Consider the following 72,089-nt stretch of genomic DNA (forward strand, 5'->3'; position numbering starts at 1 on the left):
TTAGTCTTACTATTGTATTACTTTGTAAGGTCTTGTGAGAATATTTAATAAAGTGGCCGTATGCATCGCCCAGATGCAGAGGCCGGGGGTCATCCTCCTTTTCTAAAAAAAAATGTGTGCTCATGGCCTGATTTTGTTATACGGAGGAGAAGTCTGACTGTGAGCTCATCTATTTACTCTGCTGTATAAGCAGTGTTCGTTCAGTTCAACCACTATCATCTATTGGAATTTTAGCTGCTTAGTATGTTGTAGAAGTAGCATGTATTAGGTTGTGTGTTGGCAGCATAAGAGAGTTGTATTATTCTACCAATTTTAAATTTCCAGTATAAGATATCCTCTGAGTTCATCAAGCTTCACGATGTGGTGACCTGCTAGGATGGGTGACATTTATCTCTCTTCCTTGCATCTCATGCTTTGATTTGGGTGTTGTTTGGTTTGTTCAGATTTATCACTATGTTCTGGAGCGACTAATCAGTGTTGTGGAATATTAGAAAGATTTTCCTATTGATTTTTGGCTTGTTCTTCTTCATTGTCTCATTGATATTTGTGTGACAGGAATCTGTTAGATGAATAATTTGTGTAGAACATTCTTCCGGCTCCCATGCATTTGATTTCTGTAACATTGCGAAGATCTATCTCTGCTCCTGTTCACATTTTTTTATGAATGTCATACCACAGAGTCCCTTTTAGTATCAATTCATGATTATTGTTCTCTTTCTAATTTCGTTTTTCTTCTGTTATTTTGTTGGTTGTTAGATTTCGTGTTGATGAGAGAGGACCAGAATGTCGGTTGTTCAGTACTTCATGCAAAGATACAACTACAATTTGCAGTACTACTTGGCGCCTGCAGTCTAGAAGTGATTCACGGCCTGCAAATTTGCCTACGGAGGCACTGTATCCATGCTCGCTGTTTACTAAAAATTAGACATCGGATGCTCATATTTTAGTTAGACATCAGATGTTCAGTGTATTGTACAAATTGACTGCAGGCGTGCAACATTGTTGAAGGGCAAAGGTACTCTAAGCTGAATGATAAACAGGTCACCAACATACTTAGAGCTTCCTTGGGTTTGTGCAGGACATGTCCGGTTTCACTAAGTCAGTTTCACTTTCACGAAGACAGTGGAAATGCAGAAAAAAGAAAGCACGTGGATTTAGAAATTTCAGCACTGTAGAGCTTAGTTGAAATGGAAAACGAGATTTATAGCATCCAGCGAGAGTGGTGATTCGATTTTTAATGATTGATACTTTGGTTGTGAGAAGACATGAGATGGATTTGGGCGGGGCAGTGGGTTTGCTCGCGAGGAGGTGGGAAGGATGAAGATAGTGGAAGAACCTTGAGATGATGGTGATATTACTGACTCAATCCTTTATTAGCTCTATTTGTGTGGATCTTTCAGGTGCATGAATGGTAACTTGTGCAAAACTACGCTTCCCTTGTCATTTGATAATTTTTATCTTTATGATGCTCATAACATATTTTTCATCTATACTTATAGGAGTTTGTTACCTTCTTTTGGTCGAAGAATAAGATGTGGGTAATATATGCATTGCCGACTTAGCTTAACGTTTTTAGAGCAGAATTTCTATAAATTTTATACAGGTATTGTGCTGAAGTCCGTGGAATAGGTTAATGGCCAAGAGTGTTTATAAGTTATCAAGTCGAGCACATAAGTCTGGAATTAGCTAATTTTCCCACTGAAAAGTAGATAGAGATTTCTGAAGACATGAGACATTAATACATAGCATGTATACATAGCCGTCTTCTGAATTCTATGATTCTTCATACCTTGAGGCTGTTAAACATCTATGCACCTTTCATTTGATGAGGTACATTCAAATTGGGTCTGTTTATAACTTTGATGAAAAATTATCTTCCCTTAGATGGTCAAGGTTCTAGAGCTCATTGCTATGCAAGAAAGCATATATTTGATTCACGGAATTGCCAGTAGAATTGGAGTGAGCGTGAGTATCAATTGCTCGGAGAGGAAATCATGAACTGCGATCAGAATATTCTCTCACTGAAATATATTTGATCTGTGTGTGTATCCTGGCCACTTGATAACCGAGTACTATCGTTTGTCTTCCCATTTGATTTCTCATATGAAGCTACTAATTTTGACAATTCCTTTTATTTTACAACACTATTGCTTATGTTTTCCTATGGAAAGTAAACTAGAGTGAATTAATGATTTGTTTTTCTTTAGATGTTGTCGGTCGGGTGTCCTCTACTACTGAAGTTTTACCACCATCTGGTGGTGCTTGAGAGCAGAGATGGCATACTTTCATCGCAGCGACCAAAGCCCCAGCGCCGCTGGTGCTGTACACCCCTGTACCCCTCGAAATCCAGTGCCTCGCGTCTGCCCAACATGAACACCTCCTCAATATGTACATCTCTGAATTTTGCCATTGCTAGAGAAAGTAGAGAATTGTTTTGCTGTAGCTATAATTTGACTTTAGAAGATATACTTCTCTCTTTTTGACGTCAATTTTTCAGTTGACGTTTCCGTCCAGTCTCATGTCTTTCTCTTTAGCAGGGATCAGTGAGTACTAAACGAGCAAAAATGTCCTTCTCTTTTTCATATTTCTTCCTTTTCCTTACTACTTTTGTGGCTCCAAATCTCATGATGGCTCTATGTCTGTTCTTTTTGTTGACATGGATTTTACCCTGAAAATTTTCTTCCGATCTACAATGTTCTGCCATCTAAATTTGTCTGTATAAGTGTATATTGTGAATGAGTAGACACTTGTGCAGAAGCCCAATGGGATGAAATTACGGACTACAGAGAGGTGTAATTATTAATTAATTTCTTGCTTTAAAAGATATGCAACTAGCAGAGTTTCTTATTATTATCAATTGGATTATGACCGAAGTGAAGAACTTATGTGGACAGTCTGGCAGATTTCGGTGGCAAGATTTTTGTACAATTACAGTGGCAGATTTCAGAAATTTGTAGAGCACATGATTTACAAGAACAAGATATTCTGTCAAGGTGTGTACTTTTTACCCATTGCACTAATCTTTTGCTTTGAGCGATAGCTAAAAGAAAGTACTTCCTTTGGAATAATCTTTCGTGCACTCACAAGAATAATATCTCCATTTCCTTATTTTTTGTTCTTCCGTCAGTAGTATTTCTTTTAGCTACTATTTGCCCTTGGATAAATCACTCATGCTATTTTAATGAGGTTCATTCTAGCCGTTTGCTCACGAGAACAGAAACATTTTATCTGTTGGTAAATGAAAGTACATTCTTTGAATTTGCCACTTTTTCCTGCACTTGCAGATATAATCTCTCCATTTCCTGGATTTTTGATTCTTCCATTAGTAGTATTTCTTTTAGCTACTTTCTGCCGTAGCATAAATCACTCATGCTATTTTAGTAAGATCCACTCCTGCTCTATGCTCACTAGAAAGGAAAACAAATATTATCTGCTTATTTTAGGGTCGCATTTCGCTCACAGTATTCATGGTCACAGAGAAAACAGTAATAAACTGCCCTTCTCTGTCAAACTTACGGAGTACAAAGTTGTCATGCTTGATCAGCAAAAGATTTATGCTTCTTTGGCCCATATATATCACAGTAGAGTATATGATTTTCACATTCTTAATTTAAAATTTTCCTTTTTTGGCACAGCCATGGATATCAACAATCAGTCAAGCAAAGAAATATTCACGGGAGATATACAGGGATCCACAAGAATATGCACCGTATGGCACTACCCTTTTGTCATGGAGCCACTATCACATTTTGGTCAGCAATCAGTTCAAGCAATTCTCAGCGCAATTAGTCAGAAGTTGGAATTTACATCTAAACGAACAATACATCAAGCAACAGAAGAAAGAGTGGTCATCTCTTTTTCTTGGCACCAAGATGCCATACAAGCATTCAGACTTCGGAATCGCACAAGCAGTTTGTATATAAATGATGTGCCATATCGTTTTAACATGGACACTTCAAAAGAATATCTGCCAAGAGTGGTCGCTGATCACTATGATTATAGTAGTCCTAAAGAGTTCGCCTCTGCGTTTCTGTTCACATGTAGTTGATGTTTGAGCCTTTTAGAAGTATATGGCGTTGATTAAATTATGTTTCTTTTGGCAACAACATACGAAATGGAGAAATTTTTTAGGTTTAGGATAAAATTGTTCTAGATTTTGAGAAGATTGTTACGTATCCATGAGAAAAATGTCCCAAGTTTAGGAAATTAACTATCCATATTTTCGATTCTTGGTTAATAAGCTGGTCACAATAGTTTTTTTATTTTCTAAGCAAGCTGGTCACAATAGTTGATGTGGGTCATAAATCAAACAATTACTCATGTAGCTATGCTTATTAAGGGGTCTGATTTTTTTTCTTCCGGTGCAACGCACGGGCATTTTTGCTAGTCCCATGTAATATACTATCTCTTTTCATCAAAATAAACTAATGTGCCAAGTTAAAAAAAAACATGTTCTGCCCAAAGAACCTCCACAACACGTAGTTTCAAAAAAGAAAACATAGCCTCCACAAGAGGCACGTCTCCTCCACCTTCGTTTCTAGGTGCCCTAATCTGAAGATACAATCGTGCCTGCCATCCTCTCCCACATCCCTCAGTTGCCGCCTCAGCTATTTTTTGCATTAGTCCTTTTCTTCTCCGATCTCCTCCAAGCAGGGTCTTCCCAAGTGCTTCTCCCGTCCTCCATACATTGCTCATGGCGTAGATGTGCAAGATCAATAAAGTTAGGAGCTACCGCCGCCGACATCATGGCCAGTCTTCTCCAACACAACGCAGGCCAGGTGCTTCCACCAGCCTCAGGGTTTGCCTGGTGCCCGCCCGGCCGTCGTATCTATAAACCAGGTAAGGAACATAGTCGCTTCTTCGCCCAGTGCCCCAATTGGATCTACAAGTACATAATGTATGCATGTCTAGGGAATCGTGTTAACATGTAACGCTGCCGCCACTCACAACATTGTCTTTGTGTACCGTGGACATGTTGCCGTACTAAAGTTTTTCCCCGTAAAACTCCATGGAACAATTATAGGCAAGCTAAAGATCCACATCTCCCGCTCCTTTTCTTTCTTCAAGCTCAACAAGATGGAGCAATGACATCATCTCAACAAATCCTTGGTCTAATTATTTTTCCAACTCAGTAGCAGGTTAGCACGATCAATAGTTCTGCACGAAACAGTTCCTCCGGCCATGACAAAACATAGTTTCGACATCACCCAGTTGTGGATCATTGATTGCAGCCATGTACTCACATTGGACCGTAGGAGGATGCAGGCTCTGATTCCCAGTGGACAAAGTTAGCAATGGACAATGGTGATTTTCTTTTATTCTCATGTAAATTCGCATGACTAAGTTCAACTTTCTCATTTTAAGGTCTTAAATTCTTATACTAGAAGCAGACGTGTGTATGTTTTCACATTTTCAGACAAGAAAGAAGGCTAGACGAATGCATGTTTGTCAGATTTTTATGAAGGGAAGAAGCCGCCAAAGTACACACTTATTTGTTGAATTTGGATCTTACCATTGGTCATGCACAAATGCTTTTATTGAGCAACTATCTTATCATTCCATCATCGAAGCATCTCAGCCTTCCGGTTGCCTATTCAATTTATCACGTCATGCATCGTCACATGACCAGTGTGGCTGGGCTAATGGAGGTAAATCAAAATCCTATAATGAATGTTTGGTACCTCTGTGGTAAAAGAAAGCTTGCAAAGAACCATCAGAACAGGTCTGCTCGACTAGCTTTAAATTTGGTCTGCGTCATTAAGATGATTTTTTTACAGATTTGTAATACTAGGCTAACTAATTTCAATCCCATTACCATCATCTGGATAGCTGCTAGCACTATGTGTCAACGCTTCATGTTTTCAAACATGCGAGTGGCACGTATTCCTATATTTCATTTCTGATCGCAAGGAGTAAAAGCAGTAGAAACTTCCACATTATCTCAGATACCTTGCTGTATGTCTATGGTCACTTGATAAAGCTCTGAGGCGGATCTGATTTCCATATAGGCTTAATAAATAATCTTTTGTCGCATGTCCGAAATCAACTCTAATATCTTTGTATGAGCACCTGAGAGGGTTGCATGCCTTGCTTGCATGTCCACAAAATCATGTTAATATAATGGATTAGCGTGAGTAAAATTCTTGAATTGTTTCTTTCTGTGTAGAAGCTTATATCATCTTAAAATAAGCAACTTTACAATTATCATTTTCTTTTATGTGGGTGGTGCTCCATTTATAAATCTGGAAGTTTGTAATAGGCAATATATCGTTGTGTTATTTGAAGACTGACTTGCTTTTTTGACTAGGACAAAGTGTTGATACTGACTCGCAACAAAGTTGACATGCTATAGTTCTCGGATATATGTCAAACAACATTTTTCTTAGTATAACTACTAGGCTGACAAGTAGTTGGCATTCTCTCTTACCAATAAGTACCTGACTTTTCTAAAATATATTGATATCCATACCATGAACCCGTTAAAGTTGTCTCTAAAGCTTTGTTCTTCTTAGTGGCAACTCACCAAAGTACCTAATGAGTAGATGATATAATACCCAACTACCAACAATATGAGCCAATTTATCCTTCTAATTCATGATTACCTTTAGATACGATAAAAGTTAAATAAGTTCACCAAACACAATGAAGCATGTTATGTTTTGTTTTGCTACTACCAGTTAATCTAACTCTGCCCTAAAAGAGAAACATTACTTTCACACATGTAATCCTGCTAAACAATAATTTCAATATAATATAATCACTGCTAATTAAACATGTCAAATGATTAAGCTTATCCACTTAATTTAGCTGACACAGTTATTATATTCTTAGAAATGCTTGAATGTCATATATCAAGCTTCTATGGTCCAATGGGAAACAGTGTCATGGATCGACCAAATTGATATGTAGGATATCATCCCCATATATATTTCTACAAGTAGTTTATACAAGCCTCAAATCACTGATTTTCAATAAATCTTCTCTCCTTTCGGTCTGTATATTCACTTGCTTCAAACTTCTACCGTATGTGATACTGAAAAAACATAAACATAGCAAAACTAAATTATAATCATTTTGTTGGTCACATATTGGATATACAGAGAAGCAAGGTTAAGGAAAACAAAATAAAATTAAAGCCAAATAGTTAGAAGACATCCTTCGAATCATATTTTGTTATTTAGAATTGAACTAATAAGAAAAGGAAGACACTCTACATGTGCTTCAAGTAAGTGGATGGATTGGTGTTTTACTTTTTTTTCCTTTAATGATACATATTATGTATGCCAATATAAATGCATAAAACTTATTGACTAGCCCATGCGAATGCACGGGTTGACGACTAGTAGATATAGATATTGATAAACGTAGCAGAAGGGGATATGGAGCGACAATCATAGAGATCAAACTTAGAGCTTTAAATTTTAATTGTACATTTATTTTTGAAGGTAGAGATGCAGATACGTTAGTCATGTTTTCACACTCTTTTGATCAGGGCGTCATGTCTCGCTTGGCGTTGCCCATGATCCTTTTTGTATTCCATAACATGTGATTTTTAAGTAATAAAGCTTTGTTTAACAAAAAAGTTAGGAATTTTACATATGGGCTAATAATGATTCAATTAGCTCCGGCCAATTAGCATATATACATTATAGTACCCAGCTGTGTTCAACGGCTACATGGTCACAGGAGTAGTATAATGTACCGTAAAAAGACTTATATCGAAAAAGGCTTTCGCCCCGCTTTATATATAAAGCAACGATCGACATACATGATGCAAACCACCCGACACCACACACACACCCAAGGCAGATACAAGGGAGCTGACGAACAACAACGCTACTCTAAACACCCCAAAGCAAACAACAAGTAGGCAGAAGAGCATAGCTAAGGGTCTAAAGAGATCTCCACCGTGAACGAGTCACCGCGAGGAGACGAAGCCGCAACTCGACGAACCAGGGACTCCAAAGCGGTGCTTCCAAGAAAGAAACGACACCGAAGAGCCGCCACCGCCCGATCCAGGGAATCTAGGTTTTCACCCGGAGTAACACGAAGGACGCAGGGTCACCGCGATGGAGCCTTCAAGAAGGGAACGACGCATGGACGCCGCCGCAATCGGTCTGACTCCGAGCCAGACGAGGTTTTCACCCCGGCCACCACCCTCAGCCTCCGTCCAAGGTACGGCCCTACATGAGAGCGCCGACCGCACCACCACCGAGATCGTCGAAGGCCCACCCCCATGCCGCCCACACGGCCATGACAGCAAGCCCGTCAGCGCCCGAGCCACGAGCTCCGCCCACGAGCCAGCAGCTCCCGCCACCAAGGCCGCCACCTTGCATCCAGACACTCCGGAGACCATCAAAGGCACGAGCTTTGAGCCGACCGGCAAACCCCTAGCACCATCGGAACCGCCGGTGACCGACCAGTCCCGAACAACTTTCAGCGGCAAGGAGGCACTAGGCCAGGAAAATGGGAGGGGGGAGCGGAGCTCGTCCGGACCGGCGCACCCCTTGCGCCGGTGACAGGTAGTCGGTCTACCCGTCCCTCCAGCAGCCTCCCCTGCGTCACCCCTGACGCCCTACCACGGCCTCCGGCCAGAACCTGCGAGGAAGAGGCAGGCACCCGTCCCCCGGCGAGGGCCGCCGGATCGACCGAACCCAGCCGCCGAAGAAGGCCGCCAAGAGCATCAACCACCACCACACCACCTGCGCCTCCACGCCCTGGCCAGGAACAGCCGATGCCCCGCCACCCCACCGGAGCAGAACGAGGACCAGTTGCAGCGCCGCCACCTTGGAAGGGCCACCGGCCACCCCTGACGCCGCCAACCACCACCAGCAGTCGGATCTGGGCAAGGGTTGCCAGATCCGCCGCCAGCACGCCCCCGGGCCTCCAGCCCCCATGAGCCAAGGAGGAAGGGGAGGAGGGGAGGAGGGAGCGCCGGCAGTCCACCAGGACGCCAGGAGGAGGGAGGAAAATGGAGCAGCGGCCGAACGGCGCCCGGCGCCACCGAGCAGGGGAGGGCGCCCCGCGCCGCCTGTCACCTGCGCGTGGGAGGAAGACGCCCCGCCGCCGCCTATGCCACGCGGCCTTTGGCCGGCGACGCCACCGGCGGCGGCGAGGGATGGGGTGCGGGGCGAGGAGACGGGGGCGGCGGCGCTAGGGTTGCCTCCCGGGGACGCCCGCGGGAGCGCCTCGGGAGGGGAGGGGAGGGGCCTGGTTGTCTTTCCTTTCCTCGTGAGGACGTTTTTCCTAAAAAGACTTACACTCGTATATGTTTGTCCTCTTCTTCTCCTTCCGTGTCTTGGTTTGTCCATACATCGCCATGGATTATTAGGTCACAAGCTAGCACATGCCAGCTTCTTGTGTTGGAATATTTGCCATGGATGGTTCTAACAAACTCCATGCCAAGTAGGCCAAGGACTATAAATACCTGCGGATAGTTAGCTAACTTTCCCTTTTTATGCCGGGCAGTTAGTTAGTTAGCTAGCTCCAGAAGCTACTATGACCACAATCTTCGATTCTTTGGTGTGCCATTTCCTAATGGAAACAACAGCTTATGCATGAACACACATTGATGAGCTGTGCTGCATGATCATGTCTATGCCGTGAGCTTCTTAAACCAGGACTGGGTTACGTTGCGTTTGGGGCCGGATCAGCGTGCAACTTGTAGTGGTATCACATACCTAGATTTTTTTTCCATTCCTACTGTTCCATAATCTTTTGTAACGTGTACACATACGTATGGGCGTGAGGCTCACCATGACCAGGAGGAAGCAAAGCTCCACTCAGATAATGAACATGGAAAATAAAATTAGTTACGCATGGATCTATCATATCTCGGTGCACCGCGCACTTGCAAAAAGGGATCGACTAATCCTCCGCGAATGAAACTACTCCAACAAAGCCAGAAACACAACCTCGTCCGGAGATGAAATATGTGGACGCACAGTTTCTCCGTTGAAACTCCTAAAGTGTTTGGTGCCATCGTTTTTGGCCAGGCCTGCTGCTGCTGATGCCACCGTTCTTTGTCGATGGCTGTTATTCAGAACAGGTTTGCTTGGGGTCGTTTTTTCTTTTAAAATCTGATGATTTTTTAATACCCAGGAGGACTTCCTCGCCTCTCAAGGAGCTGATCAGCTTCAGAACAAAGGGAACAAGATTGGAACAATAGTCGAAGCTCAACCCATTTGGACACAACATCAGGACCAACACACTCCTAAAGGTGAGCTTAAGAAACTGCCCATCCCATACTTGCGCAACAGTATAATCTTGTTGTTGGAAAATTTCAAAACCTTCTCAGAATTGGGTTTCGAGAGAGCTCTCCTCAATCCAAACATCATGCCAAAACTAATATTACACCCATCACCTAAAGGCCGTCTATAAAACAGCCTGACAGCAGCAAAAGCCCATGTCAGCCCCTTCCAGAATGGAGAACCAACACCTGGTCTAGACCGGAGGACATTAGGGTGATCCATAAGGATATTTCAACTTTTGTCCTCACATGAAAAATATCTCCTAGCCCAAGAAGGCAACAAAGCCAAATTGAATTCTCTCAAATTGGGAACCCCTAAACCACCAAAAGCTTTCTTCTGGTACACAACCCCCAATTGGCAAGATGGTATTTATGATCGTCACGAATTTTATTTTATTTTGACCTTGATCGTCACGAATATTACCCCAACGAAAATGAGCCATTTGTGAAGTAATATATTTAATAGCCCACTTAGGAAATTTAATGATAGACATCAGGTATATAGGTATACTAGCAAGTGCATGTTATGAGTAAAACAAGTTTAGCCTCATAGCTAAGAAATCTATCCCTCTACCCAGAGATCCTCTTAGGGCATGTTCGTTTAATCCCTTCCCAAGGGGATTGGAGAGGTTTGAAGGGGATTGGGAAGGAATTTGACTTACAGGGGATGTAATCCCTCACAATCCCCTTTAGCCCTCCTCAAACCCTGTGCAACCGAACAAGGCCTTAATGATATTGTCAATAATAGGGAGGATATCTTTAATTCTCAGCTTTGCGCAGTGCTTCAGGGGAAACTCACTTTTTTGCAACAAAATATCCCAAGTAGACGCTAAGCCTAGCGATTCACCGTTTTGAACGGGTTTGATGAAGGTCAAGTCACCATTTCTTGAGAGCTTCCTTTAAGGTTGGTGATGGCCAATCAACGAGTTTTTGGGAAGATACCTAGTTGGGTGACACTCCATTAGCTCTACAATACCTGACGCTATATAACATTGTAGTCAGAAAAGAGGATGTAGTGGCTTCTGTTCTTAGGACTAGCGCTTTGAACATCCAGTTTCATAGGACTTTACTCCGTGAAAAATGGACTAAGTGGATCCATTTGGTTTCTAAGTTGATATCGATCAATCTAACTCAGATGCCAGACACGTTTCAAAGGATGTTAACCTCTAACGGTGTCTTTACCATGAAGTCTATGCATGCGGTTCTTATAAATTCTGGACCTATTTTTCATAGAAACCATATTCGGAGAACTAGGGTTCCTTCCAAGATCAAAGTTTTCATGTGCTTTTTGTAGAGGGGGGTAGTTCTTACCAAAGATAACCTTGCGAAGCGTAATTGGCATGGTAGCAAAAAAATGTTGTTTTTGTGATCACAAGGAGACAAGTCATCATTTATTATTGTATATCCGTTTAGTACCTTGATTTGGGGCACGATTCATGTTACATACAATTTAGCACCGCCAACGAGTATCCCAAATTTGTTTGGAAACTGGTTAGGTGGTATTCATCATAAGCTCAGGGCCAAATCCGTGTTGGAGTTTGTGCATTCTCTGGGAAATATATAATTGCGGAAATGAATGTGTTTTTAATAGATCATCTCACTAGTAGAAAAAGGGCCTAATGTGAAGCTCATTAGTCCCGGTTTGTAACTGAACCGGCACTAATGTGACCATTAGTGCCGGTTCCAACGGCTAGGCGGCCGGCGCTCATTAGTACCGGTTCGTGCCACCAACCGGTCCTAAAGGAGTGCGCTGCCACCCGCAGTGCACAATGTTTAGTCCCACCTCGCTAGTTGAGAGGAGCTCGCACCGGTTTATAAGCCCTGCCGCGGCTACCGTGTCGATCTCCTCTCTAAGCAGGCCTTTGTGGGCCTATTGCAAGTCTTCTGCCCTATGGGGCCTACTGGGCCGTACGGGCCTGCATCCTGGCCCAACTAGAGGTTGGGTTTCTAGTCATATGTAGCCCGTGCCGGCCCAGTAGGTGGGCTGTTTTTGCTTTATTTCAAAAAAAATCAAAAATAAATTACCAACCGGGACTAAAGGTCCCCCAGACCACGGCGCGCCTCGTGCCACGTGATGGCCCTTTAGTGGCGGTTCGCGTTGAACCGGTACTAAAGAGGGGGGTCTTTAGTCCCCGCACTTTAGTGCCGGTTGCAGAACCGGCACTAAAGGGCCTTACGAACCGGTGCTAAAGCCCGGTTCTGCACTAGTGTCTACTTCTAATTTCTTGCAGGATATCTACATGGCTACCGCTTTAATCTGTATGTGGTCATCACTGCAGTGTGTGGACGTATGTGCAGGCGCTTACGGCCTTTGGGTGCACCCGGCTAAAAACGGTTGAGCAGAGTTTATTCAACCAGTTTGGTGGTGAGCCAATCATTAATTATGTGGATGAGCTATGTAATCTGATGTCCTGCCGGATGTGGTCGTGTTTTCTTTTTCTTTTTACTGTTGTCTGGTACTCGATGTCTTCAACTTGTTTTTCAGGCTTAATAAAATTGTTGTGTGCCTTTGGTGATACAGAGGCCAGTAACTCCGCGTTTCGAAAAAATGTAAATCTTTATTGCACGCCAGATGAAAAGACTGAATAATTAACTCAAATTCAGGGACACGTCTTCCTGATGAATATGAATACTCTTGCACAACTTTACAATTAGAACAGAAAAAATAACTAAATGAGAAACAAAATGTGTGAAACATGTTAAGATTATTTTTCAACAAAAAGTAAACCGCATAACGAACTATACATTAGTTGCAACTTTAACTACTATGACTGAAATGGGGTTCTAAACTAATTGCTTCCCGGTAACGGCCCCATCGGATATGGCATGTCTAGAAACGAAACTTCAATCTTGCTGTTCCCCATGGGAATGTGACCCAATATCTGAAGCTTCGAATTGTTGAGATGGTAGGCCATTAGGCTACAGTCCGACCCGAATAGTGCAATCTACTTGTCGGGATGAAATCCGTGAAAACCAATAGCTATGTTAGAACCGAACTGTACTTTCCAACCCAATCTTCAATGCTAATCACGCCTTTGCTGCTTGGGTCCCATTCGAAATTATCTTGTACTACTATTTGTTCTTGTCATTTCCTTGCAAGATCCATAGTTCTCGGTTCTTGTCATTTCCTTGTAAAAATATATATTTTTGCGAACACGCAAGAGGTTTGCGTGCCGATTATTAGAAGAAAGGAGTACAGAGGATCCGACCGCAAGCCATGGTTACAGGGTACAGTATAACACTACTATGACCGGCGGGCAACCAAAAAGTAGCAAAACAGAAGACAACGCCCTACTAAGAGAACTATCTCCAGATATCGGCCAACCCTTTAGCTCCAGAGAGCTCCCACAGCTCAGCCTCCGCCTCGCTGCGCCGACAAAGTTCAGGAGCCACGACGTAGCTTGTCCTCGCACTTGTTCAGTTCTTTCCTACAGTACTGTGTGAGCTCTGTCACACTCAGGATTGTAATTATGCTTGTAATACTGATGTAACTGTAATAATATAGATATGTTTGTCCTCTTCTTCGCTCTCTTCTCTTCTTCTCCTTCCACGGCTGGGCCATGCAACGCCATGGATTACTAGGTCACAGGCAACATGCCAGCCTGTTGTACTGGGATATTTTCCATGGATGGTTCTAACAAACTCCGTGCCAATCACGCCAAGGACTACAAATAGCTGCAGTTAGTTTCCATGGATGGTTCTAACAAACTCCGTGCCAATCACGCCAAGGACTACAAATAGCTGCGGTTAGTTAGCTAGCTTTCTTTTTCTATGCCGGACAGTTAGTTAATTAGCTAGCTAGCTCCAAAAGCTAGTGTGATGACAATCTTTGTTATCCCTTTCTTAAGGGAAACAAACAACTTATGCATGAAGTCATGAACACATGTTGATGAACATAAGTTGAGTCTGGGGCCGGAGCCGCATGAATAGTGCATTCTCATAATTTATTTATATTTTCACGAGTTCTGTAAAAGTAGATATGGTCTTTATTTGCTTGCATTTTAGTACTTCCATTCGCATGTAGCATATTATAGTGGTATTACTTTTTTCCTTACAAAGGGTGCATTTTATTACTCACTATGAAGCATTCAGAAGATACAAACACAATGAGAACACATCTGGCCTCTGCATAGTTAGGATGCACACAGTCAACACTAACATACACACCCGGCCTCTAGATAGTTAGGATGCACACAACCAACACAAACACAAACACACGCAAAAAAAAACACATCGGCAAATAGCAAAGTCATATATGAAGAAAGCCATTCATAAGCTAGGAAAAGGGGAAAAAACTAAGTGATCAAATCCGCGATAGACAAACTACAGAAATGATCTTATCTGCACCAACTATCTCATGACACTACAAGGACGAGGAGGTTCTTAAAAACCATTAAACATTTTCAAAATCCTCAAAAAACCTAACAGAAAAAAAGATACAGGGCTTTTAAGATCTGGAGAGGCAAAAAAATTCAAACTTACTCATGGCGCACCTGCCCATGGTGCGCCATTACTATCTTCCCGCCTTCAAAATTCAAAATAAGTCAAAAAAATAAAAATAAAAAAGTTACTAATGGCGCACCTGCCCATGGTGCGCCATTACTATCTTCCCGCCTTCAAAATTCAAAATAAGTCAAAAAAATAAAAATAAAAAAGTTACTAATGGCGCACCGCCATGAGTATCTTCCCGCCTTCAAAATTCAAAATAAATCAAAAAAAAAAGTTAGTAATGGCGCACCTGCCCACGGTGCGCCATTACTATGCCGTATATATGGCTAGGCGTGGTCCTCTCCTCCTTACCTCTTCATTCTTCTCCTCCACTCCACCTCTCCTCCACTCCATCTCCTCCATCTCCTCCTCTCCTCCACTCCATCTTCCCTTCTCTCCTCCACCATACTACCCTCCTCCTCTCCGGCGACCTCCTCCTCCTCCTCTCCGGCGACCTCCTCCTCCTCTCCGGCGACCTCCTCCTCCCTCCTCTCCTCCCCTCCCCTCCCCTCACGGTTTCTCCTCCCTCCTCTTCGGTGAGCTCCTCCTCCCTCCTCTCCGGTGAGCTCCTCCTCCCTCCTCTCCTCCCATCCCCTCATGGTTTCTCCTTCCTCCTCTCCGATGCTCCGGTGAACTCCTCTCCGGCGACCTCCTCCTCCTCTCCGGCGATGTAGGCGAGCGCCTCTCCGGTGATCTGCTCCTCCTCCTCTCCGGCGAACTCCTCTCCGGCAAAAGAACATGGCAAAAGAACGTACAAGATCCAAAAACAGGAACAAAATTATCGTGCAAAAAAACGAGCAAAAAAAAGAGCAAAAAATGGGCAAAAAAATCGCGATCCAGATCCAATTCAAAATTCAAAAATAGCAATGGCGCACGGTGGGGGTTAGACGGTGCGCCACTACTATTTTCCCGCCTTCAAAATTCAAAAATACTAATGGCGCACCGTGGCCTATACTAATGGCGCACCAGTGGCCTATACTAATGGCGCACCACTGGTGCGCCATTAGTAAAAAATACTAGTGGCGTGGTACTAGTGGCGCACCAGTAGTGCGCCATTAGTAGGCAAAACTGGTGCGCCACTAGTAGGCCTTTTCCTAGTAGTGGTGTGGTCCAGGTGATACCTGAAAAGATCCATCGCCTCCGCAACGTTGGATGGAGCCTCAAAAAGTTGTTTGATATGTACAACCAGAGCCTTGTTGTGCTCGGCCCTCTACAACAGGAGCCTTGTTGCAATCTTCCCAGAATCGTTTTATCCCTCTAAAACAAGACCCATGTTGCGACGACAACAATGGCCATGTTGTAATCCCGGACTGGGCACCGCAAACCGACTCCTTTGCAACATCACCCATGTTGTGACTGCAACAGTGACCATGTAGCAATCCGTGGCTAAGCTTCGCATCGTCAGCGTCTCCGCGCCAGGTCGAGCTCTCAATTCATGTTGATGTCCGTGAAACAATACCATGAGCCCAACTTGCAACATTGGGTTCCACCTGAAGCGACAGTGACTCCAGCCTTGCACGGGGTGGTGGCTTGCCGGCTCTCTCCTAGGTCGTAGTGTGGCGACTGCGGCGATGGGACGGGCCACAGCACAGCGGGCAGTGGCGAGCTTGCTGTATCAGAGTGTCGACGGGTTGCGTCGGTGTGGAGTTCCTTTGTTGCGGCGGCGGCAGCAACAACTACCATGTAATGCGTCGGCGGCAAGGTGTGAGGGAGAGAGATGAGGAACAAAGAGAGTGGGGACTAAGAGAGCATAAGGTAGGGGAGACGGTTGTGGTGGAGATTTTTCTGAAACAATGGATATCGTTGTTGCAATGAACATGGTGTGGTGGGTCCATAGGGGGGCATACGGCGCACAACCGAGGTGGCAGACGCTGAGTTGTTTTCAGCCGTTAGAGCAACTCCAATGGGGCGACCCATTTCGTCCGCGGCCGTCCGTTTGGGTCGGCGCGGACAGAAAAGGCAGCCCAACGCACCGACCCAAACGGACGCGCGTCCGTTTTTCGTCCGCGGGCGACCCATTCCCGGCCCATTTTTTAGCCTGATTTGCGTCGGCGCGGACACGCGACGGACGCGCGTGCGCTCACCTACTCCTGTCCCCGGGCCCGCTGGTCTGTGGCACATTGGCCTCCCCTCTCACCCCATCCCCCCCCCTCGGCCAACAAGCAACCCTCGCCCCGCCTCCTCCGTCACCGACGCCGCCGGCCATTTTTGCCGGCGACTCTTCCAGCTGTCGCCGCCTCCACATCCGCCCAGCAACGCCGCCCCTGCCCCCAGTCGCCCGCCGCCGCCGTTTTGCCGCCGGGGAGCAAACTGGTTCCCGCCGCCGCTTCCCCCACCGCACAGCCGCCCGCGACCAAGAAGATGCCTCGCCGCCCCCATCACATCCGACCGGCACGCTCGTCGGACGCTGTCACACTCGTCGGACGCTGTCACACTCATCGGACGCCGGCAGGGCAGCTAGCTGGTCTGTGGGCGCCGCGTCTCCCCTCGCCGGCCGTCTCCTTCTTCGACGCCCGCAAGCTGTTCGACAGTTTGCCAAGGTACAAAAATAGACTCCGCCGACGAGTTCTTTTTCCATAATTTCCTTTGCGACTCCGACGATTCGTCGTCCGACGACGACGAGGAGATATTGGCTGCCGTGTTAGTCCATCACCACCTCACCAACCAGCGGCCGTTGTTCCGTGGCTCCATTCCGGGCCATCTTCCGGCGTTGAATCGTAACCGAGAGAGCGGCCATTTCCTTCTCTGGAAGGACTACTTTGATACAACAAACCCGTTGTTCAAACATCATAAATTCCGCCGCCGGTTCCGTATGAGTAGGCATGTTTTCAACCGTATTAGAGAGTGTTCGGGTATGATGACTACTTCGAGTGCAAAGAGGATGCCGTCGGCAAGATTGGTTTCTCCTCTTATCAGAAATGCACTGCCGCCATCCGAATGCTTGCATACGGAGTGCCCGGTGATCTCATTGACGAGTACGTCCGTATGAGCGAGTCTACATTCCTAGAGTCCCTGTATAAGTTCTGCAAGTCTGTACGATCAAGGCTTTCAGTTTCAGGGTGAGAATGTTGTGCCTGAGCATGGAGTAGCGTCAACATTTGAGCAGTTCACTCAGTTTCATGAAGACATGTGTGATTGGGAAACTCACGTGCAACTGCAAAATGATTTGGTTGAGCATATGTGGACTCATGTTGGCAGCCAATAGATGTATCTTCTTTTATTCGTTTGCAAAACTATGTGAAACATTTTTATTTGTATTTGGCTTGTAAAACTATACTATTTATTTGGGCGGCTAAACTATTTTGCTTGTTATTTCATTTCACAATATGTTTGAATGCAAATCAATGTAAAATTGGCCGGTCAGCCGGCCACGCCTGCACATATAGTTGGGCGCGCTGCCGACCCATATGAAAAACAGGGCGGACGCCGGGCGGGCGGCCGACCCAAACGGACAAAAAGCGGACAAAATCGCCGTCCGTTTGGGTCGGCCCGTTGGAGTTGCTCTTAAGGCCAAGCATTTGCGATGTTTTTCCCATTCATATTCTTCGGTGTTTTCTAACAAAAAGTGCGCAAGGCTCACCTGACAAGGAATCAAAGCTCCATTCAAATATAAGCTTGGAAAATAAAAATTGTTACATATTCATTTATCATATCTTGGTGCATCGCGCACCTGTGACAAGGATCGATAAATCCTCCGTACGTGGATGAAATAGCTCCAACAAAGCCGGAACCACGACTTCATCCAGCGCTGAAATATGTGGACGTGCAATTTCTCATTGGAACTCCCATAGTGTTTGATGAAAACGTTTCTGGCAACGCCTTATGGTGCCACCATTCTTTGTCGATCATTGTTACTCGGAGTTTGAGACCAAGTTTGCTTGAAGTCAATGTCACATCCGCTTTAATGGACACGAAGAAGCTACAGATGAGCCACGGGAAAGATCCCGTGTTCCATTATACGAGACCATGAACGAACAAAATGCACAAAATCTAAGCAAAACATACAATGTTTGGATCATTTGTGCAGCACATAGAATGCACGTTTGGTCATGAGCGGTGAGGTGGCTTCAATAGGACAAGTTTGTTCTGTTACATTCTGGCTGCATTGTCTAACGAACGATTGGGTATTACCGGGGAAACCATATTTGACACGCGTTATGTCAAGTAGTCGGAGCATCGCACAGCGGAGCCCACGACTGAGCCGGCCTGTTTCGTTTTTTTTTGTTTATATTTTTCTTTTTCTTTCCTGTTTATTTCTTAATGTTCAAGTATTTTTCGATACAATGTTCAGAAATATAAAAAATGTTTATATTTTAAAAAAGTTCAAAAGTTTAAAAATGTTCCTGTTTTAAGACTTTGTTTATAAAATCTAAACATATACAAAAATTCAAAAAAACTTAGAATTTGTTCATTTCGAAAAAATTGTAAATGCAAAAAAATATAGAATTTTGAAACAAAACTTTATTTTAAAATTTTGTTCACAAATTAGAAAAACTTTGGGAAAATGTTTTGGTTTAAAAAACACAATGTCAAAATTTGATCAGAAATTCAAAAAATGTTTGCATTAAAAAATATAATTTGGAAAAAGTTGTTTGAATTTTTAAAAACTTGATCACAAAGTTGAGAAATGTTCTATTTTCCAAATATTTTATTAAAAAAACATGTTCTAAATTTCAAAAATTGTTTAAATCTATCGCAATTTATAGTTGTTATATCCCGCGCTACCTATTTAGACACCGAATCTTAGGAACTACAATGGCTAGCGACCTGCTTGACCATGCTTGCCATGTGACAGCTAGGGATTCTAGGGACCAAGACCACCTCGTGGTGCGGCTACACGGTGGGATTGAACACGAGATAGCGACAGGATCTGTGCGGCTTTGGCCTCGACGGCAGCCTCGCCCAGGGCATGATCGTCGGGTTAACCACGTGGCACGTGAGCAAGAGGGGGCCGTTGTAGCAGTCGTGCATGCACAGTCGTAGTTGCGGTCGCGGGGCCATGCCTAGCCGAGGCCACCAGCGCCCCCTCCTCCGCGTGGAGCGGCGGAGAGGAGCACGGGGGCGTAACGGTGGTCCGCCTACGCCTGCTGTAGCCGCGGGTTGTGTTCACGCTGGGACAGCCCGAGGAAGATGCCGGCGAGGGAGAGTGGTAGGAGGTCGGTTCGGAGCATGTTGTGGCCGTTAACGGCGCACGGCATGCAGCGGGGCTGCGCTGGGGGGGAGGTGGCAGAGGACCTCCACGAGACGAGCATGTCCTCTGGTATGTCCATGACAATGAGGAGATTAGGAGAAGAAGGCCGGCGTCGTTGGGCTGCCTACTACTTTCTGAGAAGATCTGATTTGGGCATCGGCTGCAAGCTCGGTCACATGGGCCTGGAGAGGGAGTCCAAATGAGTGAAAAAATAGAGAGATTTGGCGGGAGGGATGGATTGAAGGAGGGGCGTGGCGGGAAGAGGTCAACACTCTGGCAACCTTTAGTCTTTGGAAACGGGCCCACACTCACATGCGTGCTGACACCTCTGTTTCTGAATCCTAAAATTTCTGAAAGTCCACAAAACAGAACAGAACGACCCACGCATTTATTCTAGCGTCCAGTCGAATAAGATCAAATCAGAACCTGACCGTCGCATCGTGCCGTAACGTGCACATATCAATCTACGATCATGGAGAGATATGGCACTCACCCGAATCTGAATATATACGTGCTCCATCCCCAGCACATAATACTTCACTCTGTGCATTTCAAAACCGAACCGAAAAACCATACCGAAAATAAACCGAACCGAATCGATTTTATGGGTTTTATGGTTTCTGGTTTCGGTATGGTATGAACTTTTCATACCGATTTGAACTTTGGTTTTAATGGTATATACCGAAAAACCGAACGGTTAACCGAATAAACCAAAGTAAAAAAAATTATATTTCTTGAGATGAACAACCATTTTTTTCTTGTACATGAGTCAAATTCACTAATAAGCATGTAAAATTTTCTTGTAACATAGTCATTTTTCTCTTTTTAAAATGCTAAGCACGTCCATAACCATCAATAGATGAATTAATGCATGCATATATACTTATATATATAGTCATATTCTATTTGTGTAAAATAGTATGTGTTTTGAGTCATAAATTTGCAAATTATTATTACGTCATTTTCAAATTCGCGTCAACTTTGGTTTTTATGGTATATACCGAAACCATACCGAAATAATTTGGTATATACCGAAACCGAACCGTATTTTAATTTCATACCGTATTTACCGAAATATTAATACCGTATAAACCGAAAAACGTATAAACCGAACCATGTAAACCGAATAAACCGAACGCACAGGGTGAATAATACTGCATCAAAAAATCAACCTGACCGCAACCAATTCCTTTCGCCGAAACGATAGCATGTCTCCGTTAATACAACAACGACCAACTGACCAACACATTTTACGTATTTCTTCCGTTTAGGTGTATAAGTCACCTTACGAAAACCAAATAATCACAAAACACTTAGGCACAGTACATTAACCTCCACCTTGTATTTTATTTCTTGACATATCAACCAATAAAAGATGTGGGATGTGCATGTTTTTAATGACTTGAGATTATCAAACACGACATGCGGTGGTTAGTTCATTGCATGCAATGCTATTAATTAGCAAATAAACGTTAAGTTCTCTCGTTTTTCCTTTCTTCTTGATTGCGGTGCACGACCCAAGATGATTTATTCACTTGGACAGAGGGCGTACCAATACTCCTACCCAAAGAAGAAGAGGAAGAAGAGGAAGAAAATCTTATTTGTGATTAGCAGATGAGTCCATGCCTTCCACCGAGTGAAATGAAAGGCTGCCACCGTCACCTTTATGCGGAGACGTATGATTAGACGCGTAGACCAGTGGGAATCTTAGGGTAAAGCTAGCTAACCAGCCCAAAAGTGAGTAACGTGTCGTGGGCTAACAACGATAATCAAGGCACCTTTCTCTTGTCCTGATAATGGCCATGCAGCCACGTTAATTAACGAAGCTGTTGCCTGGCACCCTAGCTTGACTTTGCAGCTGCATGCAGGCCGGCTAATCTGACCGACGGACCGACCGGCAACGTTCTCCGACCACCGTCCGTATGCGAGTGTGTGACCCCGGTCGATCCATGGCGCGTGGTAACGGCATCAATCGTTTCTTCCACACAGATCCATCCACCTGCTAACTGGTTAATTAAGCAAGCTGCTATACATTATGCTACCAGTACTAGTACTAGTTTAATCCGGCGGCGCGTACGGCCGGCGGTGCATGTGGTTGGGTAATCGCCCGTCGACGTAGCACATGCCCCATGTTACACCCGCCAGCTACCACGTACTACGTACGTACATACGTTGATACGCATACACACGTCTTTACTTGTTCTCATCTCATCTCATATTTTTCCTTCCACACCCATGCCATGCCATGCATGCATGCATGTGCGCCGCTTTTGTTTCCCGCCTTTCTTTTCCACCGTTTCGTCTCGCCCTTTTCTAAAATTAAAATGCATGCACGCATGTGTCTACAAGTCATACCAATGCACATCAAATCAAGGGAATATTTCTAGTTCCAGCACATAACTTGATTCATACTACTACACAAGAAATCAATTAATTAGGTGCACTGTATGAGGTGAGGTCGATGCGATGCTTGGTATACGAACAGCATTTATACAACGCATCCATCATGGTTTATGCACGTATACTGCCAGATCAAGAATGTGCCGCCCGTACGTACACTAGTGTAGAGGTACAGTATACAGTACCGTACCACAAATTTGGTTGTACGTACATACACCGGCCAGTTGGGGGCCCGTGTGTGCGTCCAACACAAAGTACGTACGTACGGATGGATGGACACCTGCCCCCCCCCCCCCCCCCCCCCCCCCCCCGCGCATCGATCCGCGATCAAGTAGGATAACACAGGTTGTTGAGTAGAGTCGATATAGATATTATCAGTCGTACAAGGACAAGGATGGTTACATCGATGCAGGTGCGTCTCACTGGCAGGCAGGCAGAAGCCCTGTCAGTCCATTGCCAGTATACTATACTATACTCCTAATTAAGCACCCATGCCCGATTAGTTTACCACTCCGAGTAGTAGTACTAGTAGCCATTATCGAGCTTCATTAGCTAACCCGTAATAGCAGTAGGAAAATGGATGTGAACGTATTGATTTTCGATCGGGCTTTGTGGTGCTGGAAAACGGAGAAAGTCTTTGGATGCTTGCGAGTGGCATGATGATGCAGACGGCTGTGATTCGCGCGCCTAGCTAGCTCGCTCGTAGCTGGTCAAGGCCATGCAGATGCACTGGGGGGGTCTCCTCTCTGCGCTGCGTGCATCTAGGGCAGCCAAGCCATGTGCACCCCAGCAACATGGCACGTTCGCCTCTGCGCCAAACCCACCCCCGGCGAGTAGTTTAATGCACATTCTACGTGGTGGCCGTGGCCAGGGCTCCTCCTCCAAGTGTACCGCCGCTGCCTGCCGAGCCTCCGTCCGGTTATAAATGGGGGCGCCCACCACGGAGAGACCTCATCCCCCTCCTCCTACCCACGCCCAGCCAAACGCAGCCAACTGACGGCACGCTACGCTACAAACAGTGAGCGTGAGCCCGGAGTGTGAGTACGGAGTGGTGAGTGAGAAGAATGGGGAAGGGGAAGAAGCTCGCACTCCCTGCGGCGGCGCCGCCGCTGGTGCTGGCAGTGCTGCTGCTCTCCTCCCTCCACGGCCGCTGCTCCGCCGCTGAGGAGGTGGAGGAGGCCAGTGCCAGCCTGGACACGGGCGTGGTCGGCGGCGAGGCCGGCCTGCTCAACTCCAGCGCCGTGTCCATCGGGCAGTCCGGCGTCGCCCGGGCCACCTGGTACGGCGCGCCCAACGGCGCCGGCCCCTACGACAACGGTATTTCTTCTCGCATTCTCAGATCTGGAGCTTTGCTTTTGCTTTGCCCCGTTGCTTACAACAATGGCGGACGGGTGGATGTGGATGTGGATGTGGATGCAGGCGGCGCTTGCGGGTTCAAGAACGTGAACCGCTACCCGTTCATGGCCATGACCTCCTGCGGCAACCAGCCGCTGTTCAAGGACGGCAAGGGCTGCGGCGCGTGCTACAAGGTACTACTCCTCTACTTGCTTCACTCCACTCCACTAGTGTCACTGGCTGGAGTGATTAGTCGTCTTCTTAATCGTCCTTGGATGCTCTCCGCCATCGACCGTACTCGAGTCAAAGCCACTAGTAGAGTGGTTGGCCGGCTGGCCCATCCCCACTTTACTTTGTTCGACCGAGGCCGTGCCACTGCGCGTGCGCCTGCACCGTTCGCGTGGCACGGCTCCCCATGCAGCGCAACGCACCAGTGTTCCGTGTCCTCTTGTCTGTCCAGCAAAATGGGTTTTATTCATTTATTTTTCTAGTAAAATGTCAGAGATATTTTCCCGTCCTACTAGTACGTACTAGTGTTGGTTTTCTGATGTGTGCTATGCTAATGGGTATATGTGCGTGACACCGACGCAGATCAAGTGCACGAAGCACAAGGCGTGCTCCGGGCGGCAGGAGACGGTGGTGATCACGGACATGAACTACTACCCCGTGGCGCCCTACCACTTCGACCTCAGCGGCACCGCCTTCGGCAAGCTCGCCAAGCCCGGCCGCAACGACGAGCTCCGCCACGCCGGCATCATCGACATCCAGTTCACCAGGTACTTTCTTTGCTTCTTTTTCTTCTTCATTTTACCTCACTCCACTCCACTTCTTCACCCAGACTACTAGGAGTACTACTAGTAGTCTCAGTGTGCCACCGACACTGCGCGCGTGAGCTCCTCTGCAACCTCTCTGTAGCATCAACCGTCCACATTAACTGCTAGCACTGCACCGGCATCCTCCCTTGTTCACACACACACAGACACAGGCGAGGTGGACACACGCTTGACTGCGGCACATGCCTCGCTGCGCACCTCTTGTCGCCGTGCACTGTAAACAGCCCAGACATGCGTCGCCATCACCACATCGAATACTATAATCTTGTGCCCGCCTTTTTCTCTGGAACTTTGATCAGCGAACAGTGGCACCAACATGAAAAGATTCCCCTCCAAGCACATATGCATCTAGATCTAGCCGACGGTGACCTCTAATAACAACAACAATGGCTGATGAGATGAAATTTGCAGGGTGCCTTGCGAGTTCCCGGGGCTCAAGGTGGGCTTCCACGTGGAGGAGGGGTCCAACGCCGTGTACATGGCCATCCTGGTGGAGTACGAGAACGGCGACGGCGACGTGGTGCAGGTGGACCTCATGGAGTCCGGCCGCGGCCGGCGGGGAGGCGGCGGCGGGCGGTGGACGCGGATGCGCGAGTCGTGGGGCTCCATCTGGCGCCTCGACTCCAACCACCGCCTCCAGGCGCCCTTCTCCCTCCGCATCCGCAACGAGTCCGGCAAGACGCTCGTCGCCCGCAACGTCATCCCCAAGAACTGGAGGCCCAACACCTTCTACCGCTCCATCGTCCAGTACAGCTAGACCACCATTGACGGAGGAACGAGTCCGTTGCAGAGCTCTGTTTTGGCGGGAGTTGATGCATGCTGTTTTGGCGGGAGTTTTAATTAATTAATTAATTAATATTCTCAAGTTGTATCGTGGGAAATAGAGGAGGCACCCAAGCGTGCGTGTTCAAGCACGCTGGCTCTCCCGCCCACTTTATTAGTCGTCGTCGTCCTATTAATGGTTTCAGACTTTGCGGGTGCATCTGCTGCATGCAACCTAATACTTATATGTAACTGCATGCTCTGTATCCATGATCACATTTATGTAGTATGTGTGAATCATGCATCATCACATCGGTCGGATCAGACTGAGCAAGGCTATGTATAAATGTTCCTGCCTTTTAATTTCTTTCGGTACTTGATTTCTACTACACTACTACTATTTTTCATGCATTTTTACTACCTTTGTACTCTAGACTACTAGATTACAGCGACGACGGGAAAAACCATTTGAGGAAGTAAATTTCAGAGACTAGTCGAGTAGTAGATCCATCTTCTCTTTTCTTTCTGTGAAGAACGGCGTCTATACACTGTTAATCTGAGACAAGTGAGTACCAAGAAATTCAGTCATGGACCGGTCAAAGCTAGCGCTCTTACTGACTGAAAGAAAGAAACTCAGTCATGGGCCGGTCAAAGTTATTGTTCCAGTTTCAAACAAAGGTACGTACGGGTACTCCCATAGCCCCATGTCTGAGCTGCAATTGCAGAGGCAGAGGATCATCGATCCTATTGACGGATCGGATTAGCCCTGTTGATTCCTTGTAGAGCTCTGTATGGCTCTGGCGGGAACGGTTTCTCTTCAGGATTTGAATTCTGTGTCCTGAATCCTGTGCGCGAGCGTGGGAAGAGGAGGGGGATTCATGTGCTGCATCATGTGTCCATGAAACACCCATGAGCCAATTATACGTGGATCACGTGTGATCCATGATTCATGTCTTTCTGTTTTTTCTTTCATCTTTCTACGTGTCTAAAACAAGCGCGCTGCATTCATATGCAGTGACGGGTGAAACCATTTCGACAAAGTAGGTACGAGCATCTACGGCCGGGCTCCTCAACCCTCGTACAGTGGTGGCGGGAGGCGCTTGCCCACTGCCTCGCCGGCGCCTGTGCGATCCATCTGGCGCCGCAAAGCCATGGCGGCGGCGCGTCAACCCCACGAGCTCCAACCGGGGCTTAAATGCCGACATGACTCATGGCGCGTTCGCTGCCATGGAGCGCCGTTCCCGCCATGCGAGGCAGAGGGCGCAAGAGGCCACGACAGGCCCTAGCAGATTAGGATGCGGAGGCCGAGTCACACGCCGCTCCGGAGCTGGTACAGGTGGCCGGCGACCCCTGGCGCTGCAACCGCCTCGTGGTTGACGTGTTGGGCTCCGACCACAAGAGTAATATCGTGGACGTCACATCGACCGGCGACGTGCAACCCATAGACTCTGACGAGGAAGAGTAGGCCCTGGGAGACAACGGCGCCTCAAGTCCCGTGGGCCGGTCCGTTTCCCATGTTCTGCTCTATCTCGCCGGGGACCACACCTTCATTCCGAGGAGTTCAGACGGCTGCGGGACATGGACATGGCCGTGGAGCCGAACAAGCGCAGGAGACAATTTAGATTAGGTTCTACGTTGTATGGAATTTTATGGATTTGAGGATTAGTAATTGAGGTGTGGAAGAGAAAATTTGAGATATCACGGTCACTGTCAACGGATGCGCGCGGACGTTTGATGGGCGGGATTAACTGTAAGATGTTATAAAATACAACCGACTTGTCGAGTAAGATCGAGTTTCTGAGCTGGAGGCAGGCGTGGACGCATGATGTTACCGACTGACAGAGGCATTTAGTCATGGTCCGGTCAAAGTTAATGTTTCAGTCCCGGACCAACGTACACCCGAGCTCCCATGAACTTCCAATCGCAGAGCAACGAACGAGCTGCGGCTTTCTGTAAAGGAGGGCATCTTGGTCTTGGTTTTGATTGTTTTCCTTATCCTACATCCCTACCACTACACTTGATCGACTCCTATTCTTTCTTTGGGACTTTACAGTTTCGCGCATCAATCTTAAAAAAGGCTGGCATGGGCATGCACTGCATCGATCAAGGCGATCAACAAGCTTTACGTGCCATTCTATTTTCTGGCTCCAGTCTATGTATCCCATCATTATCATTTTCGTCAGGCAACAGCGGACAAGTTTGGGCTGGTCTCTATCGCAATGCTTGCATCTGAGTCCGGATGTCATCCGCACGCCGGTCGCGGCGTCCGGCATCGCATCTCCATCATGTTTGTTTCCAGTGGATCGCATTCATGGCATCAGTCAGAATATATTCTGCTCCAGCAAGAAAGAGTGATTCATTTGCTGGCGATGCCAAACTAGAAACAGAGGCAACCACAGCTAGCAGTGAGCCAGCCAACATCCGTGAACAAGAACATTTGAGAAACTTTGGCGTCTCTACTGTTGATTTTTCCTTTTCTTTCCATCTTTCCTTTTCCTTTTTTGAGACACTTTGGACATGTATATAAAAAATGTTCTTGACGTATATAAAACATGTACATGGAAAAAGTAGATGTAAAAAAATATGTTTTACAAAATGTTAATCATGTATTTATAAATTTTTAAATGTGTATATATAAAAGGTTCCTGATGTGTACAGAAACATTACAATGTTTAAGGAAAAAGTAGACATAAAAAATATACATCCTAGAAAATGATATTCATGTGTTTCCAGAATGTTGAACGTGTATATAAAAATATTCCTGGTGTATACCAAAATTGTACAATGTGCATAGAAAAAGTAGACATCAAAAATACTAGTTGTCAAAAAGGTTATTCATGTATTTGAAAAATGTTAAACGTGTATATAAAATATGTTTTCTAGTGTATATGAAAAATGTACAAAGAAAACAAAGAAATACAACCGAAAAAGAAACACAAAGGAAAAAAACAGTATAACCCCAAAAAGAAATAAAGAAAAAACCATAGAAAACTAAGATAGAAACAAAGAAAAAATAATGAAAAAAAGAAAACTGAAGTAGAAAAACAAGAAAAGCGAAAGAAAAAATAACAGAAAACACAAAAAAGAGAGAAATAAACCAGATGAAACCATTATATAGAACGAGCGAGCGAGCAGCCACGTTAACTAGTCGGCCCATATGTGTGAACCGTTCAGGTGAGACGAATGCTATCCTTGCTATAAGCGAGATATATCATTCGTGGTCCTTTTTTACCAGTTGGGAATCTTCTAGAAGATTCTGGATATTTTTTATCTTTATATGAGTTCTCTATTTCTTCATAACTTTTTAAAAAATCTTAAATTTTTTACTTTAGAAACTTGGAAATTATTCATTTTTAATAAATATTCGTGTTTTTCAGAAAACTTTAAAAGTTCCAAAGAAATGTTCTCATTTTCAAAAAGTATTCGCATAGTCAAAAAAAACTTCAGAAAATTTAAAAAATTATTATTAGAACATTTCATTGAAAAAATGAGATGTTCAAAGAACCGGTTGATATAGTGATCGTGTCGCTACTCGCTACATCGGTCAGGTCCCTACAGTGTTCATCGCAAATAAAAGACATCACTCCGCACAACTGTAATTATGCCGACCCAGGCAGTGACTCTATGCGTCTTGGTCTCATTTTGACGCACAGAGTTCCTCGTAAATGAGCGACGATAGAAGGCCCACGAGACATTGAATCCTAGGACGATGATTTGGATGCATATTTTGTGGGCGCTGTTGTGTATCACTCATTGCGAGCGGGATCGCTACATCGCTCACCACAAGCCACATAATAGAGTGATCCGGCAAGAAAGAGTAATCCGTTGGTGGCGATGCCAAACTAAAAACACAGTGCCATGCACTAGTGCAAGGCAGGCAACCACAAGTTTTTGCATGGCACTGGTTTTAGGAATCTTAGAGTTTGGTTTTCTTATTAGTTTTGAGAACTTTTTTAGAAGGTTCTTGACCATTTTTTTTCCTTTTTCTCTTTATCAAGGGGCGAACGAGCAAACCAAATTGGTCCGGCCCATTTTACAGCAGGAAAGCTGGATGCCCCTACCAGTTTGTGAATCTTCTTCTAGTTTGGTTTCTTTTTATCTGTTTGTGTTTTTCAAAAAAATTCTTAAATTCTTAAATTTTTTTGCTTTAAAAAATGATAATGTGTTAACAAAATCATAAATTCCATAAAATGTTCACATTTTAAAAAATGTTTGCCTTCATATGAAAAATATTTTCCTTTTATTAAAAATGTTCAAAAGTTTTGAAAGCCTACAACAAATTGGTTGCTGCAATGGCTCAGTGCTTGTCGCAGGAAAATAACATCCACTCTAGTGCAACGGCTCAGGCAGCGATGCTCTGTGTGTCTGGTCGATATTTTGACGAACAAGGTGTCCAATAGAGGGCGTTGTCTCAGCTGGGAGGGGATGTGTCTCGTTTAATGTGAGATGCACTTCGCGCCCACCTAAAGCGAGGGATATATGGCCCGGCCCATTAATGCGTCAATGCCGCACATCTAGGTAACAAGTTATGGTCCGGCGGTAAACTCCTCAAACTTAACACTTTTTAAGGGATCAGTTAGAAATCCTCTAAACAGGAAAAAAACATATGATCATCGCTTTATTATACTCCTACTTGTCTTTACATACCTCTTGATGACTGTACTAAACCAGGAGGCGTCTTCTTTTTTCTTCAAAAAACTGAGGCGTCTCTGCTGGCAATTCCTATTTGAGGCGTACCACGTAAAATAGTTGCCTATTTGCATAGGGGCGAGCTAGCAGACCAAATTGGGCCGACGCATTTTACCACAGGAACACTGGATGCTAGTACCGGTTTTGGAATGTTTTTAGATAGCTATTTTTTTATTGTTTTTGATTTAGCTTACCACTCATGCCAAGTGGTTCTTGACAGGCCTTTTTTTTTCTTTTTTAGAAGGTTCTTGACAGGCCTTTTCATTTTATTTTATTTTTCACGTTGTCAATTTTTATTATTTTTTCATGATTTTAAAAAATCAATTTGTATTTTTTTGTGTTTTCGATTTTTTTTATATTTTCAGAAATGTTTTTAAAAACGTTCAAAACATTCATAAGTGTTTTCCTTTCCATTGAAATATGTTCAACATTTTGAAAACCAACTAAAAACTGTTAAAAAAACCCGGTTGCTGCAGTCGGGGCACTGCGATGCTCATCAAAGGAAAAAACATACATCAGCAACTGAAATTGGGTTGCCCGAGGTATAGACATGTGTGCATCTGCGCAACATTGTGACGAATAGAGCGTCCAATAAGAGCTTCTGTCTCTGCTGGGAGGGGATATGTATCGCTTAGTGCGAGTTGCACTTCATGCTCTCCTATGCTGAAGGATGTATGGGTTGGCCCAACATACCTGGGCATGCATCAACGCCTCACATCTATGTACCATGTTTTTTCCTTTCTTGTTTGGTCTGATTTTTTTCTTTTTTTGTATTTTAAATTATCCCAAATATGTATATGTATTTCAATGTATTCCCTCCCTGCCGTTGCGCGAGGGCTACACGGGAGGGAGAGGGTGGGTGCCGGGGGTGGGGGTGGGGTGGGGGGGCTTGTTGGTTCCTCATACCAACGTACTCCTGCGCTGCCATGTTCTCATGTCTGAACTGCAAATCGCAGAGGAACGGACAAGCTGGGGTGCTAGCTAGCTTGGGCCCAATTCTTTACGCTTCAGGATTCTCCAGAATCTGATTATGAGAAACTGCACATAGAATCAAACGTCCAGTTCTTTTCTGAGATTCCAGCCTAAGATTATTGTATGAGTTATGTGCTGAAATGTCTGTGGAAGTGGTAGTTATCGACCAGACGGGGGAGGGGGGAGGAATCAGAGATTTTTATAAGTCTTCGAAACAGGCAATATCTTTGAAGATGCGAAAGAAAAATAGATAGAAAGCTACACAAAGCATGCACTCAATGAAAAACTAACGCGTGCGAGCCAATTAGCGCTTGACCACAGCTCATGCATGCGTCTCGTAGCGTGCTCGTTCTCCAATGTGTAACGGCCAGCGTCCAAGTGGACTAATTGGGAGTTTGCAAAAAAGAAAAGAAAAAAGAATGGACACGTGGGAAACTAACTATACTAGTTGAATGCCCGTGCGTTGCCACGGCGCTTTCAATTTTTTTTCTGACTGCACATATATACTTAAAACTTGAAGAATTGTGTGCCCTTTCAGCGACATCGTCTTGAGACCATTGTTGATGGATTCCTGTTGAATGTCAACCCTTTAGTTAAACTTTTTCTGTTTTATTGTGCTACACATATTGACTTATGGTGACTTGCGTTGTACAAATTACCTACAACACATGGACAAATATTGTACCAAACATATACTTATTATCATAGGTTGATGCATGCATCTCATAATTATCAAAGGTTCCAATAATCAAGACGGGCGGATGTCATACATGAGTCATCGCGTTGCAATGCTGATTTGGCACTTGAACAAGACATGCTGTTACTACTTTTTAGTTTACACAATTCTACAAAGGACAGCTCCATCCTTCATCGTCATGTAATTTTGTAACTTGAACCAAAAGAAGATTAGAATTTATAAACTAATCAATTGTTGTGAGAGAACAGTGTATGGTATGCGTACAATATCATATATACTAAAGAAATTACCACATGGATTAAAAATCAAGTAAAGTTGTATATCAAAACTGTATCTTCGCCAAAGTTCTATCTCGAGCTTACTATTAACCTAAGGGAATTCAAAATTAAAGCTTAAAAATCATAACACAATAGTAAGAATTCAACAACGTTCATTATTCCATAGAGGTTCTGGAATGGACACGATGCAAAACCAAAAGGACAAGCAAACCATAGTAGTTAGTATGAAAATGATCACCATCAGGAAAGAACAATTTTCTTGAAATTTTTTCTTCTGGAGCTACTGACATGCACTTTACTATTAATCAAGAAAGAAAAACATGCACTTTACTGAGATATGAAAAATTATGATACTGCAATAAAACTTTACAATTGAGTAGAAAATGACCAAAAAGGAGTGCTCCATGTGCCTACGTGATCTTACTTTTTAGTAATGTCACAAGCTGCTTTATAAAAATTTAAAAACAACTTACCTGCTAAGAGTACAAAACGGCATCTACTATCCTCTAGGTGTTTTGATTACAGACCTCACCAACATATATGCATTCAACTTTCCGGCTAGCACCGATGATAGGAACTCCTCTTGTGCTTCAGCTCAAATCTCTAGCTGAGTTTAGACCATCCTGTTACTAAACAACTTCGTGCCACCAACATCCCTGCCACAATCGTGTCCTCATCCGACACACAATCATAATTCACACCGTAGCCTTGATAGTGCAGGGAGCTGCAAATTGGATTTGATTGCTCATAATCATAGAACAGAAAGGGAGGAGTAAAGATCAAATCCACCAGAGCAAACAACAGTTGTTGTGTGGTTTATATGTGAGGAATCATTGTCAATGGATATAAAAAATGTTGGGGCATCGGCTATGACATACGACATTGATTCGACACACCTTGCGGCGATCCCAGCGACGACGATGACAAACCGGCGGCAATGCCCTCATGCCTCAGGTATGGTGACGTGCCGATGACGATGGCCAGCTCGGAGCCCATGTACGGTACATCAGCGCCGAGTATGTGGACACGATTTCCCGGGCGTTGCGGCTGCTGAGATTTAAAATTCACATGTGTTATTTAAAATGAAAACATAGGTTTTAAATAAAAAACACGAATAAATAGGCGTTCTCTTAAAGAAAAGGTGTAAAGAATGAACTATATACACTGAGTAGTCATTACATGAATCAGAAGTAGAAGCGCTACTACAGGACAAAAAATATATATATATATATATATATATATTAAAACCGGTTCTTCTATCTGTATATAACCATGCATCATTAAGCTCAATATACTTCATTTTTCGCCGAAGTCAAGATCTATTGCGGCTCAATGCAAGCAGCTTCAATACTGAACCTTCGATATAGAATTATACAGGGCAAATTTGACAATTTTGACCTCGGGACGAAATCATTTCGCAGAATGAACTGGGTGCGAAACTATTTCACTCCCTTGACCCTTTTGTATAGCGCCCGCCACGCCGGCGCCACACCCTATTGTGCAGCGCCTAGCGCGGCGGCGTTGCACTCCTTTCCACCGTGGCAGCCCCTGGGCCCGCACCTAGCAGTGCAACGCCTCCGAGCTAGGCGCCACACATGTAAAGTGCAGCGCCTAGCCGTCGGGCGCTGCACTGTGACTTAGATCCAGCCGCGCCAGCCCTCTCCTCCCCCACCCACCCCATTGCCAGTTACAGAACAGAACAGGGCGGCGGCCCTCTCCACTCCCCCTCTCAATCCCCTCTCCCAAATCCTTCAGATCCGACGATTTGGTCCGTGCATTTCTTCACCAATCCATCGTAGAAGGTACTCTCCTCCGATCCCCTTCTTTCTATCCATAGAAAATATGATATTTTGAAGATTTGGGGAATCCTTGTTTGATTAGATTAGATTTGAATCTTGCATGTATTAGAACTTTGCATGTATTACAACCCTTGTTTGTTTGATTTGTGGAACCCTAGTTTAGTTTATGGAAAAGTTATTTGTATGAAGTAGGCCTAGTTTATGGAAAAGTTATTTGTATGAAGTAGGCCTAGTTACTTGTGGAACCCTAGTTTATTAGTTTTGTTTGATTTGATATGGTTGGATACATAGATTGATATGGTTGCATCTAGTAGGCCTACTTTAGTTTTTTTGAATTGAAAAGATAATCGTGTTGACAAGAATGCTTTGTTGAAATTGTTAGGATGGTTTGGCTTCTCGATGATCATTGGGACAAACAACACCGGCCGTACGCTATGTCGGTGGAGCAGCGAGTAATACTGAAAGTGGCCGGTGTTATGAATTTCGTATTTTTTTCAAACACAAATGCCCCATATGTAATGTTATGATTTGTTTGTTTGTAGGAGCTTGCACCTCTGAAGCTTCGGTCTCACGGGGTCACCCTTGGATGGATGCGCTATGATGAGCGGTACACACCGTATGTAAGGGAGGCAGGACTTCTCCCTTTCATTCAATTGGTCAGCCGGTCGACGCCACCCAACAATGCTGCAGCACTCACCGCGCTTATTGATCATTGGAGGCCGGAGACACACACTTTCCATCTTCGGACCGGGGAGATGACCGTGACGCTCCAGGATATTGCTATGATCACCGGTCTTCCTATCGATGGGAATCCTTTATGTATGAACACCGATTCTGATGGGTGGCGCGCGCAGATGCATGCCCTTATTGGTATGGTTCCTCCGGAGCCTCGGGAACCAGAAGCAGAAGACAAGAAGAAGGAAAGAGTCGCAGCCGGCGCTACGTTCACGTGGATATCATCGAACTTCAGTACTTGCCCTGAGGATGCTAATGAGGACACGACGAAGACATATGCTCGTGTCTACATGTGGTACGTGATATCCAGGACTATGTTTGCTGATGGCACAGGCAAGAATGCTCCATGGATGTGGCTGAAGGCGTTGACCGTCTTCGATAGCAAATGGAGTTGGGGTTCGGCGACACTGGCTTACTTGTATCGACAGGTATGAAGTTGTTTCCTTTTCACTTCATTGATACATTATCAATGCGCTCTTGCGGCAAATTTGACCATGTTCTCTTTTATGTGCAATTGGACGAAGCCTGTTGTAGGCACACTGGAGGTATTGGTGGTTGTCTGCTCGCACTTTCCATATGGAGCTGTGAGCGTTTGCCGGTTGGACGACCGAAGACCGTGAAGTACGAGGATTGGGACGACAAAGACGACCCACTACGGCTCCCCACTTGGGCTCACAAGTGGGATGTGTTAAATGAGACGACGGATGATCCCTCGGTCATGTACAAGTTGTACAAGAGCGAGCTGGACGCGATCACGCCTGAGCAGGTGAACCGACATTGCATAAGTGATTATCATGCTTGTATCATAACTCGATATCAATTTTGCATTCTATCCCATTTTGCAGGTGGAATGGGAGCCGTATGGAAAAGGAGAGAGTTTTGGTAACCCTATGGAGTTCAGGCTGAATCCGATGTGCACTAGGGATAGGGATCTCTGGCATATGCGGTGCCCACTGATATGCAACTGGGCGGTTGAGCTTCACCTGCCACATCGGGTGTTCCGCCAGTTTGGTTTGTTCCAGCCACACCCGCCGGAGTGGGAGGACACGGACAAGTTGCTACACGCGTAAGATATAATTAACCTTGAGCACTTAGCAGCTTCTCGACGATTTCGATGATGCTAATATTCTGTTTCTAACTTGCAGGTTGGATAGGAAAAAGCAGCGGAAGATCAAGGATTGGGCCAACCATCACAGGAAGTATGTCGTACAGTTCGCGCTTAGTGTGGAGCAAGCAAGGGCTGGAAAACGAGCCCAGCTTCGTGAGCACTGCCCGATCGCGTTCAACAACTATCTCACATGGTTTCTTGCAAGTACCCGCGTGGAGGTATGCAAGCCGGCGTATGCTGAGGAGATTCTGGAAGAACCCACCATTTTTGATGAGGTAGCCCAGCACCAGTACAACGCATTAGTCAGGAAAGGCAACTCAGTGATCCCTTCAGCTCCAATGATGAACTTTGTGGTTTGCCCTTTTTGCTTTTCCATTCGCACTATTCACATCTTCGCTTGCCTAACACTTTGATACCGTTTCTGTTCATAGCGTGCCCAGATCAAGAAAGCAGCTGATGAGACCGAGACGATTCTGGAAACAACCCCGGATGGCAAAAGCGATGGGGAAGGTGCACTTCGAGCATTCATTAAGGTTCACATCTCCTTCAAACTAGCACTTAACATATGTTGCTACGTTCCATGTCTCATTCACTTGTACATGTTGCAGCGCCAGGGCCAAAAGTTAAGGCGGCTATCAAACCTTTTCGGTTGTCGTGACCCCGAGTATGTATCACCAGAACGGTCTAGGTCGGCGACACCATCAGATCCCGCTTCGGGGCAGGGCCATGGTGAACCTTTGGAGGATGTGGATGTGGGTGTGGTCACCCAAGAGGTATGGCATGACGATATATATCCATTTGTTGATGCATTGCTAACTATATCCTCACACACGGTCTTTCCATATCTTCTGTTGATGCATAGGTTGCTGATGATATGACCGTGGGGACGTACCAGGCTAGGCGCTGCACTTTACATGTGTGGCGCCTAGCTCGGAGGCGCTGCACTGCTGGGTGCGGGCCCAGGGGCTGCCACGGTGGACAGGAGTGCAACGCCGCTGCGCTTGTTGGAAATATGCCCTAGAGGCAATAATAAATGGTTATTATTATATTTCTTTGTTCATGATAATTTTCTATTGTTCATGCTATAATTGTATTATCCGGAAATTGTAATGCATGTGTGAATACATAGACCACAACGTGTCCCTAGTAAGCCTCTAGTTGACTAGCTCGTTGATCAACAGATAGTCATGGTTTCCTGACTATGGACATTGGATGCCATTGATAACGGGATCACATCATTAGGAGAATGATTTGATGGACAAGACCCAATCCTAAGCATAGCTCAAAGATCGTGTAGTTCGTTTGTAGAGCTTTTCCAATGTCAAGTATCTTCTCCTTAGACCATGAGATCGTGCAACTCCCGGATACCGTAAGAGTACTTTGGGTGTGCCAAACGTCACAATGTAACTGGGTGACTATAAAGGTACACTACGGGTATCTCCGAAAGTGTCTGTTGGGTTGGCACGGATCGAGACTGGGATTTGTCACTCCGTATGACGGAGAGGTATCTCTGGGCCCACTCGGTAATGCATCATCATAATGAGCTCAATGTGACTAAGGAGTTAGTCACGGGATCATGCATTACGGTACGAGTAAAGAGACTTGCCGGTAACGAGATTGAACAAGGTATTGGGATACCGACGATCGAACCTCGGGCAAGTAACATACCGATTGACAAAGGGAATTGCATACGGGATTGATTGAATCCTCGACATCGTGGTTCATCCGATGAGATCATCGTGGAACATGTGGGAGCCAACATGGGTACCAGATCCCGCTGTTGGTTATTGACCGGAGAGGCGTCTCGGTCATGTCTGCATGTCTCCCGAACCCGTAGGGTCTACACACTTAAGGTTCGGTGACGCTAGGGTTGTAGAGATATGAGTATGCGGAAACCCGAAAGTTGTTCAGAGTCCCGGATGAGATCCCGGACGTCACGAGGAGTTCCGAAATGGTCCAGAGGTGAAGAATTATATATAGGAAGTCAAGTTTCGGCCACCGAGAAAGTTTCGGGGGTCACCGGTATTGTACCGGGACCACCGGAAGGATCCCGGGGGTCCACCGGGTGGGGCCACCTATCCCGGAGGGCCCCATGGGCTGAAGTGAGAAGGGAACCAGCCCATAGTGGGCTGGGGCGCCCCCCATGGGCCTCCCCCCTGCGCCTAGGGTTGGAAACCCTAGGGTGGGGGGGGCCCACTTTCCTTGGGGGGCAAGTCTCCCCCCTGGCCGCCGCCCCCCCATCCAGATGGGCTCCTGGCCAGCGCCCCCCTCCCAGGGGGCCTATATAAAGGGGGGGGGGAGGGAGGGCAGCAACACAACAGCCTTGGGCGCCTTCCTCCTCCCCTGCAACACCTCTCCCTCTCGCAGAAGCTCGGCGAAGCCCTGCCGAGACCCCGCTACATCCACCACCACGCCGTCGTGCTGCTGGATCTCCATCAACCTCTCCTTCCCCCTTACTGGATCAAGAAGGAGGAGAACGTCGCTGCTCCGTACGTGTGTTGAACGCGGAGGTGCCGTCCGTTCGGCACTCGGTCATCGGTGATTTGGATCACGGCGAGTACGACTCCATCAACCTCGTTCATTGGAACGCTTCCGCTCGCGATCTACAAGGGTATGTAGATGCACTCCTTTCCCCTCGTTGCTAGTATACTCTATAGATGGATCTTGGTGAGCGTAGGAAAATTTTAAAATTCTGCTACGATCCCCTAGAGAGCTAGGCGCTACACAGTAGGGTGTGGCGCCGGCGTGGCGGGCACTACACAAAAGGGTCAGGGAAGTGAAATAGTTTCGCACCCAGTTCATTCCGTGAAATGATTTCGTCCCAAGGTCAAAATTGTCAAATTTGCCTCTATATAGTTGCACAGTCAAAGTTAATTGCAATATTGACGCGTATCTCAAGAGCAGCAAAATCACAAGCTGTTGGGTTCTGGCACTTGCCCAGCTGATATAGTTCAAGCAAGAAAAACATATTCAGTAAACCAGAATTGAAACTTTTTAAAAAGTAGAGGGGCTCGATGTTAAGCCATGGTTTCAGGTAACTATCGGGTTCAACCAGTATTATGCTACCTTCTAATAACCATGGAAGATGATCCAGGTCTCAATGAGAAATATAATCAATTGCAGTGTGCTCAACATCAAGAGGAACATTTAAACAATCAACATGCCCATTGCAGGTGCTCCAGTAAATGCAATAAGCAGAATTCAAATAAAGCAACATCTCTAGGACTGTCTTTTGGAACATATAAATGGAAGACCAGGTAAACTTTGCAACAGTCACTACACCTTTTACGAAGAATCAATCATTTATCGTAATTTTTTGACGGTCTACGACTATCATATTCAGCCACCAAAATGATACAATATGTATCATAGCAAAAATGACCTACTAAGTGCAGGTTGGAAGAAAAAGAGCGATATGGGTGGTCAGGGAGATCTTATCTTACAAACTCAAGGCACATAGCAGCATATCCAAATTTCTAGCTTTTTATACTTGCAGGTAATGAAAATTAAGCAGACAATGTCAGGAGACTCGAAAGAAGGCTTGTCCAGGTTAGTATTTTACTGCTTAAATCCTTGAGGCTCTCCTCATCTTGTTTTGAAATAGCTCCCCGTTAAGACTTCTTCTGTCTATGTACATCATTGATGTATCCATGCAAAAACATATACAACAATGATTAGGTTGTACAATGTGACAATACAACAATCAACACCTTTTTCTTCTATCCTCTTCTATCTATGTTGATCCACCGTACAACAAACAATATAAAATACAACAAAAATATCTACACAAGGTCATTTTTATCCATACAACAATCTGTATACAAGGTAAACTCTATCTATCTTCTTCTGCCTATCTCCCATTCGTCTAAAAATTAGCATTTAGCACACAAGGTAGATTTTATTTTAAAGAAATCAGCAACTCACTATTATTCACATGACACCAGAAGGTCGCATCATTCATGCAACAATAGTAACATATAGTATCCACTTCTTTACTGTCTAATTCTTCATCAGCTTCCATGACCTGTCAGAGCACTATTATTCCCTAGACGCCGCAGATGATTCCGTAAGAAGAAGCATGGGTTCCCCTCAGACAACTCTACAATAAAAAATTGAAATAAGTCGAGATAAGTTTTGATGAACTCTGAAAGTATCAATTGTAAGTTTAGATAGTTGGAGAAAGCAGCTGCACATGACTACTGGTCATTTGGACCCGATTGCAAATCATGTGGCTTTGAAGATAATGCTAAGAAAACAAGGTCAAATAAAGATACTTGTGCACCATTATACTTGTGTTCCACAATAAAATAAAATAAATTGGTAGAACCAGAAATCACATTTGCTTATGTCAGATTAAAGAGCCATTGCACATAGACTATGAACTACATGGCATCTGAAGTCACCATTTCAGTGCTCAAACTTTTGTTCTTTAAGCTTGACAGTTTTTTTATCACTTCTCTCGACAAATTGTCAAGTTATCCTACGGGGAAATCATCTGCATCATTTAGTCAATAGTTAACAATTTAAAATAACAGAAAATGGTAGCTTTTAAATAAGTGGAGTAACAGCGTGTACTCAATCTGAACTATCATTTGGCTATAGAACCTTAAAATCAAATCCAATAAATTGGAACTAAAGAAATACAGTAGCAAACAGCTGATAGCTCAATTTGACCTCTCCATCCAGCTTAAGAAATAAGTGCCAAATGAGACTTCGATGCATCTATTAACATACCTTATAGATACAATCGGCACTCTATTAGAAAGAGAAAGAAGAAAAAAGCTTGTTGTTGGTGGTGGTGTTTCAAACAATAGTTTGACCCACCACAACAGAAGGCAATCCAGTTTATCCTCACCAGATTGATTCGCCTTTATTTCCTAGGCTATACAGCAGGACCTCTTTGAGCTGAATATAAAATTTTACCAACCTGGAAACAAAATCATAACATTACAATAAGAGTGATGTGAAATTAACATTTTGTCCTTAAGAATAAAAGAAAAATAAAGGACATGGAAACTAAATGTCAAATCTGGATAGGAATATATAGAATACTCTCACTGTTATAGCACAACAATTTTAACATTGAATGGTCTCGAGAAAAATCAAGTTATGCACTGAGAAGTTCATGCAGTGAGGCATATAATGAAGATCTGTATATTTGTAGGTTGTAGCAACCATTGGCAGTTCAACCAGCTTGTACGACCCATGAAAAGTATAAAAGTGATTCGACACCGCCGCAGAACTGCAACCCAGCGGATTTTTCGAACATTGGTTGCAAACTTTTGGACAAGTTTCAGTTTAGTAAAGCTTACTGGTGCATACTGCTGTCATTCTCGCCACACATTGATGGTTTGTTTGGTACTGGGAGAACAAAGGAAGAACTCTGAAATTAGGCGGCCGCTGTCACCGATGGCCGATCCATATACTGGACTCATAACCGTGTAAGATAAACTACATAACAAAGTAGTGAAGGCCTCAGTATTCATATTCCGACCCAGCATCCGTAACCTCCCATCCATATTAATCTCAGTACTTGATATAGACTTGATTTTTTTCGTCAAGCTTAAACCAAGAAAAAAAAATGCTAGTCCTTCACAAAGTAGAAAGAACCAACGGTTACTTCTAACCATGGAACTTAATTCTTAATGTACACTTAATAAACAAGCAAGAATCGATAGTGAAAGGACCATAAATATGAGGTAGTAAACTGAATGCAATGACCCTCAATTTTACAAATACACACCGAATCTTAGAATTATACCGAAGAACCTTGATGCTTGCAGAACACACAAACTCATTCTCCCCAAAATTTGCAGTCTTGGAACAACAAAACCCAGGTTATGCAGCAGCTGCACAAAGAATGGGCAAGCAACATATCAGCTTGCGGATTACTACACCAAATACGCGGCAGATCAAAAAAATCCTGAAGAGAGAGAGAGAGAGAGAGAGAGAGAGAGAGAGAGAGAGAGAGAGAGAGAGAGAGAGACCGTGACGGAGGACAGGAGCATCGCTTGGCGACGGGAAGGACAGAGGGGGACCGCGACACGCTTAGTGCAGGAGGACGGAAAGCGGAGATGCTCTGGCTGGAGTCTAGGCGACGGTGGCGAGAAGAGTTCCTCGGGATGGATGCACGGGATCAAGGGATGAATCACGCTTGTCAGGAACGTATTCGTCGGAGCGAATCACGTTGGGTGGCCGACATAAAGCTCAGATGACAGCCAGAGGGACGGGACGGCGGCGCCCTAAACCTAAGCACTCGCCGCTCACTATGGCCTTCGAGGGGAAACAGAGGAGTTTGGTGGGCTCCGTGATGGGCTTTCTTTTCTTTTGGAAATTAAATAAATCGGTGGGGTTTAGCCTGATCGATGAATCGATGGAGACGAACGAAACGAACAACAACATACGAAACATCACTGCCGCAGACTGCTCCTTTAGGAGTAGAGAAAATGAGCGTCCAAGCTAAGGTTTGTCAAATTTTGGATATAATGACATAATCTTTCTCTGATAAGTACCTTGGCTTACCCTCTATGATTGGGGTTGACCGGACATATTGTTTTTTGCATCTCATAGAAAGAATCCAGAAAATGGTAAATGGATGGAAGGAAAGAACATTATCCTTTGGTGGCAAAGTGGTTCTTCTCAGAGCGGTGGCCCAAGCCATCCCAACTTATGCGATGAGTGTGTTTAAATTCCCGAAAAACATCTGCAAGGGGATCACTGATGCAATGTCGCAGTATTGGTAGGGTGATGATGAAGACCAAAGAAGAATGCATTGGTTTGCCTAGTGGAAGATGTGTATCCCGAAGGAAAGAGGTGGTATGGGGTTCAGAGATATCCATTGCTTTAAATTGGCGATGCTTGCAAAGCAATGTTGGAGGCTGATAGAAAATTATGAATCATTGTGTGCCCGAGTTCTGCGTGCAAGATACTATCCGTCGGGTGATATCCTTAATAGCACACTTAAGAAAGGCTCCTCTTTTGTTTGGCAGAGCATCTTTGCAGGAATCCAGATGTTTAAGAAGGGATTGATTTGGAGGGTGGGAGATGGTATAAAGATAAATATATGGGAGGATTGCTGGATTCCTAACAGTCCATCAAGGAAAATTATTACAGTCCAAGGTAATCAGGTTTTGACATCTGTTAATGAACTCATTGATCCTGTAACTGGTATGTGAGAATTTTTGGCATATTGATGCCGAACGTATTCTGCGAATTCCACTACCTCACCATGAGATGGAGGACTATGTTTCTTGGCACTATACAATGAATGGCGGTTTTACTGTAAGGTCAGCTTACTATGTCGAATGGGAGGATCAGTATGGGAAAAAAGTTAGTACTAATGGAGGACAGTCAAGTAGTCTAAACCATCCTGTGTGGAAAAGAGTGTGGAGCCTCAAGATGCCCGGCAAGGTCAAAAATTTTATCTGGAGATGTCTTCATAATACTATCCCGTTCCGGAGCACATTGCCAAACCGCCACATACCCACTACTGCAGAATGCCCATGGTGCCAAGGAGCAGCAGAAGATGCAAGGCATGCGCTCTTTATGTGCAACAGGGTAAAAATGATCTGGAGAGAGCTCGGGTTAGATGAAATGATGGAGGATGCGACGCTAGTGGACCGATTTGGTGCATCGGTGTTAGAGTTTCTGCTATGCGATACAAAATTTCAAACAACATATGATGGGGAGGTGGAGATGCCGGAGATTGTCGCGGCTACATGCTGGTATCTCTGGTGGCAAAGAAGAGAAATGGTAAGGGGAGAACAAGTACATACTCCCTTCCAATCGGCTCTCTCTCTCTGCTAGCATTATCTCTGAATTTTGTATGAGCGGTAAAACACAAGAGGCATGTGACACGTCTGAATGAATGGAGAAAACCACTATCAGACTTTCAAGCACTGAATGTTGATGCATCGTTTACTGTGGAAGATGGCCTGGGTGCTTGTGGAGCTGTAGTTAGGGATCATAATGGTGGATTTATTGGAGCATCAACAGCACACATGGAGCATGTCCGTGATGTAGTGTCCTCAGAGGCTGAGGCTATGAGGCAAGGTCTTATATTTCTACAAAGCCCGGGATGCAGCAAGGTTTCCATACAATCAGATAGCATTACTGTGGTGGAGGCACTGAAGAAGAATGAAGGCTATTCGTTGGTTGCAGCTCCAATCCTTGATGTCTGTCGCATTTTACTGAAAGGATTCGGGAAGGTCTACATAAACTTTTGTAATAGAGAGTCTAATTGTGTTGCACATGAGCTAGCTAGCTTTGGTAGAAGTAATCCACCGATGGTGTGGTCGGATACTCCCCCTAGTTTCCTTTTGAAATTTTTAGCGAACGATGTAAGCATTATTTAAATTAATAAAGCTAGCCATGAAGGCCTTCCCGTAAAAAAAACTATAAAATGAGCCGGTCGAGATTCCTTCCTTCTCACATCACCATCGAGTTTTTTTTTGCAAATCGCCATCAAGTTTGCATGCAATGCAAATGGATCGTCCTCAGTTGAGCATTGTAGTGCCGGAGTACGCGGTGCTGGATGACCTGGCCATCGAAGCTCTCAGCAGCTGACAACAAGGCACGACCCTTGTCGGGAGGGCGAGGATAGAGCCGGACGACGGGCGTGCTGGCACGAAGGGCCCGACTACCTTTTCACCATCGCAGCCTCTTTTTTTCAACATATATACATACCAGATACCACTACACACTCCTAATAAAAAGTCAATATGCTTTCAAAAAAAAAATAAAGTACCCTATAAGTAGGAAGCCTGCCGTGTCTTGGCGCCTATACCTCTCCTTCCTTAGGCCCAAGTACGATGAAGTGTCCTTCACATGACACCACTAAAGAAAGAACAACATAGATATCATCAAAATATTGAACGAATACCAATTTCACATGATTACTCATAACAAGACTTCTCCCATGTCCTCAAGAACAAAAGTTATTACTCACAAATCATATTAATGGTCAAGACCAGATGTGTATTGAATATGCTTAAGGATCTGCATATATAATCATCCACCAAATAAACCAAATAGCATCAACTACAAGGTGTAGTCAGCACTACTAGTAACCCACAGGTACAAATATGAGGTTTTGAGACAAATATTGAATATAAGAGATGAACTAGGGTTTGATATGAGATGGTGCTGGTGAAGATGTTGGCGAAGATTGGTCCTGCCATGATGAGAGGAACGTTGGTGATGTCGATGGCTTCGATTTCCCCCTCCCGGAGGGAAGTATCTCGGCGGAATTGTTCCACCGTAGAGCAACAGTGCTCCTGTCTAGGTTCCGCCTCGAGACGGCGGCGCTTCGTCCCAAAAGTCTTCTTGTGCTTATTTCTAGGGCAAATAGCCTCTTATAGGAGAAGGGGGGCCACGGAGGCCTGGTGGTGGAGCCACGAGCTCACCTGGCGCACCCTGGGGGTGGGGACGCCACCTAAGCTCGTGACCCCTGGTGGGGCCCCTCACGATGATTCTTTCGCCAATATTTTTTATTAATTCCAAAATAATTCTCCTTAAATTTTCAGTTCATTTGGAGCTCTGGAGAATATCTATCTCTGTTGTAGCTTTTTCAGGTCCAGAATTCTAGCTGTCGGCAATCTCCCTCTTCATGTGAAACTTGCAAAATAAGAGAGAAAAGACATTAGGATTGCTTCACAAAGTGAAATAATGACTCAAAACATAATATATAACAATAGGAAAACATGATGCAAAATGGACGTATCAGGTTGTCTCTCTTGGTTGCGTGCATAGGGCCTGTGCATGAACCTAAGGCTACATGTAGGGACTTAGAGCCCTATCCGCCAATGATTTCATGTGGCCGCACCTCCAGTCTTGAATTTCTAACATAAAAGCCTGGAAATGCGAAAAATGCATGGAATATGGCCGGCGGCCCACAAAAAGGCCAGGCCCGGACACATGTCTTTGAATGGACTTGTATGAGCATAGAAAAAGTTTCGAGGCCAACAGATGAACCGCCCTCGCAATCCTTCACAAACCAGACACACCCCCTCTCGAAAGCTAGATCCTTCGTGGGAGAAGGTATTGATTTTTTATTTGTAGAAATATTGTGAATAAATAGAAAAAAGAAAAAGAAAGGAGAGCCCCTCACCTTGGGGTTGTTGACATCGAGGTAGTATGGGTGGCTGGTGGCGATGTGGTAGGGGTGGCCATCGGCGAGCTTGGGCAGACGTGAGACAAGGAGGTAGCCGCGCGACCTCGGGCGGGACGGATCCAGCCGGTGGGCTCGGGCAGCGGTGGCTGGCAAGTGGGGAGGCCCAGCGGCGGCGGCGAATTTCACTCGGGGGTAAGTGGCGACTTGGCCTAATAGAATGATATGTGGGAGCTGCGGCTAGGGTTGGTCGGGGATTAAATACTGCATAGTTTGCTGAGCACCTTATATTGGAATCTCAACAAACATTGCCCACCGTCACGGGGCCGTCAGCTGCAACGGCCACGCCATGTGGCACATCTTTGCCGGGTGCCTTTGACAAAGCTCTCGGCATACTCTACATAAGCCGAGTTCTTCCATTTTTGCCGAGTACATCCAGCCGAGGCTTTGGCAACGTCTACCATGCGTTGTGTCCCGTGGTTTGCCGAGAGCCGAACTAAGCTTACCAAGCTTTTACCATGATCCCGTGTTCTGGTACTCGGCAAATATGGAAGAACTTGGTAACGATTGTTTTTCCACTAGTGTGGGGAGGATCACTTCCAAGCAATCATAAGGAGCTCGACTAGGTGCTTTTCCAGCAAAAGGATGCACCGCATCTCCGCCTTTGTGTCGTCACAGATCACTTTCCGTTGAGTAAGATAGCCACTTATTTTCGCAAAGATGCAATTTATACTTCTTCATTTCTGACCCTAAAAGCAAAATTCATTTCTTAGTGTCCACAATATCCACATGGAGGCCGCTGCTACCAAATTCGAAACAACTTTTTTGTGTGTGTATGTGCATCAGTGTTGTATTTCTGCATTCTAGTTATGTACTTATTGTGTTTATATTTCCTTGATGGTTCACTATGTGTCAATAAATATTGCCTTTTGTCTCCGCAAAAAAAAAAAAATCGCCTTTTGTCTAAAGACAAAAGAAAAACTTCCAAATTAGTTATAGGAGCGTCGACGTCCATCTTGGGGTTGACGTGCTGCAATGGTGCGCAGAAATTTGTTGTTGGATACCTTAATTTAGAAAGATGAATGTGAGTCTATTAGCGGTTGACCAGCTGTCATGGATGCGTCCCGTAGCGTCTTCGTTCTCGACTCCTGTAACGGCCAGCGTCCAAGCGGACATGTGGAAGTTAGCAAAAAAGAGAGTGGACAAGTGGTAAATTAAAAAAAAGCTTTCGCCCCGCTTTATATATAAAGCAAACCGCCAAGAGCACACATACACGGACTAGTTCAGAACACACACACCCAAGTCACAAAACGAGAAGTACAAAGGTTCTGCTGAGGGCACAGCTCAACAAGCCCAAAATAAACAAAAAGGACGCGGCCGAGGCAAGGCGTCTAATCCGGCTCCGGGGGTGGCGGCGACAGACGGACGGCCATCGAGCGAAGGTCGGCGATGAAGGCGGTGATGGCATCGCGGTCCTGAGGGCGGCTAAGCGGCCGCCAAAACTGCAAGTAACCAGACAGTTTGAAGAGAGCGTCAGTAGCCCGTCGAAGAGGAATACGCTGGATCACAAGCTTATTGCGAATCGTCCAAAGAGTCCACGCTAGAACCCCGATCTCGAGCCACGTAATGTGGCGAGAGGGGAAGGGGAGTTCTGGAGTTCGGCGAAGAGGTCGGGGAAGTTGGTGTGACACCAATCGCCTCCCACTGCCTCCCTAAAGCAGCTCCACATGAATTGAGCTGAGACACAGGAGAAGAAGATGTGATTCGAATCTTCAGGGGTACCACACAGGGGGCAGATGCCGGACCCAGGGCCATTGCGTTTGCGGACCTCCACCCCAGACGGAATCCTACCGCGGATCCATTGCCACATGAATATCCGAATTTTCAATGGCAGGCGGATGGACCAAACCGCAGGGAGGGGGGGGGGGGGAGGAGCGGAGGAGGGGGCAATGGCCGAGTAGAGGGACTTGGTGGTGAATTGGCCCGAAGGCTCAAGACGCCACCGAACCTCGTCCGGGCCCGCATCCACCGCCGGCTCGTGGAGAGCGACGCAATCAAGCAGCTCAAGCCACGCGGCGGCTTCCGGGGGCCCAAATGGCCTCCGGAAGGCGAGGCGCCCTAAGTCAATAAGGGCCCTCTCAACGGAGATTAAGGGGGCGACAGCAATGGAGAAGAGGTCGGGGAAACGGGCCGCAAAGGGGGAGTCTCCCGACCACCGGTCGAACCAGAACAGCGTCGTTGTACCCGATCCAACCGCGATGGAGGTTCCGATGCGAAGGACGGGAAGCAGTTGGACAACCGATTGCCAAAACTGGGAGCCGCCGGATCTCTGACAGAAGGCGAGGGGCTGTCCGCGCAGGTACTTGTTCCGGATAATGTCAAGCCAGAGACCACCGTGTCCTTGCGAAATGCGCCAGAGCCAGCGGGTGAGGAGGGTGATGTTCATGCGTTTAGAGCACATGATACCGAGGCCTCCCTGTTCACGGGGCTTGCAGATGTCCGGCCGGCTAACCATGTGGTATTTCTGCTTATTGTTGTCACCCGCCCAGAAGAAACGAGATTGAATTTTGGCGATCTCATGGTGAAGGGTCTCATGGAGGCTGTAGAAGCTCATAAGAAACAGGAGGAGGCTAGTGAGGGAGGAATTAATGAGGATCGTCCGAGCCGCCTTTGATAGCCATCGGCCTTGCCAAGGCTCCATGCGCGTTTGTAACTTGGCGATCGTGGGGCGCAAGTCCGCGACAGTGAGCCGAGAGTCACTGATGGGGGTTTCCAAGTAAGTCGTGGGAAAGGAGCCGAGCCGGCAATTGAGGCGGTTGGCGATGTCAAGGGCTTCAGCCGGAGAGTAGCCCATAACCATCACATCACTCTTGTCGAAGTTGATCTTGAGGCCAGACATTTGTTGGAAGCAGAGAAGAAGGAACTTGAGGTTAGCGATGTCCGTGTCCGAGCCCTCGACCATGATGATGGTGTCGTCGGCGTACTGGAGCATGGAGATCCCGGAGCCGCCCACCAGATGAGGGGTAATCCCACGAATATGGCCAACAGTTTTGGCCTTATCTAGGATGGCGGAAAGCGCGTCCACCACCATGTTGAACAGGAACGGAGAGAAAGGATCGCCTTGTCTAACCCCACAGAGGGTGGGGAAGTAAGGACCAATCTCCCCATTGATGTTCACGGCAGTGCGCCCGCAGGACAACATCTGCATCACCCGGGTGATCCAACGATCATCGAAGCCCTTCCGGAGCAAAACTTCCCGAAGGAAGGACCAACTAACAGTGTCGTAGGCCTTGTGAAAGTCAATTTTCAGGAAGACCGCCTTGAGGTGTTTAGACCGCACCTCATGGAGGACTTCATGGAGAACTAATACCCCATCCAGGATATACCGCCCTTTCACGAAGGCGGACTGGTTGGGGTGGGTAATGAGGTCTGCTAGCAGGGTTACCCTATTGGCGTACCCCTTTGCCAGAATCCGGAAGATCACATTGATCATCGTGATCGGGCGGAACTGGCGAATGTCGGAGGCCCCCGACACTTTGGGAATGAGCGAGATGATCCCATAGTTGAAGCGCCCGAGGTCGATGGTCCCAACGTAGAACTCGTCAAAGATGGCCATGATTTCCGGCTTAATCACATTCCAGAAGGTCTGGAAGAATTTCACCGGAAGGCCGTCCGGACCCGGGGCCGAGGAGGGATCATGCCTCTAATGGCCGCCCAGACGTCATCCTCTGAGAATGGGGCCGTGAGAGCGGCATTCTCCGCAGCGGAGACAAGCTGGCGGCCGGACCAGCAATCGAGGGCCAGAGAAAGGCCGCTCCTAGGAGAGGCAGAGAAAAGGGATCGGTAAAACCCGTCGACATGGGTCCTAATGTCGCTCGGGGACTGCAGAAGGGACGGACCGTCCCAGAGGAGGTTATCATCGTCTATGGCCCGGCTGACCACAGTAGATCTGCGTCCTTCCTCGAGGAGCTTAACCGGAAGGTCTCTGCGGCCTCCCGGCCGGTGGTTGTCGGAGGCGATTTTAACCTCCTCCGATTCGCGGAAGACAAGAGCAATGACCATGTCAACTATGCACGTATGCAGATGTTTAATGACTGCATTGTCGATCTTGGTCTTCGCGAAATAGATAGGATCGGTGCCAGGTTCACCTGGACCAATCGGCAAGCCTCCCCGACCCAGTCCGTCCTGGACCGGGTCCTAGTCTCCCCGGAATGGGACCTCCGCTGCCCTCTGGCCTCTCTTCGGGCTATCACTCGGATTGACTCCGACCACGTCCCTCTTCTCTTGTCCTCCTCCGACGAGCGTCCTCCGATCCCTTCCCGATTTCGGTTTGAGACATTCTGGTTGTCCCAAACTGGATTCGTGGAGGCTGTTGGGGCTCGCTGGGTGGAGACCAGGACTCTTCCTCACCTCCGCCCCCCCTCTGCTATTGACTCTTGGCACCTCTGTGCCAAACGCGACCGACAGTTCATGAAGGGATGGGGTGCCAACCTGGGTCGTGACCTCCGCGAGCAAAAAAAGGCCTTGCTGACCGCCATTCAGGCACTTGACCTCCGTGCTGACACGGTCGGCCTCTCCCCTGATGAGTGGCTCTCTCGGTATGACCTGGAAGACCAACTCTCCATCATCTACACGGACGAGGAATCTTACTGGCGTTTGCGGGGTTCCCAGAAATGGGTCCTGAAGGAAGGGCGACGCGAACACGGCCTACTTTCAGGCCATACCAAACGGCCGCTGTAGACGCAACACAAGTGGTAAACTAACTATAAAATGAGCCGGTGGAGATACATTCCTTCTATTCTCAAAATAAAAAGAGATTCCTTCCTTGTCACATCACCATCGAGTTTGCATGCAAATGGTTCGTCCTCAGCTGACCATTGTAGTGCCGGAGGTGTACCTGCTGGACGAGCTGGTCATCGAAGCTCTCAGCACCAGGCTGCAACACATGGCCGACTACCCTTCCACCGTCCCAGCCTCCACCAGGGCCATCCAGGGCCTGCGTGTGCCGGAGGTGGGCAAGACTAGGGAGCTCGACTGCGCGGTCTGCCTCGAGGACTTCCAGGACGGCGACGAGCTCCGGACCATGCCGTGCTCCCACTCCTTCCACCGGTGCTGCATCTTCCGCTGGCTCGAGATCAGCCGCGTGTGCCCCTACTGCCGCTTCACGCTGCCCTCTGTCGACGAGCTGCAGGTGCTGGACCTGGACCTGGCGGACGAGTAGGCTGCCCAGGCACCTATTGTATCGACCTGTTTGTGTTCTTTTTAATAATCTAAGGGTGCTCATGAATTTGATTGGTACTGGTCGATTTCAAACAAATCTATGTAAATGTGCTAATTTTTAGCTCCTCGTCAACTACTTATCAAAATGTATCCGTATTCAGCGAAGAGCAAGGCAATCAGAGACATGTCTTCGATGAGATCACGTGCGCCCTGATTAAACTTCCGATCGATTCATGCTCAATCATGTTAGTACAATGAACACAAAAAATAATAAAAAATCAGAAATAATAAAAATTACATTCAGATTCACAGACTACCTTCTCTTGCTGCTGCCACAATCTGTGCTCCTCCTTTTGTTGTTGCTGCTCTTCACAAAGGAAACGGCTGATCTGAAGTTCTTCTTCGCCACCTTCATGTTGTTCCTCTTCTTCATCGGCCGATTGAAGATTTTCACTCATTCATACACAAAAATCACATAGCAAAAAAGATGCACGCATCAAACAATGTGAATAACCCATTCAACTTTATTGCTCAATCAAGCATCTGTTCCCTCTTTCAAACGGAATTTTGATGTTAGCTATCTCAAAAAGAATATAAAACAATCGACAACAGGGACTGAAAGTACACGACACACAAACATATATAAAATCAACTACTGAATCGAAGAGCTCCACGAACTCCTCCTCCAATGTCCACGGCTCCATGCACCCCTCAACGTCGCACAATCATGGCGGCCAGAAGCTCGTCGCCTGGCACGGGGATGCCCAGCTTGGCCGAAGAGTACTCCAGCGTGACGTGATGCAATCATGTGACAGCGTCGGTCGCCATTCTTCAACCTCGGAGCACGCCCCATATATATACTAAACGAATAAGCAAAGCTCTTGTGGTGTCTTGCGTGGGCTCACGATCAAGCACTCGACGGAATCCTCCTTGGCGTCCACTCCGGCCGTCCTTACTAGGCGGGCGCGCCCGATCGCGGTTGCCACCACCACAAGAGAACTCGCCGGCACGCGTGCGCAGGCTTCGAGGCGCTTGAGCGCGTGGCGGGGCTTGTGGACTCCGCCGTGAGCCGCCACCTCGCTCCACAGCGCGGCAGCCATAGCGACGCGCAGCAGCATTTGCGGCGGCGCGGCCGTGAACTCGAGCAGGAGCGTGCGGCCGGCTGCTGCGGCACACAGGCGCGCAGCCCGAGCGTCCAGGCCCATCTGCCTGGCCCAAAGCTGGAGCGCCGCCCTGCAGAGCACGCGGACGTGGTTGGGCGGCTGGACACGCGTGCGGCGGTGGCGGGACGCGAGGAAGTTGGCGCCGTGCACCTTGGCGTCGCACGGCGCGCAGAGGAACGCCGCGTCGGCCTGGCAGTGCACGTCCGCCCCCGCATCGCACAGCGCGCAGCGCAGACGGCTCGCGCAAGTGCACAGCAGCATCTCCGAAGACGTGCTTTCTTCCTGCAGGCAGCAGAGGAGAGACGGTGGAGGCAGCTAGCTTGATTCCCCTCGTCCCGGCCGGCGAGTATTTGAAGACGAGGGATGGCGTGCAAGTTGATCCGGCGATCGAGGATGGGAGCTAGCTGGAGTCGGTTGGCGTGCAAACGGAGGTGACGCGGCGCCCTTCTTTGGTCTGGTCTGGTCTGGTCTGGCGAGGAGGATGCAGACGTGAGCCAGAGTACCAGAGTAGAGTCGGCCAGTCATCCTTTTGTTTGAAAGGAACACAGTTGCACGGAAATTGCTTGGAGCGGACGAGCTCGCGCGGTCTCGGTATCGGGAGGCGCTCGTTTCCCTGGAGATGCGGGACGTTGGTTGTATTGCAGGTGGCAGTTGAGGTGAGTTAATTCGCGTACGTGACGGGCAGGAGACGACGTGGGAGTGGACGTTGGGGTCGACGGCGGAGAGCGTTGACGGTGTTTTATAACGGGTCGTTTGTTCACTGTTCTGTACCTTCATGTACCGTGGTACGGGAACGGCCCGCAATGGGTGGGGCTACAATGTACACGCATCCCCGCACACGCGATGCTCGTGCTGGTTTGTCGCTGCACCCGCATCTGAAGGAGAACTGGAACAAACATGCATAACAGAGCATACGCTAGAAGCCCTTGCAGACATCTATGGTTGAGCACTCTCCGATTTCTACTCTGTTTTTCCCCCTTCTCAGATAGCACGAGGAGCAGAATGGAAGTCTCGAACAGTATAGTTCCTTGGACAGGAAGAGATCACTCAGTTCGTCCTTAAATAGAGCTCATTGCACTCAGCCCGCCCATGTAGTTTGAAAATCAAACTGGGGGGATGGATAATGAATGCTTATCCTCTCGGCAGAGATTGATGACAAAATAAACGCAGAAACGTGCCAATCTGAAAACAAACTAAGTAGACTTCAGCAGTTCAATTACACAAAACGTTTAACAAACTTATGAGATAGTCGAGGTGCTGATGGAAACATAACAACATGTCACAGGCAACACTCACAAACGGATGCTGCATACTAGTACAGAAATTTGATTTAGTACTAACTGTGGAGACATTAACAATTTCCGATTGTTCCCAAAGTAGTCTTCTCGACAACATGCAGGACAAGTTTTGGGTTGCTGCAGGTGTTTCTCCTGTGCCCACCGACGCCACAATTTGAGCATTTCGCCTCTTTTCTTTCTTTTGGTGGAAGATCTCCTCTTTGTGGACAAGTTGTGCTCTTGTGTCCTGGTGCTCGGCACATGCTGCAGAAGCGTGTTCGTTTGCTTGTGCCGCATTTTTCAGCATCCTCTGCAGCTGACTGTCGCCTGAACTTGTTGCTTCTCCCGCCTCAGTCATCATATGGAGGTTTATCTCTGCTGGTGGTTGGTCGGCCATCCTTCCTTTTCCGTTCTGGAGCTTTTAATCCTATGAAATCCCTAATTGCACTGCCTTATGCATCACTTGCGGTGCCACTTCGGTGCTCTATTGCTAGTATAATTTCTTTACCTTTATTATTAAGTTGTTGATTCCGGTCTTCCAGTCCCAGGCCATCACGAACACCAGCAATGGGTGTCACTTTATCCATTGTTATCTTAAGCATCTCCATCATGCACTCATATGCTTCTGGATTTCTATACCCTAATCTCACTACTTCGAGTGCATGTGTGTACAGATTTGCATGTCTGAATGTTACTGAATTTACTGAAATGCTATCCCTCTGAAGGTATGATAGGTGGGCCGGCAGCACATCTCTTGCATCCTTTGTCCAGCGTTTCACAATGTGCTTCACAGGTATATGGTCTATGCCAATGAAATCAAGTACCTGTGAAATGCACCCTTTTTTGCATTATGAACTTTTTTCATGACATAAGGAATAAATTATTTTACCAGCAAAATGAAAAGAAACAGGATCACACCTTGACAGCATGACAACATAGGAGTCCAGTGTGTTCAAAGTTGCCACACTCACGTATGATTTCTGCTCCTTCATCAACAACTTCCACTTTGTATAGTATCCTGCACCATTTCTCATGCTTTTCTGGATGGTATCGTCTGGCCACATATGTTTTACCTTTACCAATCTCCTCCACCCTGTATTGTCCTGCTTCATATATGACTTCTCCAAACTTTTCGAAGATGGCTCGCGTGTAGATCTTGCTTGCATGCAGCTCGAGTGGCGTGTTCCATTTCATGACGGGTGCTACCTGCACATGTGTATGTATAAGATGCTGTCCACAACAGAAACATATGTATAGCATACAAAAAAAATATATATATATATATATATATATATATATAGTTCTCGTTTGCCTCTCTATCAAAAAGAAGTCGCATGTACTGGCGAACAAAGAGATGCATCGGACAACTAGCTGAAACATATGTTTTCAACATATGGTTTGCACTCTCGCTGCGTTGTGTGCTTGTCATCTTTGCACAAAATTTGCCATGAAAATATGGTTTTGCCCATTTTTCCCTTGTTTCATATATTTGGGTGAGGTAGTGGTGGTTTTGCAAACCATATGTTTCAGTTAGTTGCTTCCACGCAGTCTCAAATTCATCAATTGTGAGCATGTGATGTATTATTTGTGAAATTTTGACCTGAATTTGCTGCGCTTTGTGTAATGTGGGCCAAGATATTCTTTGCTTGAGCACTGCCATTTGCACCATCAGTGAGTAGTGTCTGGCATCACTTTCTTTATAGCTAATTCCATCGCTCTGCACTGATCTACACAGGAACAAGGAGCGATAATGCTTGGTTAGTACGTTAATAATTATCCGTGACTGAAAGTGATCAAATTATTCAGATTTGATGTTTATCCCCCCATCTTACCAGTGAGTATTGTCTGTGGATGCTTCCCACCCATCATGCGGATGAATTCAGTGAATACCCACTCAAAACTCTCCTCTGTTTCATCCCTGACTAGCACACCACCAAAAATGATGCTCTGAAAGTGGTTGTTTACTCCGACAAATAATCCATAGGGCATGTCATACATGTTTGTGCGGTATGTTGTATCAAATGTAATTGCATCTCCAAAATAGTGGTACTGTGCTCGGCTGGCTCCTGTTGACCATAACAAATTCCGTATCCTGCTATCTTGATCAGGTTCTACTCTGTAGTACAAACCAGAATCCTTTGCTCCCAGCTCAGCAAAAACATCGACAGTCTTCTTAACATCATTGTCTGCTTGCTCTCGAATGATCTTACCACAGAGACCTCGCAATGCTCTCTTGCTGAATGGTACATTGGTCATCGATCCGAAGAAGCTCCCAATAATATTATAGACTTTGCCGATGCTAATATTGTTTTCACGGAGCTGTTTAATAACATCACGTGTGTATATATTAATATGCTTGTGCGAAGGCTAGTATACCTTCTCACCATATTTTTCTGTCAATGCATGGTTGTGATCTGGCCTATACTCATTTATGTACCACCCATTGTCGCTTGATCGAAGCAATCTTATCATTGCAGGACATCTGCAGCGGCAAGTCCTTATGTTACTCTTTTTTGGGATCCCCTGAAAACAACCACAACAAGTGCCATTGAGTCATTTTTTTGACTATACTGCAGTAGCTATGAGATAACCGTGTGACACTGAACTGAAATTAGTACTTACGGAGCAGCCACAAACTATCTCCTGCATACATTTTGTTCTTTTGACATTTAGCCTGCTCTTTCCATATCTTACTCCAAAGCCAATCTCCCAGGTATAGAGATTGTAGTAATCTTAGGCTTCTCCCAGTGAATCAAAGTTGCTTCCCACAGCAGGAACTATCACAATGTTAGTCTTTTTTTCTGCATAGCTTCGCAGTGTTGCTTCCAAGGCACTCATCATGGCAGCACAAGGGGGACGTTCAGTTGGGGAACGTCCGACACGTATTCTGCAACGTTTACAAGAATGTAATTCAGAATCATATTCCACTGTCTTTAGGAAGTATATGCCATACATGGTTGCAATTCAGTAGCCTAGATGGTTTGCCCAATGTGATCTAATTTATTTGTGTGGAGAGGTCATTTGTACATTAGACGATATATGCAGATTTGTCAGATTATTTCACCTCTTCGTTCAGCCTGGGGCTTGAGCGTTGGTTTTGCCTGCAGATCGTTCAGCGGCTGGTGCCAACAGGGCATTTCCATCGCAGGGGTTGTTCAACTCTAATTGGGAATTCGTCGGAGCATCTCCGGCATCACCAATGCTGGACTCAGCGGGCGCACACACAAGCGCTTGGTATGTGTCGTACGCCACCAAGGGCTCTGGTCCGGCGAGATCCGGCAGGGGAAATCTTTGTGAAAGGAGCGAACAAATCAATATGGGAAATGATCTAAATGCAGCAAATACCACAGGGAATAGAAAATGAAAGCGGAAGAATTTACCTGTCGACTGGATCTGACAAGAAATCCACTTCACCATCTCCGGCGGTCGCCATCTCCATAGCCACGAGCTCCTGGTATTAGTCGTCGCTGGAAGGGAGGGGATAGAGTTGTTTTAATTTTCAGCCATGCCCACCTCATCTTAGGCCCACACTGTGGTACCCACTTACCGATTGGATGGACGGCGTCTGCGCGACGGACGTGGAAGACGGATTCGCCCGAGCTGTTCCATCTCCTTCTTAGGCGTTATCGCCCGGTTAAGTGCGTTAGATCCATACCCGTACTCGCTGTATACGAGTACGTTAGCATCGAATGCAGTATGCTACGCGTCAGCTCGTCATTGGTCCGCTTATCGAGAGCGCGCGAGCCCGTCCGCACCAACGCCGTTCTCCACAGTTGCATTCCATAAGGATAATAATCATTCTATGGGTGCTTAACGTAAATGATGGGTTAACCAGAAGCTAGAGAATTATTCTAAAAATGCCACGTTAATTAGAAAATACTGGCCCTTGATTCGATGGGTCCTTTAAAATTATAATCGTGTAACCGTTAGATATGCGTAACATCCTCGCAAAAAAAAGAGATATGTGTAACATATATATAGCATTGTGGAAACCGGCCATGAGTGCTTAACGTGACATACCTTTATTTCTTTGACCATGAGTCCTTAACGTGACATACTTCTAGTTTTTTTAAACATGCTAAAACGTGCCATACGTGGTCTCTCTCAGAAAAACTCAAAACACTTTTTTTGAAAGCCTCTTATAGAAGGGTCTCTACCCTAGAGCCCAAGTAATTGGATAATTACATCTCCACGTCATAAAAAAACTAGACAATTGCATGAACAATTACATCTTCCTGCCATAAAAAATCCTACAGAATTACATCTATAGTCTTTTGGTCCACCACATCATAAAAAAAAACTAGATAATCAAATCTACAATATTTTGGTCCAACAAGGGCGGCATCATCAAGTTGCCAGGGAACGTGGTGATTTCGACGCCGACTCGCAGATGTTCACGGCTACGGATGCATTGGGACTGAGAAGCTCCATGGCGGACAACTTGCGGAGTTGCCGCTACAGGGCGCCCTAGCGTCCAAACACAAAGCCCTAGCTATCTTCCATCAGCCGTTGCATAGTGTTGTTCAAGTGATGAAACTAGCATCATGCGTCTTCATGTTATCTCTTAAGTGGCGACGGCGGACGAGGCCATGACAACGCAGACCTCGCCAAGCTACAGGTACATGAGCGGCATGGCGAGTATTGTTTGCAAGCTGCAAGATGCAGACCACGCACTTGAGTTGCATAGAAGGCGCAGACCTCGGCAAGCGGCAAGACTGGAGCATGGCTTGCCACTTGTATCTAGCTAAGAGGAACTGGCACATACATCTGCTAATTCCTCCTTGCATGTTTGAATTTTCCATTAGTAGTAGATGGCTTGAACATGTCGAAGTAAGAAGGGTGAGGAGGCATTTACTGTTCGCCTTGCAAATTACTGCTAAAAGGATCGTGAATGCTCTATCCAAAGTAGAAAAAACTACACTATAAATGTTTCCACGTAGTACATAGGCTTGTGAATGATGCAAGCATCTGAGAAGCATGAGCATCCCATCTGCATGCATCCACGCATCCATAGGCAATTTATTATGGCATGAAACTCTAATCTCTGCACAATGTACAGTAATATAGACATATTTCACATTTTACAGTCAATCAGTAAACATATACATGTCTGCTCACAGCCGCCGAGGAGGTAAAAATTCGAATGGTAATTTCCTATGTACTAACGCACAGTACGTGGAACCGAACAAACGAGTGAAAAACATACCGACACACTAATGGAAAATAGTACAACTCTTCCTACGTGTAGATTTGCTACTTGTGAGCACCCGAGAGTTCGAGAGATGTCCATCCAACATTTGGTTCTTGTAAGATTCTACGCTATTGTAACTATGAGAAACTTTTCTGTAATTTTTATTGGCGGTAGATGGATAAATATTTTTTTCCAGAGCGCTAGATGAATAAACTAATGCAAGGATGAGCATATCTTCAGATATGCAAGAATTTTTTTCTAAAGTAAACTAAGAAAAAGATTTTTTTTCTCAGCCGGCCACCATAGTAAGATCCTTCTACTTTTTTGCACAATATGGATACATTATTATACCGAGATGAATACATTTTGGATCGGTACGACAAAATCTTAAATCCAACTGAAAATGAAAGGTTTTTGTATATGCTGAGCTGTAGGCGGACCATTATATTATAATCATTTAATACTAGGATATATTATAAAGTATATATTGAGTGACATTCACACAGACACAATTATTTCCGATGGACATACCATCGTATTAAGTTTTATTTATATAATATCTAAATTTATTTAAAATATTATATATAGAGTAAAAATGGGAAATTATATGCCAACGTGTTGCATTCACAATTTGGGTTCCAAGATTTAAATCCGTCTAATAACATATTGCCAGGAAGAAAGTACGGATGATGAATTTTTTCTTCTGTATATATTGAATGACTTTCGCACAGACATATTACTTTTCCAATGGACATATCGTCGTATCAAGTTTTATTTATATAATATCTAACTTCATTAAGACAATTATTTATAAAGTAAAAAAGGGAAATTATATGACAACGTGTTGCATTCACAATTGAGTTACAAGCTCTAATTCCATCCATCTAATAATATATTGTTAGGAAGAAAGTACAATAATCTGTCTTCTGAATACTTTCATTTCCTTGAATGTGTTAGATCTTCTGGCAGATGATGATTTTTTTTCTGTGTTAAATATTTGTAAGTAAGTGCATGTTTGAAGTAGGAGATGGGACTGTATTATACAATATTCTGGTATGATATATATATCTTCCATCCTAGATATGCTACTGAACTTCTTTGTAGTGTTAGGAATTATGAAATCTATACATATACTTTAGTAGGTGTATATGTATCTATCTATCCGTTTGCGTCAATTTTGTTTCTAGGTCATATAAGCATGTTAAAATAATACATGTCATATGGAATAAAATATGCTTTAAAACATACATGACATAAAAATAGGGTATGTGATTTATTTGTACAATGACTATAACATATTGGAATTAGTGAGTTCAAATATCATATATCTCCAACGACTCACATGCCAAAATATTATTGGAGTAACTCATGGTCAAAAAACTATTACCTGTACCCTTCTTAAGGGGGTTAGATATCCATGGGTACCTAAACACATGGTGAAGTTGAAATTTCTATGTTTTACCAAGGATGTACTCATTTCTATTTTTACTTCATAAAGAATGCAAACAACATTTTTCCATTAGTCAAGTGGATAGGACAATAAAGCTACCATCAACTTGAATTTTAACATCCATATTGATCCAATATCACATGAAGACTATCAACTAGCTTGTGGTCAAAACTTCATGTCTATCTAGCAATCCAATATGACAGGTAGATATACACATGGTCAATAATTTGCTACTTATAAGAGTGCCATAATTAATAACAATTGTTCAAACAAAGTAGCATAATATTAGTTGTGGTTATACATATGTATTATTTCATACCCAAAATGTGAACATTTAGAAAATAATAAATATATTTAACAATCACTTTGAAGTTAAAAAAAGATCTTATTATTAAACTATCTACGGTTCTAGCCCGCGCATCGATTGGGCCACTCTACTAGTACTAGGAATAGAGAATGAAAACACATCACGCACGTATTCTCTCTCTCCTCTCGTACGTATTTGCTTCTTTCCTGGTTCCCTTTATCAAACTACTATTAAATATGGCCGTGCATTGCAACGGACGAAAAAAATGTGTGAGCCACATGAATTAGGCCTGTAGATATGTAGAATAACTTTCGACAATTCTCCAGCATCAACGTTCGTCGGTCTGTCTTCCAACACATAGACAATATTGTCGACAATTCTCCAGCCTCAATGTTTTCTCGCCCCAACAAATTGACTTGTGCCATTGTGCTTGTTCCTCTATAATTAATTGTCTATGCGTTGCAACGAGGTCATACACATAGACAATATTGTCGATTTTATTATTCTCCCCTGTGTAGAGCTACCCCCCCCCCCATTTTTGCATAATTATATATTTTCGGAAGTGTGTCGCAATGGTTCAAAAAAATGCACTGCGTTTTCGCAAACCTGAAAAGCAACTTTGTATACTTTATACCATGCACTCAAGTATCTTTGGTTTCAAACTGTTTTTACTTTCAAACCAATTTTGGTTTCACCCCAATTTTAGTGTCATTACCTGTTCAAACATACAACTTTCTGTTCTTTTTTGCATGCATCGTTGATGGCCATAAGTATGAAAACATCATAAATAAACTATTGACTTCCTAACAAAATCAATTAATGTTTACATTTGGTAAATCACATGGGAAGACAACTAAATTAAAAATTGAATCATAAAAATTGCATTGGTCTATTTCAATAAATGAAGGTCCACAGTGTACCATTACAGGTTGCAACCTCATGCACTTAAAAGGATATCTTGTAAGCACATCCAATCATAATTACCTAGGCATCTCCTATTGAAGGATCAGGCTAGAATTGTCCTCATCATGTTTCCTCCTTACAAATCATGATCTGTTGCTAGTATACGAATCCAAGTGGCGATAGATTGTATGCCAGTTTCATTGATGTTGGTCGATCATGCTAGTTGCCCTGAAATTTCTTTCCTTCCCATACCTCGGGCTTAGTAGTGAAGTTATCCAGAATGCATCGGAACAAGCTAGCAGGACAAACCTCATATGCCCACAGAGTCGTTAGAATTAACCGACCAGATCGAATCGCATATGCTTGCAGAGTCATTAGAATTAAATTATCATATGGATAGTTTGAGTTGTGTACCACACACGCCCTTCATACAAGTATGGATCAGAAAGTGAAGAAACCGTAAGTGGTACTTACATATACCTTTTGTCACTTAAACTAAATTTGTGCTTAGATGAATGAACAAGTCAAGATAGAAGGGAGATAGAACAAGGGCCTGAGCTATTATATGCTCTTCAAGTTTCTATCAATGTCTTAGATGAATTCTACATATTCTTGAGGACAAACGCTCTGTTACTCTGTTTTAAATTGCATCTATAGTCGTCGCTCTATCACAACTAATAATTCCAACTCTGTTTAATTTAGCATGATGGAAGAAACATACATCTATACCTTTACGTTGTTGGCAAAATCACCACGAACAAAAATCAGTACATGACGATGCATAAACGAAAATCAAACAAAAACTAATACTTAGTCGACAAAGTGTAATTATTGATGTACTGACTGTAACTTTGTATACTTTTTCCTCTAACCTTCCTACTGAAGTCATAATCTTCAAGATCATTTACGTACTGAAACCTATACAAAGACTTGGATCATCAGAACTGAGGAAACTCATATGGGTAGCTACAGTATAGCCGTACACATCTTCCATTATATGGTCATACATTTATTGATGTCAGGGTCTAACTAACAGGTATGATAAACTCAAATGGTTAATGCTATCAAAAAAACTCAGACAGATCATCGTCCCAAACATGACTGCACCCTAACTCATGAAAGGGTTCTAGCACTAAACCATGGTGTTCAATACACACCTGTATACAAAAGGAAAACTACAGGAAGACAATATCTGAACTTGGAGACATGATATACAGCAGGGCATGGATGCGAAGCTCATCCAATCACTATATGTCCTCTTAATCACTTGGGCTTTTTACTACAGATATGTATATTCCTTTGTACCTCTAAGATTCACATATCTTATTGGATCATTGTAAGAAATAAACAGAAATTAGATTTTCTTTTAAGAAAGAAACAGAGAGTAGATCAGATCAACAACCAACAGAAATAAACATTGGATGCAACCATATTTAATTTTTATATTTATAAATTCTACTGTGTGGTAATGAATGAAACCAGACATTTAAATATACCAACTGTCACAATGTGTTTTCTAAACATTCCAAATGGCATGAAACAACTAATTCAAGAACTGATGTCACATCACAAGCTACACCCAACCGTAGTCCAAATGACCTGAAATTCTCGCAATTATTGCCACATCAAGAACAGTCGATCATGCGATTTTTTATCCTCTGAGGAGCTTGCCCTTTTAGAACAAATAAATATGAATTATTTTCTCTGTTCAGTTCAGTTCAGTAGAAAGGTCGGAGTTTCCGCCACATTATGAGCATTTGGATGCAATGTCTATACCCCATATATAGTGTGCTAATAACTTCGAAAGCTGGTCGTTGGATGAAGCCAATCCAATGGTGCGGAGATGGCAAATCCGAGCACTACTGGCCGTTGGATATCATCTACATTCCACTAGATTTTGCCACATGTACACTCTAGAAGACTCCATGGTTGAACTTAAGCATAATGCACAAACCTCAAAACAAGCACTTCTCCTTTGTTCTAGAATCTTCGTATCATAATTGGCCAAAAAAAATTCTAGATGAATTGCCATTATTTGTTTTTACTTTATGCTTTACAACTCACGATTCCATGAATCTTAAAATATATTAGCTTTTTTATAAAAATTAATTGATTTTGAATTAGATGAACTATAAGAATTAAACGAACATCTACATCATGCATATATGACTCAAAGCTTACATGCTATAATGTGGTATTTATTCATAATTTGATTGCCAAGTCTCATGCGTGCAATGCACGTGTACCTTACTAGTAACAATAGTGTAGCAAAATTGGCAAAGCAAACAACAGAAGGACATGAGGGGCATCATAACAGGGCATTCATATTATGCTTGTCTTGAATAAAAAGATTAAGGCAGTCATATGTGTAGCTGCGTAATATATAGAAAACAATGACATATTAATAATTAGAAGGAAGAGCTTCCGAATTAAGTAGAAGATTGCTCCCTTCTTGAATGTTTTTTCAGAGAACTGTCAAAGTAACAGGGCACTACTTAAGCCACCTAACATCCAAAATTATAGAACCAAAAGATGCATTATGCTCATTTCCTGATGATTTAAAATTGAATAGTTGTGCTTACAACTACATAAGTAGGCTGACCTTAAGTGCTTGGTGCAAACTATCCTCAAAAGCCATTCGTACACCATTTTTTTCCAAACCATGATGCTGGTAATGACTAAGATCAAGCAGTGTACTTGTTGTAGACTAGAATGAAGGGAGCACTGGAGCTGGTCACTGAATCAGGGACAGTAAAATTCAGCTGCTCCACATGGTTGAAGAAGTAATCTTCAAGCCTAAGTTACACTATTAATAACAACAGTGGTGAGTAACATGAAGCCTAAGATTCAGAGAGATCTATGAAGCCATAGTCAAAGGAAAATATTTTGGCTGCAATATTTTTGTAAAGCAAGTAAGTTCAGTCATGTAAAATGAAGCAGATATATACAGCTCAATGATGCACAATCTTGTATTCAGCTAAGTGTAAATACTTACTTAAGCCAGGCCAAGGTAATACAATCTTGGAACGTCTCACCGTTGTCTCCATGAAGGCATTCAATAAGACGTTCAAGCTGATCCTAGCTTGCGCCTCACCAGTAGTTCTTGTTGGAGTTACATATGCGCGGATTTGACGGGGAGCGATTAACTTCAGTAGAAATTTTCGCAAGTAAACCCTCAAATTCACACCTAGCATAGGTCAGGCAGTGACACAATTTAGTCAGTGGTGAAGTGGATTACCAAAAAGAACATAGGGGAGAACGTGTATAGCATTTCTGAAGCATGTGCTTAATGGTACAAACCTGGTTTTTAAAGATTGTTCATAGCCTCCACAGCTAGCCGATAAACACCTAATGAATGTTCAAAACACATGTGGACACCTTTGGGTACACCAGATGCGTAAGACTTAAAAATGAAAACACAAATTATACTGTTAATTCCACCTGAATTTGATTACCCAAGAAAGAAGATAATAGCTATATTCATTATAGAAGAAGAAAATTAAGAACATCGAAATGTCCATCTAAATTTTAGGAAGATGACAATTGCCGGCACTGCAACAGCTAGGCGGAGGCATGCGAGGACGTGCTCATACTGGCTGAAGAGACCCGGGCTGGCAGCAAGGATCTCTTCTTGCACGACACATACTCATCTTTCCACCGGGTCGGTGGTTCAGCACCATGCCGACAACCGCATCTCTTTCTCTCCATTCTCTAGGCTAATATAATCCATCATAATGTACAAAATATGAGTTGTACATAAATAAAGACTTTAACATAAACTTAGTGCAAGATGAAACACCAAAGGAACAAAAATCTGAATTAGTGAACTACCTCCTGTCTATTGGGTCGATTGATCGAACAGTTTGCATGCAGGTGGTTGCCGATCTTGAGAAGGCAATGGATGTCGCAGCTGAAGACTGCAATGTGTATGATCGAGAAGATAGGTCTAGAGGGGGGATGAATCGACACTTAACCAACCAAAGGTGTAGTTTTTAGTTTTCTTGAAGTTTAGGCAAATTTTGGCACTAGTTAAGATATCACCAATACTTCCTACACATGCATATATAGAGATAGAGCAGCAGAAATAGTACAACATGCAAAGTGCGGAATGTAAATGGATAGACATGGGAAGATCAAACGCAAGGAAGAAACAGTGGTTTTTTGCGTGGTTCCGATAGGTGGTGCTATCGTACGTTCATGAAGAAGCACGTTGTCTATTCCAATATGGCTTATGTTCACGAAGGACTAGCCTCACTCGGAGTAGATTTTCACGAAGTAAGCGATCTCCTTGCCCTTACAAACTCCTTGGTTTAACTCCACAAGATCTTCGAGGCTCCCAAGTGACACCTAACCAATCTAGGAGACACCACTCTCCAAAAGATAATAGATGTTGTTATTGATGATGAACTCCTTGCTCTTGTACTTCAAAAGTTAGTCTCCTCATCACTTAATCACTATCTCACAGATTTAGCTTGGGTAGGAGAATGATTAGAGTGCAAAGTAACTTGAAGGGACTAGAAGTCAAGGTTCAAATGGTTGGATTGGAATGTTTTGATCTTGCTAATTGTGAGTTGCGTTCGGATTTCCTTGAAAGTGACGCTCTGTTGAAGGATTAAAGTCGGGAGAATCGACCATATCTCTGAAATTGGGGTGTTATTTGGTTCGAAATGGTCCCTAGAAGCTTGTAGGATCCTGTGCATCATTTTTGCTATTGTAGGAATCCTCCAAATAAGGAAGTGGATAGAGTTGTTTTAGACTTTCCTAACCCAAACAACGCTTACTATAAAGTAATTATTAAAAAAAAATAAACTGATTTTGCTAAAAACTCGTTTTCTATAAATCCATCACTGATATTTGCTACACAATGTTTGGATAAGGAAAATAAAAAAAATGGTTTTAGGGGAAATTTTAGGAAAACCAGTATTACTTAATTAGTAGCTTTTCTGTTGAAATACGTTAATACTATTCTTTGTTTGGATCTAAACGCCACTTTTCGATAACTGTGTCCGGGTAAACATTACACATGGGTGTTGAGGGTGAATACAGCACAAGCTCATCGAATTGCATGCTTACTATAACCCGATTCACCTTGCGGCCTTCCTCCATGTTGTACCACAACAGATGCTTTGCCCTTGTCCACCTTGATGAACTGGCACATTGGCAATGAAGTCCACCGACAGATAGTACAAATTAAGTATGTACCACACGGATATGTCATCCACCAACGCCTTAGGCACACGCCTCGACTGGCGAGCCGCTGACACTCTGGACACGTTGTCCATCGACAACAGGTTGTGCACACCTCCCCTGGCCGTCGTGTGGGAGCATCGAGTTGCTTTTCTATCGTGGACGTCCAACACACACAGTCGGATCCTAGCACTCGCCCTACCCGGCTTTGGACTGCTCCGCCGACGATGGCTCAAGGCGCCACCTCCCGCGGCAGTGTAGCGGACGATGTTGTTCTTGTTGTATCAATGTCGTAGGGTAGTTCGGAGTTGCCGTCACAGACCGGCGTGATGGTTAAAGAAAGGAGCACGAGCCCGCAGTTTGCCGCTAATTTGCATACAAATTTGCGGCTCTGGCTGAGGCCAACAGGAGTCAGCCATGGGACACGACGATGGAGATTTTCGGCACTCATGGATGTGAGGATTGGCAGGTCTAGAAGAAGAGAAAGCCATCCTCATTGAGCTGGAGATGTCATGTGCGACCGTGGCGTAAGGCCAACTCCAACGCACGACCCCAAATGGTCCGGCCGCGTTCGTTGGGGGTAAACAGACAGAACAGACCCCCTAACGCGCGGGAGCAAATGAATCGTTCTCTGTTTTTGGTCCGCTTTCAACCCATTCTTGGCCCAAAGTTGGGCCGCGTTTGCGGCCGAACGGACACGCACGGAAGGGCGCGGTGCGCCCTAGTCCGCCCGTCGAGGACACATCCACTTTTCTCTTCCCCTTCTCCTCCCTCCGGCCTCCACCCTTCGCCCGGCCATCGCCGCCACCACCCCCGTTCCCGGCCGCCCGCCCTACAACCACGCCATGTCATAGCCGCCCCACGCCCGCGTTTCGGTAGAGATTTTTACCAGCGTTCGTGGTTCCTTGTTGCTGGTGGGAGAGAAGCTACGACCACCGGTGCCGACCGTCGACCCCAACAACTTCCGTAGACGCTGCATTGCCGCAGGGCACCCACCCACCAACACAAACCTTGCTTCGCTTCATCGACTTGCTCTTTCCGGCCGCGTCTCCACCACGACCGCAAGGTGTTCGATGCGTTGCTCACAGGGTATCATGGATAGCGGGGATAAGTTTTTCTTTCACAACTTCATTTGTTCATCGGATGATTCGTCCTCGGATGATGAAGAGATTGTGGCGGCTGCATTGGTTGTCCACGACCACATTAATAGGGAGTGGCCTCGATTCAGGGTATGAATCCCCGACCATGTTCCGGCCTTGAACCGCAATAGGGAGAGAGGCCACACCCTTCTCTATGCCGATTACTTTGAGAACAGCGCACTCTTCAAACCACACAAATTTCGCCGCCGCTTCCGTATGGCGAGACATGTGTTCAATCGTATTTGGGTGGGAGTTGTAGCATATGACCCATACTTTGAGTGCAAAGAGGATGCCCTTGGCAAGCTTGGCTTCTCTTCTTACCAAAAATGCACTGCGGCTATCTGCATGCTTGCATATGGAATTCCTTGTGATCTTGTGGATGAGTATGTTCATATGAGTGAGTCCACATGTCTCCTCTCAATGTATAGTTTCTGCAAAGCCGGGGTGGCAGTGTTCGTCCCTGAGTACCTGAGAGAGCCAACTGCCGCTGATACAGAGAGGTTGTTGGCGATCAATGTCGAGAGGGGCTTTCTAGACATGCTTGGTAGTATTGATTGTATCCACTGAAAGTGGAAGAACTGTCCATTTGCTTGGCAGGGGCAGTACAAGGGGCATGTGAAAGGTGCTAGTGTCATACTTGAAGTGATGGCTTCACAAGATCTGTGGATATGGCATTCTTTCTTCGGCATGGCTGGTTCTCACAACGGTATCGGTGTTCTTCAGCGTTCTTCGGTGTTTGCAAGGCTTGCAGAAGGCCACTACCCAGAGGTCAACTTTGAGGTCAATGGCCACAAGTATAAAAAGGGATATTACCTTGTTGGTGGTATCTATCCACAGTGTTCCACTCTTGTGAAGATCATATCCAATCCGCAAGGAGAGAAGAGACAGAGGTTTGCCCAAATGCAGGAGAGTGCTAAGAAGGATGTGGAGTGTGCTTTCGGTGTGCTTCAGTCTTGATGGGGTATTGTTCGAAACCCTGCATTGACATGGAGCACTCAGAAACTTTGGGAGGTGATGACTACTTGTGTGATCATGCACAACATGATCGTGGAGGATGAGCGTGATGATAGCATCTACGACCAAGGGTTTGATTTCCAGGGTGAAAATGTTGAGCCTGAGCATCCACCTCCTGCAACCTTCGAACGGTTTGGTCATTTTCATCATAAATTGTGTGATTGGCGTACTCATGTCCAGCTCTAGGATGACTTGGTTGAGCACATATGGATTCACATTGGCAACAAGTAGAGCTATCGGTTTAATTCCTTTGTCATGCAAACAAATTTTGATTGGATTGTAAAGACTATTTGATATTTTTTATTTTGGTTGGGTTGTAAGGCTATTTAGGATGTGTGCCTATTTCCTATGTTTGATTTGATATTTAAAACCATGCTTTATTTTTAGTATGCTTATTGATCTCGGAATTCGGATGGACGAGATGCGGCCGAAATGCGCCGCCACATCCACAAATCTGGACGGACGCGGCCCCATTGCCACCCCCAAACGGACGAAAAGAGAACGAAACTGACGTCCGTTTAGGGTCGTGCATTGGAGTTGGCCTAAGACTTGCTAAACTCGACTAATAGTGGTTTTTTCTTAAAATCTGCTTTTTAGATTTTACAGGACCCAAGTTTTACGTACCTTGAGTTTTATTAAGCAAACCAAACATAGTCTTACGATTACAAAAAATTAGTTTAGTAAAACCTACGTATCCAAACAACAAAAACAATTTAAAAGAATTTAGCTACAACGATCGATCCCAGCTAGCTGGCTGGATGAACGTAGGTAACGTGTGCTAGCTGTGCCTTGAACTGCCGCCTTGCTTTCATTTTGTGAAGTCTAAACCGACTGACGCGACCCGTCCATATCGACCTGCAAAGATATTTAAACTTCGGGACCGGAGTGTGCATACATTTTCTCTTCCCCACTCGTCACTCAATCCAATCCGGCTATGTGTTCAACTTAGAGGCGGTTGTTCCGTTAGCCTTCTGTCCACCATTCGCTAGCTCGGTTTCACATCTTACTGCTCACATGCATTCATGTTTATGGTTTGTGCGGTGGAGCCACTATGGCATCACCGTGCCTGCACCAATAGCTATATAGCTACATGCCTGCATGATATGATATCGCCCATCTGTGTCGTTGCATTTCTTCCTCCTCTTTTCTTCAGCCACTCTCTCACTCGCCATGACATCTTCGCGGCGCCGGGCGTTGTTGCTCAACGCCATCAGCCACCGCAATGTCGTCGTCCGAGAGGCGTTCTTCTCGTGTAGCTGCTGCGGCTGCAAGTTCGTCAGTGCCATAGCGCTCCGTGGCCACCACAGCACGCATAGGCTTGAGTTCCAGCTCGTGGCCTCCTCCTGCTCCTCGGCGCCGGTCCTCCATTGTTGGATCCAAGCTGGTGGGGACCTCTGGATTGGCGCCACAGCGCCCGTGCTGGCGGATTATACTTGGGCCTCGGTCCGGGCCGATGTGGAAGTGGCCACGACGCCGGAGGTACTAGACTTATCGCTCAAGCTCTAAAGCTTTGGTCTAGCTTAACATCACGGCTACCCAAAACACAAAAATTGAACGTTTCTACATCGAAAATCCTTTACTTATGGGCAGGACACTGCAGAAACCCACCTACAGATTCTGATGGTTGTTTTGTTGAGATACCTGACCGCTCTCATGGTTCTGTCTATGTACGTCCGAGCCTTGAGTTACCCTACAGATATGGTATCTAAAAATGTATCCTCCGTATACACATGTGTAATATTTGTTTGCCAAGTAAGGAATACATTTTATTTTGTTCAATAAACTTAATGTTATATATCTAAGAAAGTGATTTTCACTACTCCTGTTTATCATATGACTGACTTGTTGTAGCTGTGTTTGCTAGCTATTCTGCTCGTTGATGTCTTTGGCCTTGTTGCCTTTCATCAATTTTAATAAATAATATTTTGTGGACCACAATAATGCAGATGCCAGGGGTTTCAAGCCCCTTTTTCAAAAGGAAAAGGATTATATGGACGGTTGGCATCTATAATATTTATTTTTCTACAAGCGTTTCTCGAGTGTTTTTATTAAAAAAAAACTTCTGCATTGAAAACGGGAGTTTATTACCCAGGGATAGAATTACAATTTGCAGCCATTAGGTCTGCAATAGTTCGAGTAGCTTCATGTAGTCACATGTCAGTTCTAGGTATATATTCCGAAAACTTACTCAATTCTTAAAATTATTCACTGCATATTAAAAATGTTCATGACATTTAGGAAAATATTTAAATATTTAAAAACATGTTCATGAAAATTTTACAATATGTTCATGAGATCAAACAAAAAGTTATCATAGTTTTAGAAACGTTCGTACCAATTTAAAAAGTTCACATGTTTCAAAAAAAGTTCAAGAATTTTTCTTTTGTTTTTTGTTTGGTTTACTTTTTCCTCCTCAGTTTTTTGGGTTTTCATCTTACTGTTCACATGCATGCATGTTTATGGTTTGTGTGCTGCCTTAGCTTGAGCCGCTATGGCGCCACCGTGCCTACACCAATAGTTATATAGCTACATGCACCCATGATATGGTATCGCCCATCTGTGTTGTTGCATCTTCTTCCTCCTCTTCTTCAAACCACTCTCTCACTCGATCTATTCAGTTTGATGGGGCGCAAGATAGAGCACCACAAGCCCCGCCCCGCCATGACGTCTTCATGGCGCCGGGCGTTATTGCTCAACGCCGTCAGCCACTGCATTGCTATCGCCCGAGAGGCATTCTTCTCGTGTAGCTGTTGCGGCTGCAAGTTCTTCAGTGTCAAAGCGCTCGGTGGTCATAAGAGCACGCATACGCTCGAGCTCCAACTTGTGGCCTCCTCCTCCGCCCCCGCACCGGTCTTCCATTGTTGGATCGAAGCCGGTGGGGACCTCTGGGTTTGTCGCCATGGCTCCCATGCTGGCGAATTATACTTGGGCCCCGGAGCGGGCTGCGTCGAAGTGGTCATCGTGCCGCAAGTACTAGACTTGTCGCCTCAAGCTCTAAAGCTTTGGCCCAGCTGAACGTCACGGGTACCCAAAACACAAAAATTGAATGTTTCTACATCAAAGTCATATACTTATGGGCAGGACACTACGGAAACCCACCTACGGATTATGATGGTTGTTTTCTTGACATAGCGGACCGCTCTCATAGTTCTGTCTATGTACGTCCAAGCCTTGAGTTACCCTATGGATTCGGTATCTAAAATTGTATCCCCATATACACATGTTATAACGATTTGTTTGCCAATTAAGGAATATATTTTATTTTCTTCAAGGAACCTAATGTTATATATCTAAGAAAGTGATTTCCACTACTCCTATTTATCTTGTGACTGACATGTTGGAGTTGTGTTTGCTAGATATTCTGCTTGTTGGTGTCTTAGGCCTTGTTGCCTTTCGTCAATTTCAATAAATAATATTTTGTGCACCACAATAATGCAGATGTCAGGTGTTTCAAGCCCCTTTTTCAAAAGGAAAATGATTATATGGACGGCTGGTATCTATAATATTTCTTTTTCTACAAGTGTTTCTCGCATGTTTTTACTAAAAAATACTTTCTTGCATCGAAAACAGTTTTTGTTACCGGGATAGAATTAC

General features: G+C 45.0%; 3 protein-coding genes and 1 long non-coding RNA gene across 6 annotated transcripts in view; 2 read left to right on the plus strand and 2 right to left on the minus strand.

Annotated features, from left to right (window-relative positions):
• Positions 1-4,171, plus strand: part of LOC123099129 (uncharacterized) — a 6,433-nt gene extending 2,262 nt beyond the window's left edge. For both annotated transcript variants that reach the window (XR_006448089.1, XR_006448090.1), the window contains 2 exons: positions 757-2,993; positions 3,636-4,171. This is a non-coding gene — a long non-coding RNA (uncharacterized lncRNA). The remainder of the gene's footprint in view (positions 1-756; positions 2,994-3,635) is intronic.
• A 19,090-nt stretch (positions 4,172-23,261) lies between these two features.
• LOC123099130 (expansin-B4) lies at positions 23,262-25,644 on the plus strand. The gene is made up of 4 exons (XM_044521274.1): positions 23,262-23,645; positions 23,748-23,857; positions 24,255-24,439; positions 24,908-25,644. The coding sequence occupies exons 1-4, from the start codon at positions 23,393-23,395 to the stop codon at positions 25,251-25,253; spliced, it is 894 nt and encodes a 297-aa protein (XP_044377209.1). The 5' UTR covers positions 23,262-23,392; the 3' UTR covers positions 25,254-25,644.
• A 25,757-nt stretch (positions 25,645-51,401) lies between these two features.
• On the minus strand, positions 51,402-52,431 carry LOC123100688 (zinc finger protein CONSTANS-LIKE 15-like). Its single transcript, XM_044522573.1, has one exon. It carries the CDS (start codon positions 52,286-52,288, stop codon positions 51,725-51,727), a length of 564 nt encoding a protein of 187 aa, XP_044378508.1. The 5' UTR covers positions 52,289-52,431; the 3' UTR covers positions 51,402-51,724.
• An 819-nt stretch (positions 52,432-53,250) lies between these two features.
• On the minus strand, positions 53,251-56,818 carry LOC123099131 (protein FAR1-RELATED SEQUENCE 5). Of its 2 annotated transcripts, none has more exons than XR_006448091.1 (7): positions 56,685-56,818; positions 56,369-56,593; positions 55,927-56,191; positions 55,137-55,827; positions 54,905-55,031; positions 54,223-54,510; positions 53,251-54,128 (listed from the first exon to the last, which is right to left on the minus strand). XR_006448091.1 is itself a non-coding variant. In XM_044521275.1 (7 exons), the coding sequence occupies exons 4-7, from the start codon at positions 55,558-55,560 to the stop codon at positions 53,757-53,759; spliced, it is 1,206 nt and encodes a 401-aa protein (XP_044377210.1). In that variant the 5' UTR covers positions 55,561-55,827; positions 55,927-56,191; positions 56,369-56,593; positions 56,685-56,818; the 3' UTR covers positions 53,251-53,756. The 2 variants fall into 2 exon arrangements, 1 of the variants encoding a protein (XP_044377210.1); XM_044521275.1 differs by having other exon boundaries at positions 54,905-55,026.
• Positions 56,819-72,089: the final 15,271 nt, after the last annotated feature.

This window comes from Triticum aestivum, chromosome 4D (assembly GCF_018294505.1).
Source record: "Triticum aestivum cultivar Chinese Spring chromosome 4D, IWGSC CS RefSeq v2.1, whole genome shotgun sequence".
NCBI classification, from domain to species: Eukaryota; Viridiplantae; Streptophyta; class Magnoliopsida; order Poales; family Poaceae; genus Triticum; species Triticum aestivum.

Bases quoted from the DNA above. Each gene is read 5' to 3' on its own strand.
- LOC123099130 (XM_044521274.1), top strand. From the start codon at position 23,393: ATGGGGAAGGGGAAGAAGCTCGCACTCCCTGCGGCGGCGCCGCCGCTG. The intron at 23,858-24,254 runs GTACTACTCCTC...ACACCGACGCAG, and splicing joins GCTGCGGCGCGTGCTACAAG to ATCAAGTGCACGAAGCACAA. The intron at 24,440-24,907 runs GTACTTTCTTTG...TGAAATTTGCAG, and splicing joins ATCGACATCCAGTTCACCAG to GGTGCCTTGCGAGTTCCCGG.
- LOC123100688 (XM_044522573.1), bottom strand. From the start codon at position 52,288: ATGCTGCTGTGCACTTGCGCGAGCCGTCTGCGCTGCGCGCTGTGCGAT.
- LOC123099131 (XM_044521275.1), bottom strand. From the start codon at position 55,560: ATGACCAATGTACCATTCAGCAAGAGAGCATTGCGAGGTCTCTGTGGT. The intron at 55,027-55,136 runs GTAAGATGGGGG...TGTGTAGATCAG, and splicing joins TCCACAGACAATACTCACTG to TGCAGAGCGATGGAATTAGC. The intron at 54,511-54,904 runs GTCAAAATTTCA...ACACATGTGCAG, and splicing joins ACAAAGCGCAGCAAATTCAG to GTAGCACCCGTCATGAAATG.